The sequence below is a fragment of the Ipomoea nil genome, unplaced genomic scaffold (assembly GCF_001879475.1).
Source record: "Ipomoea nil cultivar Tokyo-kokei standard unplaced genomic scaffold, Asagao_1.1 scaffold0937, whole genome shotgun sequence".
In the NCBI taxonomy this organism is placed as follows: domain Eukaryota; kingdom Viridiplantae; phylum Streptophyta; class Magnoliopsida; order Solanales; family Convolvulaceae; genus Ipomoea; species Ipomoea nil.
The window spans coordinates 1223667-1284656 of NW_017617365.1; the positions used below are offsets into that span (position 1 = coordinate 1223667).

Genomic DNA, 60990 nt, shown 5'->3' on the forward strand with positions numbered 1-60990 from the left:
GACCCGTAGTTGTCACGGTGTGATTGTGATTTCCTTGCTTATGAGCATGTCTTGATGTGTTCTACCTTGTGAATGGTAGGATGCATCCTGAGTTGTGTTGTCTATGTTGGTTGTGGTCTTGTTTTTGTTGCGAGGTTGATGATCCTCATTTTTGTTGTGAGTGTGATGGTATTTGATGTTGACTTCCTTCATTGGTTTTAAAATGATATATATGGTATTCCTCGGTTTCAAATGACTTTGATTATATCTATCTATACTATGTTATTTAACGCGTATTGATGGGTTACCAGCATTATTCGCTGACCGGGTGTTATCCCCATGTTTTACAGGTTTTGAGTAGATGCCGAGCGCGCTAGATGTGGACGCTAGATAGAGTAGCTACCATGTTTAGACGTTTATCTTTTGTTGGCATGTGTGCCTAGATTAGCGGCCTGTGAGCCTAGACTAGTGGCCTATGTGCCTAGACTTAGCTACCTTTTGATGATTGATAGTTTTTAGCCTGTGCACCCATGGTTGATGGGTGTGGCATAACATCTCTCCAATTTTAATTAGTTTCCGCTGTTGATTATCTTGATGATTAGATGTTTACCTTTGAAATTAAGTTTTTAAAATGTGGTAAAAATCGGGGGTGTTACACCAATTCAGGTGCGAAACGAGCTAGCTCGAGAAATCGTTTGTGGTATTCCATTACCGTGGCCATCCCCTATTTCAGGTGGAGGAATTCTTCGTACATGGCTGCCCTTATGTGTGCGGGGTAGAACCGTCCCCGTAGTCGTACCTTTAGGGATTCCCAGTTGAATCCCGGTTCTTGCCTACAAGCAGGTCCTTCGTGAACCCACCAAAGTTCGGCCTCATGTTCGAAGTAGAATGAGGCTATCTCTACCCGGCGTCCCTCTGGACATTCTACTACCTCGAAGATTTTGCCGAATGTTCGGATCCATTCTTCGAGGGTCGTGGGATCTTCTTCTCCTAAGAAGATAGGCGAGCGATGGCTTGAGACTTGGCGAGCTACGTCTGAGTTTCCGTTTGGCGGTGGTGGTCGGTTGTTGTTATGGAGGATGGCGTTGCTCAGTGTCTGGGCGACCTGAGTTAGTTGTTGTAGGTTCTAAGCTAATGATTCGTGGGCAGAGGGTTCCGGGGTCCTTGACTGACTCCTTGTTGGCGCCATTCTAGTGTTCTACAGGGTCAACATCGATCGTAATGGTAAGTTAGGGGTTCGCATCCTTACTTTGATGCTATAATTATGGGGAACTCTTAAGCTAAGCACAGAATAGAGTAAGGAAAAGTTAAGCATATAATGATAGGTAAACACACAGTCTCACCGTGTGTCCTAAGATTCCTAAGTCTAGGTATTTAAATACTTAGAGTTAAAGCTTAACATCTTAAAGTCTCAAACTTAGAGTACTATCCTTGTGACACCCCGTAATCCAAATTCAATTAAGGGATTAATTAAGTAATTAATCCTAAACCAATTGGTAATTTAATTCCTTAAATTCCTGAAAATTCAATAGTCGGGGACTAGTAATTGACTAGTCAACCCAAAGTCAAGGTTGTACCTTAAGCTTTGTGAGTAGTTCCCTTGTTCCCTTACACCTCTTCATTTTAGTAAGGGTATTCATGACATTTCACTTTGTGTTAGTAATGCAAGCTAACCTAGTAGACACTCCTCATTCTTTTTCCTTACACTTCCCAAACTTGAGCTCTCCCTTCTCTATAAAAGTTAGATAGCTTTTCTTCCAAGCCAAGTTGGAGCTTTGTCAAATCTTCAAAGGTTGTCTCCAAGATTCTACCTTTCATACATTTGAGCATCTAGGAGGGTAAGATCTATGTTCATCTTGTGTTTTTAGTGTTTTCTAAGGTGTCTTTTCTTAAAGATAGAATCTTTATGATCTTTTGGTGTGTTCTTGAAGTGGGTTTGGAAGGTGAGCCTTAGTAGGAGCTTGGTGAAGTGTTAAGTGAAGGTTTTTGTCTACAAGAGGTAATCCATACTCTACAAAATCTATTTTGCTTACCTATATGATGATTTCTTGGATTCTACATGTGATTTGCTATGAAATGTGAGTGTTTATGCATTGTCTTGTGAAAATGCATATCTAGAGCTTGTTAGTAGGGTTTATGTATGCCATTGCTTGGCTATTCCTTTGATTCAAGTCATTTTGTTGTATTTGGTGAGATTTGGCATGTTTTGAACTTGAATTTGAGCTTGGAGTTGAAAATCCCCGAAGGGATATTTTGGTACAGGTTGGTGTACCCGCGGGCGGAACGGCGGGCAGTGGCCTACCCGCCACCCCACCCGCGGGGAACGTGGCTTGTGGGTGTTGGTACCCGCGGGCGGGACCACAGGTGGGGGTCTACCCGTGGGTCCACCCGCGGGGAACATGATGGTGTTGTTTGGGGATTTGTTCCCCGTGATTCTTTTGACTCGGTATTTGGTCTTTTGACTTCCCGGTGTTCTTTTGTGGAACTATTTGAGTGTCTTCTTGATATTTCGTATGTCTAGAACTATATGGTAGGAATCCATGTAGGTTTTGGTGTCTTGAATCGTGCTAAGTGTTCAACATTGTGTTTTGTTGAACCGTGATGAGTCTTGTGTGTTCTTCAGAACTACGTTTGGTTTACCCGTTTAATAAGCATGCTAGTTCGGTGTTTAAATGCTAGCGTGTGTGTTGTTTGCACCTTCCTATCGTTGATGATAACATGTGTTATTCATCGTTGTTGTTGGACTGCGATCCATTCCTTGATTGAGTATGGTTTCATATCTTCGTTGTGATCCGTTGATTGATTCCTGTTGTGGTGTGGTGTGTGTGGCTGTACCTGGATTGCATGATTTCGGTTTATGGGGCCTTAATCACCAAGGTACGGTAGTGGTACTCGTGGTGGCCATGACGTGATTATGGAGTTTGTGACCTGTGTGTCAGGTTCACGTATTTCTTGGGAGGCGTGTGTCGCCGTGTGTGTGATCGGTACCCTCGTGTACTATGAATTGGTGGTCTTGTTGGTGGTTGTTGGTGGGGGACGACGGTCCCAGGAGGGAAAAGGTTGGACTTGGTTGTACAGGGGTCCTGGAGGTAATGGTTGAAACTAGACATAGGGTTGGGGGTAGCCATAAGGTTGGAACCGAGCATAAGGAAGGCATATCAATTCGTGATGGGTGATGTCACGAAGGCTTGTGTAGCCGTTGTTGTGAGTTTCTCTTTTTGTGACGTGTGTAGTCACAAAGGCATGTGTTTCCTAGGCATGTGTTGCCATTGGGTGTGTTCTTATTCTCTTGTGTTATGCATGTCGGGTGTTAATCTACCGTGTGATGATAGATTATACCTTGAGCCGTTCTTGTGAGTCGTTGCACCTCGTGTGGTCTCGGGATGTGTTCCCTTATCTTGTTGTGAGTGCTTAGAGTCTTGTGTTGACTTCTGCTCTTGGTTTTGAACATATATATGTATATTCCGTTTCGCAAATGACTTTACATACGTATATCATATCTATGTATGATATTTCACATGTATTGGTGGGTTACCAGCATTATTCACTGACCGGGCGTCGTCCCATCTTTTATGTGTTTCTTTCAGGTGATGTGTAAACGTGAGCGCGGTCTAGAACCTGCTAGTGTAGTTCCCATGTCTTTTGTTGTTATGGCCTGTGTGCCAAGGATAGACTTTAGTACTTTGGTTATGTATGGATTTTAGTTTATGAATCATGCAGATGTTGGCCTGTGCGTTCACCTCTGGGTGAGCGTGGCATAGGACCCTTTCGTTTCCAGTTTATATAATCCTTTTTCAGTCTTCCGCTGTGTTTGATGTTTTGATTAGTTAATTGCATGTTTAAGGCTTAATTTAGCATGGAAATTAGGGGGTGTTACAATCCTAGATGCAGCCTAGATTCTTAAAGTCTAGCTCTTAACATTCCGAGTGTGTACGTACCTAGAGTTCAAGCTTAATATCTCAAATTCTTATCCTAAAGGCATTGTCCTAGGGTCGAACTTGGACTCTGATACCAACTGTAACACCCCTAAATTTTGAGATATTTAAAACTTATAAAATAAAGGCGAATCTGTCAATTAAATCTCAAACAGAGCATAAAGCTATCCATAAGTGTCGGGGTGCTATGCCACACCTAGGTTTGAGAACCTAGGTGCACAGGCTAAACTAACCAAGCATAATGAATCCTCAAATCAATATTCAAATACAATCCCAAGGCACGCAGGCCAACTACTGTGCTAAGGCTGCTTAAGCTAAGTCCAAGGTTCTGACTAGCGCGCTCCGAAGCTAATGCTCATTACTTGAAAAACATTCGGTATAACAACCGTCAGCGAATAATGCTAGTAACCCACTCCAACTCGTTAAGTACAATATAGGTAGATATAAGAAACTAATTTTGAAACTGGAATACATATATACTTACGAGACTCTATTTTAAATCCAAGATCAGGACTCAAGACACGTTAATAGACCCAACAGTAAAAAATAATCATAAAGACTAACATGCATCCTAAGAACGCAATACAAGGCATAACAGACAGATAAACATATAAAATAGCAATTAGAGGCAACGAAGGCATTCAAGACAGTCAATTAACAAGTAGTCATCAAGCACACAATTCATCCTCCAACCTTATACCAAGTTCCAACCTTGTAGCTCCCCTCCGTCCTTATATTAGTTCCAACCTATACCTCTATGCCACCCTTATATCACCACCCCTTATGCCTCCAGGCAACTACATGCCCCCACCGACAAACCGCCTATCAACCACCAACGTATCAAGATGGTGCCGCAGTGCCATTGAATGATCCGCACCTCTAGTGCCAATATCAAGGGGTTAGCGCATATAGCTCTAACATGACACCGCAACACTTATAACTTGACACGTGCTCAACGGCAAGCAAGTCTAAGGTGGGTGTGTGCCTCCAGCACAGTCACCGCTATGACCTGTACCTTTAGTACAATGACCGGGCACAAGTGGTGCCAATCTCCAACAATTCATTACCACCAATCACAACCTCATCATCATCATCATCATCATCATCAGTCACACCGGCCATTGCGCAATGACCACAATACTCATCATCATCCAATCAATTAACACATAATCAAATAACAATCAAGACACAATAACAACGACACGTATTACACATGAATTCCTAGAACGATACCTAAAACACTAAACGAGACTCATATACAACAAACGAGGTACAACGAGACACGGGGAAACAAAAAATGGGAGAAAACATCACGAACCACGACCGATTTCCAGCGGGTAGGTGGCGGGTGAGTGACCACCCGCCAGCGGTCACTCGCCTTTCCAGCGGGTAGCCGGCGGGCAGACCACCGCCCGCCAGCTGCCCGCTGGAAACAGCGTCTCGGGCAGCGGGTAAGTGGCGGGTGGTCAGTCCCCCCACCTACCCTCCACTGATAAACAAGCAACTTTCGGTCCCGGGATCTCTCGTGGAACCCGAAACCATGTCCAGACACATTCAAACATATAACGACAACACCACGTATTCAATTAACGGGATTAAACAAAGAATCATACCAGATACGTTCTAACACGACTCCTAAACATACCAAGACCCACATAAATCATATAACGGTTCAGGAGCATCCGGAACTACAAGAATATCAAGAAATCTATATGCAGAGTCCTAAACACAAGTCCTAGGCTAGACTCAACACCCGATCATGCATAATCCCACCCAAATATACCAAGATCATCATAATACGAAATTCACGATATAAACCCTAGGGCTCTAGACATTATCAAACTACAAGATCATTCATATAATCAATCACAATATCAAGAACATCAATATTATCACATAAACACAATATAAACCCTAGACAAAGCTCTATCAAGACTCAAACATAGAATCACATATCAAAGGAGCCGTTGAATAAGATATAGCAAGGAAAATAGGTTTTGTCGAGACATGGGTTACCTCTTAGCCCTAATCAATATCCTTGGCACTAAGGTTCTTCTCTAAGATTTCCCTCCAGTGGATTCCTCTACGTTTGGTGGTAGGGGGATCCCTCTGTAGGTTTCTCTTCGGGAATATCTTGTGTGGCAGGATTAACTGTGGTAGGGTTTCTAAATGCTTCCTAAGCCCCTATATATAGATTCAGGAGTCCCAATTAGGGTCTGAATGGTAAAAGGTCCACTTATCATATTCCTTATAGGACTAAGGACTTGGTTAAGGATAAGGGTCCATGGTCCATTGTGGACCACGCTAATTAATTGATGGGGATTTTAGTCTAATTAAATCATTCTTAATTATATGGTAACGACATTAATTAAATAATTAATCCGGATACGGAGGCCGTAACACGGGGTGTTACACCTAATCTAGACCATTAAATCAGAATGATGTATAGCTGAGATTAAAAGGAACAAATCACACGGATTAAGGAAACAAATCCCTTTAAAATATTAAAATATATAAATTTAGGGTAAATCAGTCTTATTAAAAGATATGCATTCCTATACAAAATGATGTGCATTCCTATAATGAGTGTTGTGCATCGATAACTTTATTGTTGTGCATTCAAACCCCACCAAAAAATTCTACAGTGGACATCTCAATGTCCTACGATGCACTGAACTATGTGCTATAATGCACAACTCTCTAGCCTACGGTGCACAACTTACAACACTAGGTTGCACAATCAGCACACACAATTGCATAATCGTACTACCCAAGCATTTGTACATATACACGACCATCCAAATATAGACAATATTATACTAAAAAAAACGAGCAAAAAAAAAAATAAAAAATACTAATTAGTTTGCATGGGCGAACACTTGATCAATAATGAAGAAATCGCGGCTCCAAATTGCAACAGTGATGATCCAAGAAAAGAGGAAACCAATTTGGCCAAGGATTAAACATGCATTCACACAAAAAATAGAAAAAGACACTACTACCCCTCTTTAATTAAAAAATCTATCCATGTCATCTCACGAACTCAAATCTGGGCCATCTAAAAATAAAAAATAAAAAAACAAACGCACAATATTAGCCATCACGTCCTCACCTAAGGATGAGTCCTCATTTAATCATATATATATATATATATATATATATATATATATATATATATATATATATATATATATATATATATGTATGTATGTATGTATGTGTGTGTGTATGTATGTATGTATGTATGTATGTATGTATGTATGTATGTATGATGTGTGTGTGTGTGTGTGTATGTATGTATGTACACACACATACATACATACATACATATTAGTTAGTGGTTTGGTGTTTAGGATTTGTTTTGGTTGTTTTAGATTTGATTTTCATATGTTGTTTTGTTAAAGTTATTTCCTCTCATTTCGTTTGCGAGTTATTTCCTCTCTTGTATTTAGCGAGTTTTCCTCTCGTTTATTTGGCGAGTTCTTTTTTCATAAGGTGAATCAATTTATCTAATAATAATGAAGTATGTTTGCTTCATCCCGAGCACTGAAGAAGATCTGAACCTTGATAAGTAGTTCAGATTCATGGAGATATTGTCTATGGACAGAAGAGCTGCAATAGAGTAAGACTTGGGTAGCAAGATCATTAACAATATCAAAGAAGCTTCAGGTTCTCCAAACGAATTCAACTTCAATCTTAAAAAACAGTCAGAGATTCAAGTTTCGTGTAGCATTTGAAATTTGTTTCAATATCTGATTGTAAGAATGTTTTATAATTCCATTGATCTTATTGTAAACTTTTCATCGTATGATTAATGAATTAGCTCTTTTATTTCAAAAAAAAAAAAAAAAAAGTCTAGATACGTACACATAGCATAACAAGTGACTATTAGTTTTTTCATGGGTGAATATAATGTCCACAGTGATCTATCAGTTAATAAGGATTTCTATCATTGTACTATTGTAGGGATAAGTGTACTTCCTCTCCCAAAAGGGGATCTAATCTTCACACTACTGTCGTCGAGGTTCAAACCATATTTAATTTTTTTCACTCAAATACTGCTTACTGAACCTTTGAGCTAATTAAGCACGTGCATGCAATAATAAGTATACTTCTCTGTAATATTATTTGCATCAGATCTAGCAAAATTTTGTTTAAGTTGTTCCCATAAAGATTGAATTCCCAACCCAAGCTAAGGGCCCCCACGCCCCGCCCCGACAGAGCATCTAGAATGATAGAAATCATGGTAACTCAACTGAACACAGAGACTAGACATTTGCTTACTGCGCACAAAGAATTCCCCTCACTTCGAAAGGTTGCTCCACACTGTCGTCGCTGGTGAAACTCGATCCCGGCTTATTATTCCCAAACGTCACCACTGTGACCAACTGAGCTGTCCATGTGTGACAAAATTTGTTTAAGTGACATTAAGATGTGATGTTGGTCAATTTTGGAAGTGAGTCTTTAAATAATGATTTTCACCAGCTATTCACATGTCAACAATTCATTAATATGGGAATTATTCTCTAAACTACTACAATTGGTTGTTGAGACAATGTGCTGATTAATATGAGAAAATAATTAAACTAAGTTAGCAAAATTAGTTTAAGCTAAGTAACATTAAGATATGATGTTGGTCAATGTTGGAAGTGAGTTTTTAAATAATGATTTTCACCAACTATTCTCTTGTCAACAATTCATTAATATGGGAATTATTCCCTAAAATGCTACAATTGGTTGTTGAGACAGTAATTATCCGTTCAGAACTTGTAGTATACGAAGTACATAGTTTAACAAGTGCCTAAGCTATTAGATTTTTCATGGGTCCATTTTCACACTGATCTATCAATTATTAAATAATGATTTCCATGGTTGTTAGATTTTTAGAAAATAATTGTTTGTCTTGAACAAGCAGAAGAGAGTAGGGTGTTAAGAATAAATTTTCAAAGCAGGATTTAGAATTTTATTGCGTGTAGATGTGTAATATGTTAGACTAAAATATCACATGCATCATAATTATGTGATTATAGGATCGACTAACCTCCAGCCATAGTTTCTGTTACGGTTGAGCGATCCGGACTGCTGCAGAGATAACGAGTATTTTGTCTCTCACTTTACTCAGCTCTCTCTAGATGGTGTATGAGGTATGTAATGTGAGCAGTGAGAGGACTAGTGACCTTATATAACCACTGGCCATCATTGTGGTTGATTGTCTTTAGGTCTCCTAAACCCTAACCAGACTCCTAATCATAATGGTAGTCTAGCTATTAGGTTATTAGTGTTGCACCACATATCAAATACTGAATATTATCATAACTTATCCTAATGTTATAATAATAGTAACGGATAAACGTTACATTCTCCCACTTGGTGCAAGCACTACCACTCAATAACAGAAAAACACCAACCATAATGATATGTTCTCATTAGCACGAGTAGTATCCATTATGATCAAATGCAAACTGCCATTGGGCACTTAATTAGGAAACAAAACCCAACGAAATAAACCCTATGTTTATTCCAAGTCCCTGAAGTACATTTTCTCATCAATATGAAGCAAATGAAGGTGTACACACTTAATTGAGAAAATGTCTGAATGCCAAAGAATTTTAAACTGAATGTATATACAAATTCCATAGTGGGAAAAAATCCCATTTTCTGAACCAGATCCTTGAATTTAACTGAAGGCATGCATTTAGTCAAGGGATCTGCTGGCACCAACTCAGTATGAATGTGTTCAAAGAATACAACTTTATTTTTGACACGATTCCTAATTGCTAAGAACTTGATGTCGATGTGCTTAATTCGACTCCCACTTTTGTGGTCTTAGCTAGGAAGACTGTAGCTGAGTTGTCACAGTAGACTTTCAATGGCTTAGATATAGAATCCATAATTCTAAGCGCAGAGATAAAATTCTTTAGCCAAACACCCTATGAAGTTGCCTCGAAACTGGAAACGAACTCGGCTTCCATGGTAGAAGTAGCTATTAAGGACTGTTTAACACTTCTCCATGAGACAGCCCCACTGGCCATAATAAAGACGCACCCTGAAGTTGATTTCGAGAATCAACACAGCCAGCAAAGTCCGCGTCTGAATAACCGACAAGATCTAAATTGTCCGTCTGCCTAAACCCAAACTTGTACAGACTCGAATATATCCAAGACATCCAACAAGGGATGTTCTCCATGGATTCTTTCTCCAAACCATTTTTCGGACACTGGTCCAAACTGAATTTATCCCCCTTAGCTATGGGAGCAACGTCAGATGAACAATTTTACACATGAAATCTCTCTAAAACTTTGTTTATATAGGTTTCTTGAGATAAACCCAGTATACCCCGGGACCTATCTCTACGAATTTTAATGCCGATAACGTAAGAGGCATCACCCATATCCTTCATATCAAAGTTTTTAGAAAGAAATTGTTTCACATCACGAAGCATCCCCTTATCATTGGTGGCAAGTAAGATGTCATCCACATATAAAACAAGGAAACAAATTTTACTCCCACTCACCTTCTGGTATATACAGTTATCTGAGGGATTTTCAACAAAACCAAATGAAGAAATTACCCCATCGAATTTGATATACCATTGACGGGAGGCTTGTTTTAAACCGCATATGGATTTCTTAAGCTTACATACTAAATGCTCACCACCCCTAGAAGAGAAACCTTCAGGTTGTTTCATATAAACCTCCTCTTCTAGATCACCATTTAGGAAAGCGGTTTTCACATCCATTTGTTGCAACTCAAGATTAAAATGTGCAACTAATGCCAGAATGACCCGAAGTGAATCTTTCTTTTATACAGGAGAAAAGGTCTCCTTGTAATCGATTCCTTCTTTTTGAATAGATCCCTTGGCAACAAGCCGGGCCTTGTATCTCTCAATGTTGCATAATGAGTTTCTTTTAGCCTTAAAGACCCATTTACAACCAACGGCCTTGGCCCCATTAGGCAACTCAACAAGATCCCAAACTCCATTGTCCTTCATGGAATTCATTTCATCTTTCATGGCTTCTAACCATAAGTCAGACTGTGCACAATTTGTGGCTCGAGAGAATGTTTCAGGATCATCTTCAGCCCCTATGTCAGATTCTTGTAGATACGAAACATAATAACTAGGAACTGCTGATCGCCTTACCCGAGTAGACCGTTTTAAGGTTGGACCTCCACCGCCTTGCACATGCTGCAGGTCAACTACCTCTTCAGGAACTGATGGCAGTTCTTGAATTGGTTCAGTCTGCATCGGCTCAGAATCTTGCTGTATATCCTGAGTTGGTTCAACCATTGGTTCGAAATCTAATTCAGGGGATTGCTGTAAGTCCTGAATAGGGTCTTCCAAAGGTTGATCCTCAACAGTTTGTGGAATCTGAACGGTAGGTGGTATATCTGCAGGCAGAACTAAAGGAGCACTGCGGATAAGTACCACCAGATGACGTAGAAAGGTGAGAGTCAATATGATCGAAAGAAGGAACTAAGTCCTTAAACCGATCACTCTCACTAATCAAGTCATCTTCAAGAAATTTAGCATTCCTTGATTCCACTATCCTAGTAGTATGAGATGGACAATAGAACCTATAACCTTTAGAAGATTGTGCATATCCAATAAAGAAAGCACTAATCGTCCTTGGATCAAGTTTCTTCTCGTGTGGGTTATATATCCTCACCTCAGACGGACATCCCCAAACACGCATATGTTGCAAACTCAGTTTCCAACCTTTGAATAACTCAAACGGTGTCTTAGGGACAGCCTTGGTTGGAACACGGTTTAATATATACGTTGTCGTCTTAAGCGCTTCATCCCACAACGACTTAGGAAGCTTAGAGTTGCTAAGCATACTCCGCACCATATCCAGAAGGGTCCGGTTTCTTCTTTCAGCTACACCATTTTGGTCCGGAGAACCAGGCATGGTGTATTGGGAAACAATCCCATGCTCTTGAAGAAACTTAGCAAAGGGACCAGGTGCTTGTCCATTCTCAGTATATCTACCATAGTATTCACCACCCCTATCAGACCTAACTATGTGTATTTTCCTGTTACATTGGTTTTCAACTTCAACTTTAAATGATTTAAAGGCATCCAATGCTTCATGTTTATGATGAAGTAAATACACATAGGAAAATCTTGAGAAGTCATCAATAAAGGTGATGAAATATTTCTGACCAGGTATTGTCATATCAGGACAACATATGTCAGTATGAATAATTTCCAACAACGTTGAACTTCTATTGGCACCTTTCTTTGACTTGTTTGTCTGCTTACCCTTAATGCAGTCAACGCAAGTCTCAAAGTCAGTATAGTCTAGAGTAGAAAGTACTCCATCCTTTACCAACCTTTTAATACGCTCAAGGGAGATATGACCTAATCTCCGATGCCACAACATTGAGGAATTGTCGTTAATACTGCACCGTTTGGTGCCGTTTTGAACATGTAAAGAATTGTAAACTGAATCATTCTTTAATTTAAGACGGAAAAGACCATTAGACAATGTACCAGTACCAACACAAGTAGAATAACGAAATAACTTGAAATCATTGGCATTAAATTCAAAAGAATATCCGAAGGGTACAAGTCTAGATACTGAAACTAAGTTCCTAGAAAAACTAGGAACATAAAATGTCTTTTCTAACGTCATTACAAAACCATTGTCCAAAACTAAATTGCAAACTTCGACAGTTTCGACTGGTGACGCAATCTTGTTTCCAGAGAAGATGCTACACTCAATTCCCGTTGGCTGTCTCATTTTTGTCATATCCTGCAAAGAGTTTGCAATGTGGATTGTTGAACCAGAGTCAACCCACCAGGAATTAGTATTAACTTCTGACATGTTAGATTCGAAACAAACGAAAGAAGATGGAGCATACCCAAGCTTAGCCACAAGCCTTTGTTCCTCCATTGCACACATGGTTATCAACTCATTGATAGACCAGTCCTCTTTATGTGTGATGTAGGAAATCTTAAAAGGATTGTACTCCTGAGGGAGGGTATCAAGTGCAAAAAGCACCAAATAATCATCTGGTAGAATGATTTCCAACTCCTTTAATTGAGCCGTAATATCCCTGAGTTGCATAATGTGTTCACGCGTTCCCTTGACAGTGGAAAGACGCAAATTTCTCAACTTCATGATTAGAGTCATTGCCAAAACTTTCTTTGATTCAATGAAGTTATCATCGATAGCTTTGAGCAAGGGTTTCGCTTTCTTAATGTCCTCAAAGCAAAAACGAATTTTTCTAGAAATTCTTGACTTAATGAAGAGCACACATAATCCATTGGATTTCTCCCATTGTGCGCGAAGCTGCTTGGCTTCGCCAGTGCTTTCTTCAGTAACCTCAGGGGGTTCCTCATTGAGAATAGCGTAATCCAACTCTAATAATCTTAATTGCAAGAGAATAGCATCTTTCCACTCTTTGTGATTATCTTCATTAAGGATTGGAACATTAATTTGTGTTTGGGTGACAGGATGAGTTGCTGTAAAGAATAATAATTAATGCTTGGTTAGAATTTTCGAGGCACAAAAAATTAGAGAGAGATACTGAAGTACATAATATTACTAATGTAAAATTATGCAAAAAATAAATTCGGATGCCATAAAAATTGCCTGTGGGCTAAATTTTTACGCATAATGAATTTACCAAAACTGAATGGTGGAAACGGAATGGGTGCGATTTTAATTTTTCCACTCTTAATGACAAAACTACCAAAACTATATGCCGATACATAATCCCTGTGGGCAAATTATGATCATAGTATGGTATTTCATCCTAATTAACCCTACAAATATAACAAAATTGCCTGTGGGCTAAATTTTGCCATATCACCCAGAGTGAATTACAATATTCTTGCATTAACTTTATGTGAGTAAAACTTAATATGTAATTTTGGAAAAATTAAAGATGCTGTGGCTACTCTTTAATTAACCAAAGAACATAATCACATTAGCAAGAAAACCTAATAAACAAACAGATTAAACCAAAATATGATAGACAATCCTTAGGTATACTCCCAGGAAAGTTGGTCGAGACGAAGCTCGGTTAAATACCAACTCCTTAGACAGAGTAGTGTCGCAAGGGGACTAGTAGCAACAAGGCTTTTAAGCCAGGGCCATAGAACTAGTATTCCTCCCCAAGAAACTTCCCTAATTCATGTGTTCTCATTTTTGAAGTAAAATCGTTTGAGAGATCTAAAGAGTAGTTTCACCTTGGATAAGGCTTTGAATAGGGTAAAACTACGAATTGTTTATGTACTTAATGTGCTTTAGGAACTTTATAAAACACGAGTGGAGTAATAACTGAAGGTTGAGTAATAATATGCATAATCTAACCTGAAAGGCACTAATTCACCTAAAAGGCACTAATTCAGGCATAGCATGTAATTCAGACCTAAAAGGCTCTAAATTTTTCTTAATGAACATGCTTTTCTACAGGCATAATTATAACAGTCAAATAATTATTGCAATAAAGAGATAAATAGCATGCTCAGATTATGCATATTACTCACAAATACTCCACAATTAAATTGCAACACTTAATACAATTTAAACTGAAAAACATTAATAAATTAAAAATTCAACTGAAAAATTAAAACTGAATAATTATTCAAAGTTGAATAATAATTTAATAATGGACTTAATAAAAAAAAAATTTCAATTGGATAATTTAATTAGAAGAAGTCCAAATATGATGATGATATTAAACTGAATGAATTGATGTAGTCCAAATATCAATTCAGGCTTGACCCAAAACCATAACAGGCCCAGTAAAAAATAATAATAATATTATTATTATTATTAATTTTTTTTTATATGAGCCCAGGTCTGGCCCAAATGGCCAGACCTGGCCCAATTAACTTAAGCCAAACATTCATCATCCATCTTCTTCATCTGAATAATCGCAAGCCAGCACCGGAATTCGAAAAACAAGAAGCAATTTCCGGCGAAGCAGCGAAAAGGCCAAAAATAAAAAATAATTATCCAATTTAATTAATTTTTTTTTTGTTTCTTAATGCGGAATAAACTAAAATTTCCAGCAGTCCAGATAATTTAATTGCGAACCAAAGAATATTCACCATATGTAATTGAATTATACAAATATGTATACAACATATGCAAATATTATATGCAATTAAACGAACTAGGCAGAGATTATTTATGGCGACTGATACCAACTGTTAGACTAAAATATCACATGCATCATAATTATGTGATTATAGGATCGACTAACCTCCAGCCATAGTTTCTGTTACGGTTGAGCGATCCGGACTGCTGCAGAGATAACGAGGATTTTGTCTCTCACTTTACTCAGCTCTCTCTAGATGGTGTATGAGGTATGTAATGTGAGCAGTGAGAGGACTAGTGACCTTATATAACCACTGGCCATCATTGTGGTTGATTGTCTTTAGGTCTCCTAAACCCTAACCAGACTCCTAATCATAATGGTAGTCTAGCTATTAGGTTATTAGTGTTGCACCACATATCAAATACTGAATATTATCATAACTTATCCTAATGTTATAATAATAGTAACGAATAAACGTTACATAATATAGATTAGAATTTTGTGACCCGATTTTTTTATTTTTTTTATTTGCAAAATATAGAATCAAAATAACAAAGTATCAATAGGTAAGAGCATCACCATAAGAATTTTTTTTGAATTTTTTGTGGGGTCAAGAGCTGAGGTGAAGGAAAAAGAGAAGAGGAGAGAGAACTGTGAGGAGTTTCTGCAATACAAAGTTTTTTGTGAGGTCAGCTAGAAAATTAAAAAAAAAAAAAACATTCTGATGCACGTTATGCACACCATATGCGCCCGGCCGAGCATGCATTCCATGCGCCTACTGGATGTGGTAAACTTAATTTTTTTTACACTAATTTTCTTCTCTTTTTTTTTTTCCTCCATTGTCTCACTCCTAATTGGCCTTAAAAAAAATTACAAAAAAAACTCCATTATTGAGCTTGCTCTAAGATAGACAAACAACTAAGGATCTAAAACAAAAGAGGTTGAATGACAGGTGATGTTGTAAGACTGTTGCTGCACTCCTAATCCTAGAAATGTGCAATGAAGTTCAGAAGTATATATGTAAAGTGTGTAGGTGGGAGGAAAGCTTGGAGTTTTCAAGATTGTTGCTAAATGGTAGAGTGGGTTTTTTTTTTTTTTTTTTTTTTTTTTTTTTTTTTTTTTTTTTAATGGTGGTTTGATATTTCTATTAATTAGTTGGCTATTGAGTAATTAAATAGTAATTTTCACCTAGCATTAAGATGTGAACCATTCATTAAATAATATGGGGATAATTGATTAGATCAGAATACTACCGTTTGTAATATAGAGATTGGAGTATATGTTTAGTTTAAAAAAAAAAAAAATTAAATGTCAGTGACTCATGTTAGAGTTTATATTTTAATTTCTAATTATTGGAATTTTTAGCATGAAATGGTATAGAAACTGACTATTTTGTAGTACAAATATATGTGGGGTGCACTTTCAATTTGTGTCGGATCAAAGTAGATTCGGATTCTTCGTAGTAAGACAAAGAAATTGATATATTCTATGCTCAAAACGATTAATTGATGAATGAGAAATTGATTCTAAAAGTATATCCATTTGAGTGAAAAAATGAAGGTGGAAAGGATTTGTAAAATCATTTGTCACAAATTGGTTTGGGTGGTACATAACTATATTATATGTGAAATAGACTTGAGGCATATTAAATTGTTTAGCATAGAAGTTCTTTATTGCGTCTATGGGTGCAAAAAAGTTTGACTCGTGTACGTCGACTTGAACTACTCTTTGGAGTACACTTCTTCTTTCAATTTATTTTTTAAGAATTAACTCAAGAATAAAGTTGTTGTTATGGAGAGTTACATATCTGAATTTATTTCATAACTGAAGTTGTTTTCTCCTTAACCCAATTGTACATCTATTTGCTTTCGAACATTTGTTATATACCGTATGTAATACTTTTTTTTTTTTTTCGAAAAGACCGTACGTAATACTTAGTTGACCCAATGGTACGCATTTAATTGATCCAAATTCTTCCAGGGTCGTCAAAATGCATATTTGAGTTTTTACCTTAAAAGAAATGTAATTTTTCTTGAGTACTAAACAACATCTTTGTCCAACCAACTACATTTGGTTGGGACTTGGGAATAGAAATATAAATAAAATACTTACATTTTTGTTTGGTGCATGATTAACGATGATAACTGCATTTTTTATGATTATACAATTGTCAATTGGATTAAAATATTTATTGGAGATTGTTCTTAAATAGAATACATTATTCAACATTTGTGACGGTAAATATGTTATCGGATAATATTATTATTATGTGTGAGCAAAGATAAGTTGTATTGTTATAGTTTTCAGTACAGAAATCAGAGTGTGTCCCTGCTCAGCTATGGACTTTCTACTTATACTAAGTCCCCTAACAGTAAGTAACAGTAGTATGATGAGGAGCCGAGCAATTATTTCTCTATGTTAAATGAGCGTAGTAAATGGTCTGTAATAATCATCTTTGTCCGTTGGACTTCTGCCTGTTGGATTGCTGCCCATTGGACTCCTCTTGAGTATTTTCGGGTTAGGTGTTTATTAGTGGTCCGTGTCGGGTGCTTGACCCATTACTCTGTCACCAGCCCCCTACTCCTGAGTTAGCGAATGTAACTGAGCTGGCTTGGGAGTAAAATGCATCAAAGATCCTCTTTTTTCCTTTTCTTTTTTTTTTCTTAACCAAAACCACGGAGGCGCGATCTCAACTCGGGACTCGATCAGTTTTGGCGGAGGCAGACTCGGCCAGTTTTGACCGAGGAGGACTTGGCCAGTTTTGCCAACTCGACCAATTTGGCCGAGGCGGACTCCGCCAGTTAGGCCGAGCAGTTTTGGTCGAGGCGGACTCGGACAGTTTGGCCGAGGCAGACTCGGCCTTTTGTGTGTGTGTGTGTGCGTATGTGTGTTCGTAGCTTACTTCGACCGGTTGTAGGCTCGATCAAAGGTCGGCTCTTCCGTAGAGTAGTGAGTGAGGTTAGCGCCGTACTATTCCTTAGGGGATAGCGTTTTCGTAACCAAACTTTGAGTTCGACAAAGAAACGTCCTTCCGTCGGGTAGCTAGCTGGACTAGTTACATCAATAATCATATTGTTGATCTTGTTATGTTTTAGCGAATAAAATGCTTTTTGCGCTGCACGAGTTCCACCTCTAGCTCCTTCTCTCCATCTTCCATGATATGACTGTACCCTCTCTTTGTGTTTTAGGATGATGGCTTAGGGCACTCTCCCTTTCACCACACGTTTTTAGGTTGGCCTTGTTGTTGATGCTGTTGTTTTTGCCCTGGATGCTTCACAAACTGAGTGAAGTATCCCCTTTGAATAAGCTCCTCTATTTATTTCTTCAAAACGTGACACTCATTAGTGTCATGGCCAATTTGCCGATGGAACCGGCAATGCTTGGTCTGGTCTATCTTAGGGGAAACTTTCATGCACTCTTCTGGCAACTGCACCATCCCCATCTCCTCGGCTTGGTCTAGAATTATGCTGACAGGATGGGTAAGTAGGGTCAAATGACGCAAAGGGATCAAACAGGGTCCTCCTAAAGATTGGTCTCTACTTCCCTTTTTCGGTGGAGCCGCGCCTGACACCTGGTTGGTTGGACCCGTTTTCTCGGACTTTCCTCCTGTCTTGCCTTCCTCCTCTTCCCTTTTCTTCTTATCAGTCTATTCTATTTCTGCGTAGCGATTGGTTGTCCTCATTAGATCTTCGTAAGAGCGAGGTTGATAGGTGTTCAACTGCCTATAAAAATCTCTTGATCTTAACGCTCGAATAAATATCGGAATCGTCGCCTTAGAGTCAAAATCGTATACGTTGTTGACCTCTTTTTTCCACTTGCTCAGAAAATTTCTGGGGCTTTCCCCTCCACGGTTGTTATTGAGTTGGTCTCGAAGATCGTGCCATTGCTATAAGCTTGTTGCCGAAAGAAAAAGATGTATGTATTTGCATGTTTAAGAGTTGATCTCATGCTCTCAATGAAAGCACCAATGGCGTTAAATATGTTACCGGATAATATATATTATTATTACGTGTGAGCAAAGATAAGTTGTATTGCTATAGTTTCAGTACAAAAATCAGAGTGTGTCCCTGCTCAGCTATGGACCTTCTATTTATACTAAGTCCCCCAACGGTAAGTAACAGTAGTATGGTGAGGAGCCGAACAATTATTTCTCTGTGTTGAATGAGCGTAGTAAATGGTGTGTAATAATCATCTTTGTCCGTTGGACTTCTGCCTGTTGAATTGCTGCCCGTTAGACTCCTCTTGAGTGTTTTCGAGTCAGGTATTTATTAATGGCCCAAGTCAAGTGCTTGACCTATTACTTTGTCACTTTGATATAATGGAGACCTTCCTTGATAGAATATAATGAAGAATGAAGTCGTCCCAACGGGAATGGAGAGTGAAGAAAGAGAGTATGAAACTAAGGTTGGAACTTGAGTTGTCTTTCTTCCTTATTCTTGGATTCCTTAAAAATAATAGTTTACCAATTCCCATATTAATGAATTTTTAATATCTCAACAACCGGTTGAAATCACTATTTAATGACCATTGTAGACATTGAATTTCCAAAACTTAAAAAAGTGTTAATAGGTTCTCGATCTGCTACAAATTGAAACCACAAAACATGTAATATATTGCAACTTACTTGGAGTATTTTAATGGAGAATTCACATTTTTTGGATTATTTACATTATCCAAACATCCATGAAAATCAATATTTAATCATTGATCAATCTGGACGTTAACATTTGACCAGCGAAAAATTTAATAGTCACCAATTCAAACAACTTTCATTCAGACTCAGATTTGGATCTATTAGATGAATACAAAACCGGCAAATTATATTCTGCAACCGCATGGTGCACACAGTTGTAAAAACGACTTTATTTTACTTTAAATTTTTTTTTTTATTGCTGTTAGTAATGTAAACATATGTTCATAATTTTATAATTTCACATTCTGAATGTATAGTTATAAATGTGTAGTTATGCAATTCTGAATGTATAGTTATGAAGTTATGAATGTATAGTTATGCATGCAATTCTGAACGTATAGTTATGAAGTTATAATTTCACATTCTGAATGTATAATTCTGAAGTTATGGATGTGTAGTTATGCAATTCTGAATGTATAGTTATGAAGTTATGGATGTGTAGTTATGCAATTCTGAATGTATAGTTATGAAGTTATGGATGTGTAGTTATGCAATTCTGAATTATAGTTATGAAGTTATGGATGTGTAGTTATGCAATTCCGAATGTATAATTATGATGTTATGGATGTGTAGTTATGCAATTCTGAATGTAAAGTTATGAAGTTAATGGATGTGTAGTTATGCAATTCTGAATGTAAAGTTATGAAGTTAATGGATGTGTAGTTATGCAATTCTGAATGTATAGTTATGAAGTTAATGGATGTGTAGTTATGCAATTCTGAATGTATAGTTATGAAGTTAATGGATGTGTAGTTATGCAATTCTGAATGTATAGTTATGAAGTTATGGATGTGTAGTTATGTAATTCTGAATGAATAGTTATGAAGTTATGGATATATAGTTCAAATTATGCACAACATAACGCCGTTAACGGCAATCGAAACTGATTTTTTTTAAATCGGATGTCAAAACGACGTCGTTTTTGCAAACGTGTGCACCATGCATGGTGCACACGGTTGCACAGCATAACGACTCCACAAAACCAGTTAAATCTACAGTTGCATGGGACGACACGTGACGCGTGCTGATTGGTTCGCATTTTTTCACCTGGGCGCGCCATTCGCACTCGAACACAACTATATATATATATATATATATATATATATATATATATACTATACTATACTAATAAGAGCCCAAGAGAGTTAGGCCTATAATGGGTAGAAAAAATGGCGGAATCAAATAAATGGCTCAGATTGATTAAAAGATTGATAAGATTTAAATTTTACACTAAAATTTCCTAAAATACCCACACCGTTACTAATTCCGTTAAAATTTTAAGAATTGCCGTTAGTTCACCGTTAACTTACTCATTGATTTCAATAAATAAAAAAAGGTCTTAGGTTCGAACCTCATCCCAATCAAAGTTGGCATAATTAGTACTCTTATTCCCACAATGCTCTGTCGGGTCAGAGTGTGGGGGGCCCTTTGGGAGAAGGATTACCTATTTAAATACGCAAATTCAACCTTCAATTATCTATGCATGAACAATTTCAATATAATCTTGCCTTAATATACTTTAAAGTACTTATTTAAAAAAAAAACATTGGGCATTATCTCAATCGCGCAATGTGTCAATTTCAGAGCAGCGGCACACCGGAGCACAATAGAAAAAAAGGGAGAAGAAGGTAAACAGGTGCAGAAAGAGAAAAGAGAAATATTTCATGTAGAGAATGTGATGAATCAAGTTCTTATTACAGAGGCAGTTGATCCTTATTTATAGATGGAGGATGATGCAACTGCTATGAACAGATTATGCGTAAAAATAGGAAGATATTTACAATAGCAAAATTAATAGAGCAGCACTGCTGATTTTAGACTTCCTGAACCTGGAGTGTTGAGCTATCACTGGTTCTTGCTGCTGACACCCCCCCGCAAGCTGGACTATACATATTGTATAGACCAAGCTTGGAGACGAAACCTTGGAGAGAAGCAGGAGCATGAGGCTTTGTGAAAACATCTGCCTATTGATGTGCAGTGGGAACATGGAGTAATTTCAGCAAGTTCTTTTGTAATTTTTCCCTTACGAAGTGACAGTCTATTTCAATATGTTTCGTGCGTTCATGAAACACCGGATTTTGGGATATGGCTATAGCAGACTGACTATCAGAATACAACACAGCGGGTGTAGAAGAGTGAACTTCAAACTCTGTTAATAAATAAGTAAGCCATTGAAGCTCAGCCGTAGCAGTAGCAATGGCTCTATACTCTGCTTCACTAGAGGACCTGGAAACTGTGTTTTGTTTCTTGGATTTCCAAGATACTAAGGCATTATCCAGAAACATGCAATAGCCTGTTACTGACTTCCTAGTCTCAGGACAAGAAGCCCAATCTGAGTCAGTAAACCCCTTAAGATGAAGAGTTGAATTGGCAGAGAAGAACAGCCCCTGCCCAGGTGATGCCTTGAGATATCTAAGAACTCTATGTGCAGCTCTTAGATGAAATTCAGTGGGGCAATCCAAGAATTGGGAGAGTTGTTGTGTTGCGAAAGAGATGTCCGGCCTAGTAATAGTAAGATATAACAGTTTACCTATGATCCTCCTGTATGAAGTGACATCTTTCAAAGAAGGACTGTCACTATGAGTGAGCTTAGTGGAAGGCACCATAGGAGTATTGACTGGCTTACTGTCAATGAAACCAGCCTGCTCTAAAAGTTCCAAAACATATTTTCGCTGACAAACACTTATTCCAAACCTGTTTCTGGCCACTTCCAACCCCAAAAAATACTTTAGGTGTCCCAAGTCTTTAATCTGGAACTTAGCATGTAAATGGGACTTGATATCCATGATTTGAGTTCTATCACTACTAGCAACAACCACATCATCAACATAGACGAGTAATGCAACAAAGGAGGCTCCAGTACCCCTGGTAAACAAGGAGTGGTCAGCCGTAGTCTGTTTAAAACCCATGCTTAACAACTCAGTCGTAAGTTTTGCATTCCAATGTCTACTAGCTTGTTTAAGTCCATATAATGATTTGAGAAGCTTACACACTTGTCCAGGCCTTTGTGGAGTAAACCCAGGAGGCAAAGCCATATAAACTTCCTCATGTAGATCACCATGTAGGAAAGCATTGTTCACATCAAGCTGATGTAATTCCCAACCTTTAGCAGCTGCACAAGCAAGTAATACTCTAATAGTGGTGATTTTTACTACTGGGCTAAAAGTATCTAGGTAATCAAGCCCAGGAGTTTGAGTGTACCCCTTTGCTACCAATCGAGCTTTATACCTCTCCACAGATCCGTCCGCTCTACGGCCTTCAATTCCGGATTAATTATTTAATTAATCCCGTTAATAATAATTAAATATGATTTAATTATGTTAGGTTTACCTTTAATTAATTAGTAAGGTCCACCATGAACCGTGGGCCCTTGCCCGAATAAGAATCTTAAGCCTGTTAGGAATAAAGGAAGTAGGCCTTTTACTATTCAGATTATGATTAGGATCCTCTTTAATTAATATGGTCCACTATGGACCATGGACCCTTATCCCTAAAACAAGCCCTAGCCCTATAAGGAATAGAATTAGTAAACCCATACCATTCAGGCCCTAACTAGGAGTCTTAAATATATAAATAGGGAACTTATGAGGCACCTAGAATCCCCACCACAATAATCCCTCACCACCCAAAGAGTTCCAAGAATCCCCTTAGGAGAAATCAAGAAATCAAGAAAGCTTAAAGAAAGATCCTTCATAGCCAAGGAATTAATTAAGGCTAAGAGGTAACCCATGTCTCAACAAAACCTATTTTCATAGTTATAATTCCCCCTTAGGGTTTCCCCATATTATTGTATATTGGCGAGTTATGATGATTATTATTGGTAATTGATGTGATGATCCCATGGGGAATCTTGATAATCTTGATATTGGGAGATTCTTGATAATTATGGTGTTCTTGATGATTATATGGAGTTCTTGATGATTATGTGTTGTTCTTGATAATTGTGTGATGCTCTTGATGTTTATGTGTTATTCTTATCGAATCTTGCAATTAGAAGACGAACCGTATTCTTGTTGATATAAAAGTGATTAGAACCCTAGGTTGTATCGTATGATCTTATTCTTGGATTATCGGGTGGGGAAATCGCATGTTTGGGTGTTGATTATATTTAGAAAAGCATGATAGGTTATGTGCCGTTCGTTTCTTGTATTTGATTCGTTAATTGTCTACGTGTTGTCGTTAATTGCGTTGTAAAGTGTCTAAGCATAGTTTCGGGTTCCACAACGGTTCCCGGGGCGTAAAGTGTGTGAAAAGAGTCAGTGGGGGGTAGGGGACCCGCCACCTACCCACGGCCGTGAAACACCGCCCGGCAGCGGGTGGCCGGCAGGCGGGCAGCTGCCCGCCGGCGACCCGCTGCCCGGAACAGTAAAGTCCGGCGGGCAGCCGGCGGGTGGCCCCCCACCCACCGGCTACCCGCTGGAAATTATCCCACCTTGGGATCCCGGCTTCCCCGTTTGATGTTCCCCCGTTCCCCGTGGTGTCCCAACGGACTCCGTTTATCGTGCCTATGTCTAGTTTGATGTTTCGGGTACCGTTCGTAGGTTTATGAGTCTATTATATTGCATGCTAGTTGAATTGGTACCCCGTTGACCAAGGTGGTAGAAGTATGAATCCCTTAGGACTATTCTTAGTATGTGATGGATCACGCATAGGTTTTGTTATACGTTTTCTCCCCCTTCCTAATGTGTAATGTGGGTTGCATGTGCTGGCTATGTGTTATGTGTGTGTGTTACCCCAATTCGGTTGCGATCGGATTGGTTATCCTGAGCTGCGGTTCAGAAGCTGGCTGCGGTCAGATTGATACTCTTGCGCTGCGGTCCACCGTTTGGTTGCGATCAAACGTTTCTATACGAGCTGCGGTTCGTCCTTTTTCCTGGCTGCGGTCAGATGACATTCTCTTGGGCTGCGGTCCACTGTTTGGTTGCGATCAAACACTATGATGAGCTGCGGTTCATCGGTCGGTTGCGATCGACCCCTCCGTGTTGCGATACGGGGCAGGGTGCTGCGGGGCCGTGTCAGAGTTATATGCGCTGATCCTCATGTATGGGCATGCGATTGGTCCTGTGGCGCCAACAAAGTGTGTTATGTGTTGTGACAGGGACGAGTTGTGATTACGAGTGTCTTGGGGGATGTGACTATGGATTTATATTGGGGATTGTTCATGTTGGGTTATGATCATTGTTTATGCTTTGCCTTATCTGCCTTATCTGTTGTGAACTGCATATGCTCGTTATAACTGTTGCTTGTGTCTGGCCTTATCTGTCGAGTCATTCCCGGTTTTTAAAGCTAGAGTTCGTAGGATATATCTTCATGCTCAAAATGGTTTTCGTATATCTATATATATCTCTATATGTATTGTATTTCAACGCGTTGGAGTGGGTTACCAGCATCTCTCGCTGAACAGATATATTTGGCTTTCAGGCACAGAAGATTAAGTCACTGGAGCGCGCTAGAACTTGGAGTATAGAAGTAGATAGTTTTCCCTTTTGGCCTGCGTGCCACGTTTACGTAATTACGCTTTGAGGATATTAGTTAGTTAGCCTGTGCACTTGGGTTCTCTAGCCCAGGTGTGGCATAGCACCCCGTACGCTTGTATTTATTTCTTGGGATTTAATGAGATTCTACCTTGTAACCAATGTTGCAAAAAACGTTAGGCGCCCTATAGGCGCCGATTTTTTATTTTTTATTTATTTTTAAATTTTTTTAATAAAAATAAAATTAAAAATTAAAATTTTTAAAATTTAGTAATAAAACATAAGGTTTCCATAGTTATTTCTTAGAAACTATTTACGAAAGTGGTTGTAAAATTGTTCAAAAGATTGTTTAAACCATCTAAATACATAAAAAACTAAAATTAAGAGCTAAAGAAACATTTTTTTGAGAAATTAGTGGACCAACCGAGTCAAAAGTTATGTCTTCCGAAACTTTTCCCACATTTTCAACAAAAAAAAAAAAAAAAAATCCCCGAACCGCCCGGTTAGGCGGTCTAGGCGGCCGCCGAGGCCATTCCTCGTGGCGGCCTCCCACTGCCTAGCGCCTAGGCGCGATTTTTGCAACACTGGTTGTAACCACCTTGATATTATCTTCCCGCTTTTATCCATTGTATATAACCTTTCTCTTCTTTGTAGTCTGCAACACTCAAGATATTATTTTCCTAATAAACAAGTTCTGTTTCTTCTTCTCCCTGGTTCGAATGTGAACTCCATCATCAATAGTTGACGCTAGAGCAACCCAAGTTACCCAACGCCAATCGTTATATCATAGACCGCGGTGCACATGCACCACGGTAAAAAACGGCGCCGTTATTTAAGTAAAGAAACGGCCCGCCGTTACCGTTAACGGAGTCCGCTTGTTTGGTGTATTAAACACCCAACTGACACTATAGTATATCTAAACCGACACTGCAGTTATATCAAAATGATACTGTAGTTGTAGTGAAATGAAACTGCAGTGTATATAAAATGAAACTGAATAACATTTTACATAGAGTAAATACTCAAAATGGTCCCTCGACTATAGTAAAATTCACAAATTGGTCCTCGACTTTTGATTTCAACCAATTAAGTCCTTAACTTTTCAATTTTAACACAATTTCGTCCTCCGTTAAGGTCACCGCTTAATGACCGTGAATTCTAAGGACTGAGTTGTAATTTTACATGATCCTTGCATTCTCCCTTCACCTGTTACCCTCCCCGCCTGAGAAAAAAATTTGACCGACACATGCAGCAGCAAATGAGGGGAAAAACAATATTTTGTAATTTCTTTTTGTAGAAAATTCAAGCCCGAAATGCAATTGCATGCTGCAAAGGTTGAAGCTTTTAGCTTCAAAGAACACAACATTAAGATTACTGCAAAAAAAACAAAAAAAAAAAAAAAAATTAGCCCCAGAAATAGGGGCAGAAGGATAAAACCGTGTGCTCAAAATTAATCTCTGAACTCTCAGTTTTGGAAACGAAGGGTTCTGCGCCGAGAACGAAAGTTTCTTTGCAAACGGCGCATGTGAATAGGAGTTTATGTGGGTGGAGGCGATCTAGATAGTTGGCATAGACTCGATTGCGGACTTTGACGCCAACGGGTTCTCGGGTCGTCTGAACCCGTTTATCTCAATCTGCGCCAGCTGGTCCAGCAATCGGTCAAACCCTGACCACATCAAAAACTCCGACATAGCCAAGTGGCAGCGGCCGGAGCCCCGACCTTTCTCCATCATCGTAATACAGCTCGTAACTCCGTTCTCCCCCCATTTCCGCCTTGTCCCCGCCTGCTTCCACTGGATTACGCAGAACGATGACCGGATTAAACGGAGATCTGTCCCCCCGGTTGCGCCGGCTCCGTCTGAGCCCTAAGTTCCCAGTCTGATCGGCGTTATTGCGTAACAGGGAGCTTTGCGGAAGGAGAAGCGATTGATTGTAGTTTCGACAGGAGGGAATGATTGCGACGAGGAATGTAACAGGTGAAGGGAGAACGCGAGAACATGTGAAATTACAACTCTGTCCTGGGATTTCACGGCCATTAAACGGTGACTCTAACAGAGGACGAAATTGTGTTAAAATTGGAAAGTTAAGGACTTAATTGGTTGAAATCAAAAGCCGGGGACCAATTTGTGAATTTAACTATAGTCGAGGGACCATTTTAGGTATTTACTCTTTCACATATTTGAATGTATATTGTACAATGAAGCTGTAATTATATCAAAATGATCATGTAGTTGTGTTTTAATGAAACTATAGTGTATATAAAATAAAATTAAATAACATTTTCACATTTTTGAGTCTATAAATATCGAATGAAACTGTAGTTATATCAAAATGAAACTGTAGTTTTGTTGAACCGAAACTGCAGTATATACGAAATGAAACTGAATAACAGAGTTACTTTTTGCGGAAGGGTGTGGAACGGCGAAAAACGAATGCCGTTTATTTTCATCTAACAAAACGACATCGTTTTGATGCGCGGTGCATAATCAATTATGCACCTCGGTGCACGATATAATTTGCCACCCAACACTGACCGGCTGATGGAATAACCCTTCGCTAGCCTGCACGGAGCCAAAGACCAAAGGGTTTATCTGAAATCGAAAAATCGGAACAAAACTTTTTAAAAATTTTCTGTTGAAATCTTTTAAATAACACTCACATTGATATTTATTTTAATACATCATCATTAAAATAATTGTGTAATGAATCTATAATAGTGACTTTATAAATTTGTAATTGTAATGTGATAACCCACAATAGTTAATGAACTACAATAGTGATATTTTAACGATAGATTAATAGAAATATTAACGGACGACCAATGGTGGCAATCAAATGAAATTCAGCGTTGTAATATGACAAAATTAAAAGAATATGACTATTTTCAAAAAAAAAAAAGAATATGACTAAATATGACATTACTACAATAGTCGAGGACTAAAAATGAAATTTACTCTTTTTTATTATTTTGATATTTTCGTTTATTTGAAGTTGTAAACTATTCATTTACTTTTTTTGCTTAGCTGTTGACAAAGTGTTTGCCGCGTACAATATAAAATAGTTATAATTAAAGTATGAGTCATACTCCCTTTTATCTCATTTTATATGTATTATTGGGAAAATTGGAATTTATGCTCCTCACGAATTTGTCAATTATCAATATCACCCCTGAATTATTAATTAGTGGTGTAAATGTTGTCCCTCAATTTTCAAAACGTGACATATATTGCCCCTCCCTTGAATTGTTAGTGGTATAAACCTTTACGTTTGTCTGATATTCTTGTTGTTCCACGTTTGTCTAGTTTGTTATTGTATGTTCAGCGTTTCTCTCGTGATAATATCTTCTATTTTGAATTCTTTCCTGATTGTTTTGTTGTGAAGGATTTGGTTACCAATGCGGTTCTGCTTAAGGGTCCATGTTCGGGGGGTCTCTATTCACTTCAAGCTTCTTGTTTCCCATGTTGCTCTCTTAACTGCTTGTGCCTCGTCTGGCCGGGGTCTTGTTAGTACGTTAGATTTCGATTCTACTTCATTGTGTTCGTCTTGTCAGTTAGGGAAATCGTCGCGTTTTTCCTTGTCTCGTGTTGAGACCACCCGTTCGCATGTATTAGATTTAATATATACTGACATTTGGGGTTCCATAGCATAACTATTGGTTTACTAGCTAGTGTCCTTTACCATACATTTCCTGCCAATAATAAATAATAGACAGATTACATATATATTGTTAAGGTTGGCTTCATGTTTTAATTACCTGGTTCTCATGGCTTCCGTTTTCTAACCGGAAACCATATAAACTTGTTGTGGTATGCCACATTTGATATTGACACCACAAAATTATACACAACCCAAATCACCAAAGTATAAATTGGGATGAATAAACAAAATGTAGAAAAATGAACTTAATTCATGTCTTGAAGTTCTTATTCGGTTTAATTAGTTTTATCTTTCAAACACGGTTTCTCTTATCCACAAAAAAAAAAAAAAAAAGAACTATTAATATTTTACTTTAATTTTTTTTTTGTTGTTGTTGTTGTGATATGATGAATGGATTTTATTTCACAATAAATAATACTCATGAAATTGCAAACTCATAGAACAGGGAACATACACAGTACAAACTACAAAGAAAGAAACACATAAGGAACATGGAAAAACCAAAAAAGAAAAACAATAGAATAATTAAACAAAGAAGAACAAATCAACAAAACAGAGAGGATAAAAAAAACATCTCCCATCTGGATGAGACCTCCAAACCTATTGACCTAGCTCTTTCACTCCGATCCATATTTTTTGTAGGAGACAACCAACTCGGGCCAAATTAAAGGTGTCGTGTCGGGTATACTCTGAATTTGTTGCATACACATAACAATTTGTGTGTGTGTGTTTGACCTGCTCTTAAAGCCATTGTAGAGGTAAACCAAGAATTGCACAATTAAACCACCGGTCAAACCCTAGCCTTAATTAACAATTTCGATATGGTGGCCGGCTACCATACATTTCATAGATTGGCCTTTCCATAATCAATAACACAACCATAAAAAGCAACAATGAGAATGGAGAAGCCTAAGATTAAAGCAGCAGTAGCAAGAGGACGTAAAGGTGCTAAAGTGGCATACATTGCACACATGAACGCAATTACTACTCCGTAACATGAAAGAAGAAGCAATAAACTCTGCCAATAATTCAGGCTTGCCACACTTTTAGAGCTCCTGGAGTAACTTGAGGCTTCACGCACCAACGCAATGTGAACGACAATGGAGGACAAAGAGCATAGGAAAGCAATAGTATTAGTAATAATAAAGGCCTGAAAAGCTGCGTTTCGTAACAATAACGGGTACCCTTTTTCTTGGTGGTATCCTCCTAGCACTGCAATACTGGCTGCAAAGGTCATGGTTAATATCAATGTTGCCACAACGATGCTTGTTTTACCACTTTGTATCATTCCTTCAATCTTCTTTACCTCGTCATCAGAAATATTATCTTTGTGTTCCGGATTTTGTATCATGCGGTCAGCAAATTTTCTACTATGTAGAATAAAGTCGCGAATACTCTCGTCCTGTAGCATAGTTTAATAGTTTGGTTAAGTTGCTTTAATTTTAAATATGCAAATATTTAATTTTATGTGAGGTTAAACTATTAATTAATTCAAATATTAAAATATTTTCTTAATCTTTTTCAGCCCAAAAAATCAATGACTATCATTGTGCTTCGAACTCGTGCCCACCATTTGAAATGGTAACAGAGTGGCATTACACTACATAGTAGTTGGTAAAGTTGCTATATTATGATCTAGTTTGACACTTACACTGTGATCCTTGAATTTGTGACGGGGAGGATATATAGTCCTGTATGTATGATATGGAAATAAATTGTATTTAATTTAATTAGTGTGCAGTGGCATAGTGTTTTCAAAGATCTTATATGGTCAAGTGGCATAATTGTGACTCTCCCAAATGGGAGATCACGTTAGAATACTAGTGGGGCAGTGATTCTTTGTACTTCAAAAGAGTTAGTATTACTCAAAAAATAAAAGTGTACTTACCTCTAATAGCCTTTTGTCCTCAATATCCAACTTTTTATGTTTCAAAAACGCCATGCCAAACGGAGTTTGGTGTTTCTTATTGAATATAAAGTAATTCAGCATAGCCATAGGACGACGCTCTGTTATAAATTGGTGCATAATGCTGCGGTGAGTAATGGCAAGCAGGTGCAGTGGTGTGTTGCCATCCTCGTCATCTTTTTGAGTCACAAGATTTTCGAATTGGTCGGAGCTTTCTTCTATATGTCGTATCACATTCACTTTCTTACTCAGTATTGCTTCATGCAATACATTTTGCCCTTTGCTATTCAGCATCTCCCAGCAATCTGGGCACCTATTTGATATCTCGTTCATCATTTCAACATTACCACGCCTTGCTGCTATGTGGAACACCCCGTCATCCTCCAACACCCCCCCCCCCCCCCCTAAGCTGGAGCATGCAGATTTTGTATGCCCAACTTAGAGATGAAGAGTTGATACTGCGTAGTAGGCAAAGGCTTGGTAAACCCGTCTGCAATCTGGCCTGAGGATGGAATAGAAAGGAGCTTGACTAGACCTTGAGTTACTCTTTCCCGAACAATGTGACAATCAATTTCTATATGCTTGGTTCTTTCATGGAAAACGTGATTCTTGCAATGGCAATGGCCGACTTGTTGTCACAAAAAACTGGTGATGGCTTGCTCAATTCAACCTGTAAATCACGGAGCAAGGAGGTAATCCATTGTACTTCACATACGGTCGTAGCAAGAGCACGATACTCCACCTCGGAGGAAGACTTGGAGACCGTAACCTGTTTCTTTGATTTCTAGGAAATGAGTGCTGATCCAAGAAACACACAAAACCCAGTGATTGATTTCCTTGTTTCAGTACAAGTCGCCCAATCTGAATCAGAAAAGACTGTAAGCTGCATACTGCCATTCTTTGGGTAATGTAGCCCCTGGCCAGGAGCGTTCTTGATGTAACGTAGAAGGCGATGAGCAGCGGACATATGAGCCTCAATAGGAGCACCAACAAACTGACTTAGCTGCTGAACTGTGTAGGCAATGTCCGGTCGAGTCGCGGTGAGATATAATAGTCTGCCTATCAGGCGTCTGTAGCTGCCAATATCACTAAGAGCAGGACTATTATCATGAGTAAGACACAGGTTTGCCACCATTGGTGTACTCACGGGCTTGCTGTGAAGAAATCCCGATTCATCAAGAATTTCTAGGGCGTACTTGCGTTGACATAAGTTCAATCCATCTTCAGTCTAGCATGCCTCTATCCCCAGAAAATAGCCCAGATTGCCTAAGTCTTTGATCTTGAAGGCACTATCAAGGAAAGCTTTAAGTTCTTGGATTAGAGACATGCTAGCACTAGCAACTAGGATGTCATCGACATATACAAGGAGCACAATGGAAGTGGCATCACGTCCTTTTGTGAATAAAGAGGGGTCGGATTTAGACTGCTGAAATCCCACCTTCATTAATGCAGCAATAAGCTTCGCGTTCCACTGTCGACTAGCCTGTTTGAAGCCGTAGAGAGATCGTAGAAGTTTACACACTTGATTTGATTTTTCTCCTTAAAAACCGGGTGGCAAAGTCATATAAACTTCCTCGTCCAAATCACCGTGCAAGAACGCATTGTTGATGTCGAGTTGGTGAATGTGCCAGCCCCGGGATGCAGCAACAGCCAGAAAGGATCGAATCATAGTCAGTCTGGCTACGGGGGAAAACGTTTCAATATAGTCGACTCCTAATTGCTGAGTGAAACCTTTGGCCACCAACCTCGCCTTGTAGTGTTCTATAGAGCCATCAACTTTGAGTTTGACTTTATACACCCACTTGCATCCAATAGGCGTCTTCCCAGGAGGCAACTCTGTAAGTTCCCAGGTATTGTTCTCTTGCAAAGCTCTAATTTCAGCATTCGTGGCATCTTTCCAACAATCATGGCGTACGACTTGATTGTAATTTTGTGGCTCAGCAACAAAAGTGACAGCCATGGAAAAAATCTTGTGAGGCATGGCAAGGTTACTGTAAGAGATAACCTTAGATAGAAGATGAAGAGAAGAGCCTTTGGTCAAGGCCACTTGGCAATAGTAGTCTTGAAGTCTGTTTGGTGCATGTCTGTTTCTGGAAGAGCGCCTAAGTTGTTGCATGGGAACATCTGGAGTAATAGACACTTCTTGTGTGTTATCATCATCATTAAGACTGCATTTTGCATGAGTATTGGACTCCAAGGATGAGGGTGTACTATGATCTGCAAGGTCCTGCAAAGGAGAGCTATGATCCGAGAGGTTCTGCTCCTGGTTACTAGCTGAATTATTATCCTCTGTATGATTTGTGGTTGCTTCATACTGCATGGGGGTTACAACTGGAATGAGAGGAAGAGATGGCTCAAACTGACTTGAATGTGGCATAGTCGAATTATCACCAATTTCAGCAAAGGGGAACTCCTTTTCATAAAAACTAACATCACGTGATATGAAGGTAGATTTTTCAACAATGTCATACAACAAATATCCTTTCACATCTGCCAGCATTTCAATGAACACACACTTTCTACCTCGTGGAGCCATTTTATGTCTAGCAGTTGATAGTGTAGCAGCATAGCAGAGGCAGCCAAATATCTTAAGTCTGCTCACATCCGGTTCTGTTCCATATAGTTTCTGAAAGGGACTTGAACCTGCAATAGTAGGAGAAGGAATTCTATTGATTATGAAAACTGCGTGCATAACGCAATGTCCCCAAAACTCAAGTGGGAGATGAGTTTGAAATCGGAGGGCCCTTGCAACATTAAGAATATGCTGGTGTTTGCGCTCAACAATGACATTTTGTTGTGGTGTGTTAACGCACGATCTTTGGTGGATGATGCCCTTTTCAGTGAAGAATTCTGCCATGTGAAATTCTGGTCCATTATCACTGCGGATGGTTTTGATTAAAGAACCAAACTGTGTTAGTGCATAGGCATGCAATTGCTTTATGAAATGTTTAGCCTTAGACTTATTTTTCATTAAAACGCAACCAAGTAAACTGGGAGTAGTCATCCACTATAGTTAAGAAATAACGTTCTCCTTTCAAGGAAGAAATAGGGAAAGGACCCCATATGTCTATGTGCAGAAGCTCAAAGCTAGCTGTTGAATTAGTAGTACTTAGTGGAAAGGGAGACCGTTTCTGTTTGGCTAGGTGACAAACATCACATGCCACACTCTTAGCATTAGAGACATGAATATTATTCAGTAAGTGAAGTTTATTGATTGGAAAGTGGCCCAATCTTTGGTGCCACACTTCACTACTAGTACACTGTAAAACAAAGCTTTTAATAGGTAAACTTGGTGGTTGCATCAACATGTACAAACCCCTCTCTTGCCTAGCTAAACCAGCCACTGTTCCATGAGTCCCCTAAATCACACATTGATCAGACATGCCCTCTCTTGCCTAGCTAAACCAGCCACTGTTCCATGAGTCCCCTGAATCACACATTGATCATACATGAAGATTAGTTTGTAAGGAGTGTCTTGAAGCAATTTACTCACTGATATAATATTGAACTGGAACGCAAGGATATGCAAAGCTTCTTTCAACCACAAATCATCACTAATCTTAACATTTCCTATGTTCTCAACAGGAATACGCTGCCCGGTTGGTAAGTTCACTTCAGTTTTCTCAACAACTCGATAATCAACAAGATATTCAAGAGAACAAACAATATGGTTCGTAGCTCCAGAATCAAGAATCCAAGTAGATGAATTTATTGAAAGGGAATTAATGTGAGATATAGAGCACTTGCCTTCATCCACTGATTGTGTCTCACTGAAGGTAGGGATCAAGGATACCGCTGCAGTGGTGGTGGAACCAGAGGGTTGTCCAACTTGTGTCTGAAGAAGAGATATGATCTGTTGTAGTTACTTAGAGCTGATTCCCACATTCCCTGCATTATTAGTCATGCCAGCAACTGTTTGCAACTGTTTTCCCTTAGATTTGAAGCCTGGTACCCATCCCGGGGAGTAGCCATGCTTCTTGTAACACTATCAATGGTGTGCCCAACCATTCCACAGAAAGTGCATTTGGCATTCTTGTTCCCGCTGTTTCCTCGTTTATTAAAATTGAAGTTATTCACAGCAGCAGTAGTAACATTGTTATCAAACACAGATGCTTGGCTATTCTGCACTGTGTTAGCTTGGTTAATTTCCAAATTTCCTAGACTCAGATTTGCTAGTTTAATTTATCTTTCTAGCTTTTCAGCCATTACAAACACCTTGTAAACCTCTGGCAAAGGATCAAGAACAAGTACGTTTGATTTCAGACTACTATAATCTTCATTTAGGCCCTGAAGAAAACAAATGAGCTGATCGGCATCTCGTTCGTTCCTAATCTCGTTAATCAGATCACAAGCACATCTAGGATTGCATTTACAGACAGGTAATGGCCTCAAAGTATTCAATTCCTCCCATAGAGTATGGCATCTAGTGTAGTATTCATTAACAGAGAGGTTACCTTGCTTTAGACTGTAAATTTCATTTTGAACACTTGAAATTCGTTGAGCGTCTCTTTGCAAAAACCTGCGCCTTAGATCATCCAGACGTACTTGGCTTTGTCTAAGTGCATAATGCTCTGCGCGATCGACGGATGTACCGATTTGAAGATCCACGAGCATATCATTAACTTGCAACGTCTCCAAGCTAGAAACTGCCTTTGATCTGGAGCTGTGGTGCTTCCATCCACGCTACACCATTTGTTTTTCACCTCGAGCACAATGCACATAGAGATGCTCCAAGAGCCGTAGTTCGAGCTTCCTGTTAACGGAGGGCTAACCAGAACTGCACAGGGATGATCGGTGGAGCTAAACAATAGAGGATTCTCGAGTTCCTCCAGATTAAGACTTCTTTGCGTCTGAGGAAACAGATTCCTCTGCATGGATAGGAGACCGAGTGGTAGGTGAAGCGATGTGAGTTGTTTGAGTTGTCGCCGGAGCTGTCTCTCTAACGCCGGAGACGGCGGCTGCGTAAGAGCAGAGCTCTGATACCATGATGGAGTTCACATTCGAACCAGGGAGAAGAAGAACAGAACTTGTTTATTAGGAAAATAATATCTTGAGTGTTGCAGACTACAAAGCAGAGAAAGGTTATACACAATGGATAAAAGCGGGAAGATAATATCAAGGTGGTTAAAACCAATTAACAGATGGAAAGACAAGAACGCCCCTAACTAGTGGCTGCATGCTGGCTTGAACCGTCATCCTCCAACAATTGAACCTAAGAATTGGATTGCACTGGCACATGAAGGGGAGGCTGATCGTAGTGACGATAATTCTAGTGTGCAGAAGGATAAAGGTGCCATGCAAGATGTTGTTAACAGTACCGAACCAATTATTGAACAAGGTATGGTTAGTTCAAAAATTGATACCATCTGTGTTGAACAGAAAAAACGGAGGATTGAGGATGAAGCTGCAGGTTCTGGTACATCGGTGATTAATCTATTATCATTGACTACCAAACATCTTGTTCAAAAAAACATGGTATAGGCGGGTTTGGTTTCGCAAATCCGCAAGGAAATACGAGTATTATATCGTGGAATTGCCGGCTGCTTGGCAACCCGATGGCAGTTCGTGTTCTAGCAAATATGATCCACTCAATGAGGTCGAAGATGGCGTTTTTAATAGAAACATTTGTTAATCAGTAGAAGTTGGAGGTAATCCATATACAGCTTGGGTTTAGTAATATGCTTGTAGTTTATGCTCAGGGCCAGAGAGGTGATTTGGCACTTCTTTGGTCGGATAGTTGGGAAGTTGATGTCACAAGCTTTTTGCAAAATCATATTGATGCAACAATTGTTCTTGACATTAGTAGCCCTGATTGGCGATTCACCGGTTTCTATGGATTCCCGGAAAGACATCGAAGATGGGATTCGTGGAATTTGTTACGAACTCTTGCAGGTTTGAATACCCTTTCATGGGTAGTGATGGGGGATTTTAATGATCTCCTTCATTAGTCGGAGAAAAGAGGACGTTTGCCGCACTCGGAATGGCTTATAACAAGTTCTCAGGAAGCTATAGCCGACAGTGGTCTTCAAGATTTTCCTTTCATGGACTATCAGTTCACATGGGAAAAGTCCAAGGGCATGCCAGCAATAGTTGAGGAAAAATTAGATAGGGTCTTGATAACTGATTTGTGGCATACTCTGTTTGACGGTGCGAAAGCAATCTCTTTTCCTTGCCCTTACAGTGACCATAATCCAATTATGATCAGGCCGGTAAAGTTTGAACATTCAGTGCACCGCAAACGGTTTTGCTTCGATAATATGTGGCTAAGAGAGGATGTCTGCCGTGAGATTGTGGAACATAGTTGGTTAAAGATGACAGAGATGGATGTATTTACTAGGATCGAAATATGTAGCCAGGGCATAGGGCGATGGGGAAGAAATTATAAAAAGGAGTTCATTATTGTATGCCTTTATTATACCTTTGTATATATATGTGTGTGTGTGTGTTCTTGGATTATGATTGACAGGATAATGGTGCTGGCACCTGACCCGGATCATAAGCAGCATCTGACCCGACACCACATGGAAACCCAACGGGCAAAACTCCAACGGGCAGAATTCCAACGGCTGTCACCTTTACTACCATTGATGTCACCATTGATGAGAGAGAATTAAAGGCTTAGCTCCCCATTTATGCTTCATGTTGTTACCGTTAGCAGCTTTTATATAAGTAGGGACTCCCCTCAGCTTGGAGGGGGACGTTCAATACTCTGGACAAAGACACGGTACTTTTCATACTGAGACAAAAGGGCAATACCACTATTGTTACTTTCTTATTCGTTACTTTATATTATATTTCCGGTAACATATTTACCATCATTGGTGCTTTCATTGAGAGCCTGAGTCCAACACTCAAGCAGGCGACAACACACACAACTCTTTTCCTCTTTCAACAGCAAGCTTGAAAGAATGGTGTCCCGCAGCTCCCACGGTTCCCGCAACGTGAACAATGGCAATGCCTCACGTGACCTCCGGGACCAACTCACCAACAATCGCGGAGGGGACCTCCGAGAACAACTCAACAACGGGAGGTACGGGGACCTTCGAGACCAACTCAACAATGGAGGGGCGAACCAAGTCGTGAACCTCCAGGCGACCATACAACGAGCAGTGACGGCGGCGCTAAACCAAGTGGCGGTGGGACTGCAAGGCCAAGTGCCCCCGCCGCGGCCCCAGGAAATAGGGGTGGAGACCCAAAGAAGTGGACCGGCCAGACGACAACTAGGCCCTTCCCAATCTGCACCAGAACGATTGGGACAGAGGGCGCCCGTGCGACAAAGATTAGGATCACGGGCCGAGGGATCCTCTACCAGAGGTCCTCGCCAACACGAAAACAGAGAAGCCGAGAGATCACCCACAGAGGAGGTAGGCGAGTCTCGGGAGCCGACCTCACGCCAACACGTTGATGAGTCGGCCTTACGTCGACACTTGGAAGAGCGGCAGCCGACCCCGCACCGGCACCCTGATGAGTCGGCCCTGGTCGAGAGGCTGCAGAGAAGAATCGAGGAGTTAGTAAGAAGGGTGGAGGCACGATATCAGTCGCCGGAACCCGAGGTACGGATGGCAGCACCATTCTCCCCAAGCATCATGGACGTACCTTTGCCGAGGGACTTTAGGTTGCCCGCCATCAAGGAGTACACGGGGGTCACTGACCCACGTGTCCACATGACAAGGTACAAGGCTACTATGGTAATGAACGGGGCAGGGGACGCCATCATGTGCCGAGCGTTCTTGTCCACCCTGGATGGAGCGGCCCAAGACTGGTTCAACACCATCCCTGATGGGTCGATCCAAAACTTTGGGGAGTTGTACAAGAGCTTCCTGACATACTTCTCCGGTAGCATACAGCGTAAGAAACCCTTCTCTCACCTCTGTGTAGTGAAGCAAGATAGAGGCGAGAGCCTCAAAGACTTCCTGATAAAATGGAAAAAGGAAGTTAATAATGTTTACGACTTCGACTCCAAGGCGGCGATCCCGATATTTATCCATGCCTTAAGATCAGGGTATTTCCACAAGCAGTTGAACGCCCACCACCCCGCTCTTACGAAGAGCTGATAAGGACGGCTAGCCGCTATGTCGAAGCAGAGGACGTCGACAGGAAGAAGAAGGACGAAGAGGATGGTAGGAAAGGTGGGAAGCTTGGGAAAGCGGATCCGCCCAGCCAGGCACCACTCTCGAACCACCCGACCGCAGGGAAAGGCCGAGACCACGAACGACCTCGCCTGGTCCCTTTGCGTAATCTAACTCCTCTTACCCATCCCGTCAGTGTCATTCTAAAGCAAGCTGAGGAGATGGGAATGGTAGAATTCCCCGAGGAGTGCATGAAGGTCTCCCCGAAGGCGGACCAAACAAAGTACTGCAGGTTTCATAAGCAAACTGGCCACGATACGGATGAGTGTCACGTTTTGAAGAAACAAATAGAAGAACTCATCCAGCAGGGCTACTTCCGACATTTCGTCAAGCGATCCAAGCAGCAGCAATAGTCGCAACACAATCCACCAAAAAATGTCTGGAGGAATGAGGATGGCACAGAGCCGTCCACCTCGAACGCCAAAAAAAGAGAACACGACCAAATATCTGAGCACAATGATAGCGAGAAAGAAATCGAGGTGGTGCCCAGACGACAAAAGAAGCACACCATACACTTTATCTATGGTGGACCCGTAGGGGGTGACACGCCTGCGGAAAGAAAGAAGTGGAGCCGGCAGCTATACGTGGGAGAAGTGGTGAGTCTTCCTAGAGAAGAGAAACAGAGACAGGAGGCCATCACCTTCTCTAATGATGACCTCCCAGAGGGCCCGTTACCCCATCATGACGCCCTGGTGATTGAGATGGACGTCAACAATGTCAATGTTCGCCACATCTTAGTCGACACGGGAAGCTCAGTCAATATGATGTATTACGATGCCTTCACCAAATTAGGGATACCTAGGAACCAGCTCAAAGAAGTACGTACCCCACTCTCTGGATTTACGGGAGATTCAGTGGAGACGGAGGGGTTAGTGGTCTTACCAGTGGAGATAGGCACGAGCCCTAACATTCGCAAACTTGACGTGGAATTCATCGTGGTAAGACTCACTTGTGTGCACAACATCATTTTGGGGAGACCGGCACTGGAGGACCTCAAGGCCATAGTGTCGGTGGAACACTTGTGTATGAAGTTCCCTACTCCGAGTGGGATAGGAGTCGTCAGAGGAGACCAGTGAGCAGCACGCAGTTGTTACGTAAAAGCATGCAAAAAGATTGGCGGAAAGGACCTTCAAGTCCACACCATCTGCAAGGATGATCGATCGGGTATGGAACTCAGAACATTTAATTAGATATTATAAGTAATATTTTGTAGTCGTGGTCCGCCCAGATCTGTAAACAATACTTTGTAATCATGGTCTACCCAGGTTACTTTGCTCAAATAAAAGGTTCTCAGCACCGCCTTCGATCAACCAAAAGCCGACCGACGCCACATTGTAAACAGAAAAAAAAAAATAAAAAAATAAGGTCGAGGCGCACGCCTCGGCCCAAGGCACGACTGAGGCGGCGCCTCAAGCCGAACCGCAAAAAGGCCTGAGGCGCGCGCCTCGGTCACTAGCCGAGGCACGCGTCTCGGCAGCGCCCACGGCTGAGGTGACGCCTCGGCCAAACACGGCTAAGGCGACGCCACAGCCGAAAAAAAAAAAAAAAAAAAAAAAAACCGCCAGGCGCACGCCTCGGCCAGGCCGAGGAACGTGTCTCGGCCATTGGCCGAGGCGCAGCACCTTGGCCTAGGGCCTGAGGCACGCGTCTCGGCCATTGGCCGAGGCGCAGCACCTCGGCCTAGAGCCTGAGGCGCACGCCTCGGCCGGGCCGAGGCGCAGCACCTCGGCCTAGGGCCAGAGGCGCACGCCTCGGCCGGGCAGAGGCACGCGTCTCGGCCTAGGGCCTGAGGCGCATGCCTCGGCCGAGGGCCTGCACGCCTCGGCCAGGCCGAGGCGCAGTATCTCGGCCTAGGGCCTGAGGCGCACGCCTCGGCCAGGCCGAGGCCCGCGTCTCAGCCAAAGGCCGAGGCGGCGTTGCAGCTTGTCCTTAAAAAAAAAAAAAAAAAGAGGGGCTGGAGCTACCAAAAGCCGACCGACGCCACATTGTAAAAAAAAAAAACCAAGGTCGAGGCGCACGCCTCGGCCCAAGGCACGACTGAGGCGGCGCCTCAAGCCGAGCCGCAAAAAGGCCTGAGGCGCGCGCCTCGGTCACTGGCCGAGGCACGCGTCACGGCCAGCGCCCACGGCTGAGGTGACGCCTCGGCCAAACACGGCTAAGGCAACGCCTCAGCCGAAAAAAAAAAACAAAAAAAAAAACAAAAAAAAAAAAGCCGTCAGGCGCACGCCTCGGCTAGGCCGAGGCACGTGTCTCGGCCATTGGCCGAGGCGCAGCACCTCGGCCTAAGGCCTGAGGCACGCGTCTCGGCTTAGAGCCTGAGGCGCACGCCTCGGCCGGGCCGAGGCGCAGCACCTCGGCCTAGGGCCTGAGGCGCATGCCTCGGCCTAGGGCCTGAGGCGCATGCCTCGGCCGAGGGCCTGCACGCCTCGGTCAGGCCGAGGCGCAGTATCTCGGCCTAGGGCCTGAGGCGCACGCCTCGGCCAGACCGAGGCCCGCGACTCAGCCACAGGCCGAGGCGGCGTCGGAGCCTGTCCGTAAAAAAAAAAAAAAAAAAAAAAAAAAAAAAAGTGGGGTCGGAGTTCGCCTCGGCCACGACCGGTTGAGGCGCACACCTTGGCCACGATCGGTCGAGGCGGCGCCTCGACCACGATCGGCCAAGGCGCACGCCTCGGCCACGGTTGGTCGAGGCGACGCCTCAACCATGATCGGCCAAGGCGACGCCTCGGCCACGATCGACCGAGGCGCACGCCTCGGCCACGAGCGGTCGAGGCGACGCCTCGACCTCGAACAATCTGCCGGGGTGCACGCGTTTGCCACGATCGGTCTAGGCGACGCCTCGGCCGTGATCAGCCGGAGGCACGTACCTCGGCCAGCCTAAGCCGCAGCCCGTCTCGGCCAGCCAAAAAAAAAAAAAAAAAAAAAAAAAAAAAGGCCACCAGGTGCACGCCTCGGCCAGGCCGAGGCGCAGCACCTCGGCCTTGGGACTGAGGCACGTGTCTCGGCCGTTGGCCGAGGCGCAGCACCTCGGCCTAGAACCTGAGGCGCACGCCTCAGCCAGGTCGAGGCGCAGCACCTCGGCCTAGGGCCTGAGGCGCACGCCTCGGCCAGGCCGAGGCCTGCGTCTCGGCCACTGGCCGAGGCGGCGTCTCAGCCTGTCCGTAAAAAAAGAAAAAAAAATAGTGAAAGAAAGAAAGATAGAAAAAAAAATGTGGGGCCGGAGCTCGCCTCGGCCACGATCGGTCGAGGCGATGCCTCGACCTCGATCGGCCAAGGCGCACGCCTCGGCCACGGTTGGTCGAGGCGACGCCTCAACCATGATCGGCCAAGGCGACGCCTCGGCCACGCGCGGTCGAGGCGACGCCTCGGCCACGAACGATCGGCTGGGGTGCACGCCCTGGCCACGATTGGTCGAGGCGACGCCTCTGCCAGCCTAAGCCGCAGCCCGTCTCGGCCAGCATAAAAAAAAAATTCATCTGTGATTTAGAAAATAAAATGACATACTCGGGATCAACCGGGATTCTGCACGATACCAAGCAAATTCAGTCTTACTCCCTAGTCAACTCAAACACATCCGTAGACTCGGGAGTAGGGGGGATTGGTGACAGGATAATGGTGCTGGCACCTGACCCGGATCATAAGCAGCATCTGACCCGACACCACATGGAAACCCAACGGGCAAAACTCCAACGGGCAGAATTCCAACGGCTGTCACCTTTACTACCATTGAAGCCACCATTGATGAGAGAGAATTAAAGGCTTAGCTCCCCATTTATGCTTCATGTTGTTACCGTTAGCAGCATTTGTATAAGTAGGGACTCCCCTCAGCTTGGAGGGGGACGTTCAATACTCTGGACAAAGACACGGTACTTTTCATTCTGATACAAAAGGGCAATACCACTATTGTTACTTTCTTATTCGTTACTTTATATTATATTTCCGGTAACATATTTACCGTCAATGATGAATAAGATAAGTGAGATTATACCCATACTTTCTTCTTTTTCTCCTACTCTTTTCTCTGACAATTCCTTTATGATCTTCAACAATATACTATTTCATATATATCTAATTCGTTTCATTGAGAATTACTACGAGCTAAAAGGCAAGTTGATTTCAATATTTCTCTCAACATTCTATATCTCTTTATCTCTTTATTATGTCTCTCTATATATTCTATCTATCTTGCCTCCTTCAAAAATTCAATCTCCCTCTGATTCTTCCTTTTTTTTTTCTTGGTTTTAGCAAGTGGTGCTTGCTTGATACGAGATCATATCAATCGATCAACTTGGCTTATATTTGTTCTAGTTGGTGACTTGCCGAAGCATTTGTTGACCGATTGATATAGTAACTTACAAAACGTACTTCTAGAATTGTGGTTTGATTATTGAATAGTTGAGGTAATGCATTTGGTAGGTTTTTAAGTTTAGTTTGGTTCGAGGGCTAATATAAATCGTAAGGAAGAGGTTTGTTTCCATTCAATGAATTGTGCTTTTGACTCTTCGCAAATTATGCCGTGGAAACGTGTTCATCATGCTTTGTGAGCACGGTTCCAAACGGCATCGTTTTTACGGAAAAAAAAAAGTTAGTTAATGTGCTGTTAACGGCGTTTTGCATTTTATGTTCAGATTATGAATTTACATTTATTAAATTATGAATTTTCTGTTATGAGATTATGAATTTACAGTTATGTAATTATGAATTTTCTGTACATTCATAATCTCATAACAGCAAATTCATAATCTCATAACAGAACATTCATAATTTCATAACAGAAAATTCATAATCTCATAAAAGAAAATTCATAATTTCATAACTGCAAATTCATAAATCCATGCCTGCACATTTATAATTTATGAGTGTTGAAGAAACTTATGCGAAGAGGAAGTGAAATCGTAAAATATGAATATGAAGAAGAAAAGTCGCGCTGTTAATTAAAAAAAAAAATTGGTGAAAAATAACGGTACCCGTAAACACCGTTACTGTTTGGGACCGTATTCACCATAGATGGTGAACACAGTTCCATGGCATAACGATTGTTGACTCTTAAGGTAGGCCAACACATTGTAATCATGTTTTTCTTTGCATTAATAAAAATGTTTGTTTAAAGCAAATCCTAATAAATTTGTATAAAATCACCATACTTTAAATCCTTAAAAAAGTTAATATAACAAAAGAGCTATATTTTCAATTTTTTTTTAAAAAGAACATATATATAAAACATTCGCTCATAAAAGTACAAACTACAATTTAAAAGTAAGACAAACAAATAATATAATGGTGCGAAACTTGAAATAGACCCTAGGTATATAATAATACAAATAAAGAGATGAGACCAAACTACCAAAGAAAGAAAAGTCGAGGAAAGTGAAGGAAATTAGTGGACTTGTACTAGTAGTAGTTGCCCATAAACACTTTCCCCAACTTCAAAAACAGCGCATCCCACCACTAAAACGAGCAATTACAGTACCAATAAGTAATTAAGCGATAATGTTTGTTTCTTAAAGAAATAGTCAAGCCTCATTTTAGATAATAATGTATCCACATTTCAGTTTCCAAACGCGGAGTTGGAAGGATAAGCATAGGGCGCCGCCATTGTGAACCTGTCAAATTTCAACAAACACGTTTTAGTGTCTCCTTATACATAAATACATAACTCATCCATATATATATCTGCGTGGGAGAAAATTTTATAATGATAAAATCAACATACATCTTTACAAAAAAAAAAAAAAAAAAAGTTGTATTTTTGTAAATAATTATCATTTTATTTATAAAATGTTACTGCCTTTTATATTTATAATAATATGCATGAATCTTGTTGGCATTGTATAATTTTTTCATATATAAAGCATATTATATATGGAAAATGTTAATTTTTCTTTGTAAAACTATCTCCTATATTAATCTCTTGATTGGATATTATATATAAGACTTTAAAAAGAATTCTTTATATATATATATATATATATATATATATATATATATATATATATATATATATATATATATATATATATATTGGGTATACCCAAGGTTATCACCGTCAAATACAGTGACTAACCCTCCTCGCTATATTGTAAGCACCTCTTTTGGGTGGGACAACTGTTCTAGAAATTTAAGGTTGCTCTCTCCAGGTTTGATTTCTTTATATTTTTTAATTATATGTAAATTGGTTGATATCACTATGAATTAATTAGATAATGTAATACAAATAGTTAACATAGTAGCCAAATACTTTTTAAATGAATACAATAATAATGATATTTTAGGATGTAAAAATTAAAAAATAATTTTAAAAGTAAATGTAAACACTATTAAATTGATACTAGCTTCCACTTTTGGTTTTCGGTATTGATTTATTTCAATTTCAATTATTAAGTTTAAAAAACATTTCACTTTAATTTCAAAGTGCTCAAAATATCTTTACTTTGTGAACAAATTTCACAAAATTACACCATACAGCATTTAATAATACTTTGGATATTTTGAATTAAAAGTGTAATTTTGTTATAATAAAGAACAAAAATAAATTAGATTAAATTAAAAATAAAAATATCATTATAATGAAATGAATAAAAGAGAAATAAGTTCTATAATGCCTATCGGATTATCAGTACTTGTACTTCTTTGGGAGAAGAAGTACTATGAGCACGCCGCACGCCATTCCCACATTTTATTATTATTATTATTATTATTATTATTATTATTATTATTATTATTTTATTTTTTTTTAGAAAATCGTGATTTTTGAAGTGAAGTTTTTGACTTCTTTTTTCTTTTTCTTGAGGTGGTCGACATAAATTAGTCAAGTAGGAAATAGGAGTCAATTTTGGCATCCTTCTAAGCCAAGACGAATGGTATCCTTATTTCTACAGAATTCTATGTCGTTTAACAAAATTTTATTTAATTAATTAAAAATGAAGTCTTTATGACTAGTATAAAATTTTATACAAAAATATAAATAGATATTTTATTAAGGATGCAAGTAAGTGATCTGATTTTATTAGGTGAATAGGTGCGACATTATTTTGGTAAAACCGTTGAATTGGATAATGTAACGAGAAACATGTGGTACATTTGCTGTTGACCAAATTATGGCTGAAATCAAATGGGACCAGCTAGTATATATGAATTAAGAAAATTCTACACAACTTAAAATAGTGATGTCTCTTCATTTTTTATTGTAATATTTTAATTTGGATACTATATATTTTATTTTGAGCAAAAATTTGTGGAGACCGTCTCACGGATCTTTGTCTGTGTGATAGATCGGGTCAAGATAAAATGTAATATTTACTATTACATTTGCTAGTATAAGTATTGCATTTGCATATTGACCCAACTCATATTTGCATATATATTGACATGACCCGTCTCACAAATAAATATCCGTGAGATGTGAGATGTGAGACATTTTTACACAAGTGTGCCCCTTTATTTTGACGATACATCTTCTTTAATTTTTGTACTATTATAAAATATATATTATAGAAAAATTCTATAACATGACTTACCAAGTAGTAAGAATGTCAGTACATTGTTATAAATAGGAAAAAAATACGAATCTTAGATAATGAAAATAAAATATTTAAGGTGCATCAATTTAACTCGGTGAGTATGTTTAAATTTTAAAGTGCATTATTTTTTAGCTTAAGGTGTATAAGTTCAAAGCTTAAGTTGCGTAAGTTTATAGCTTTAGGTGCCTAAGTTTAAAGTTTAAGGTGGTTTAAAGCTTAAAGTGTAAGTTTAATTTATAGCTTAAGGACGTATATTAAAAGTTTAAGATGCATCAGTTCAACTCTTAAGGTACGTATGCTTAAAGCTTAAGGTGCATAAATTCGAAGTTTAAGGTGCGCCAGTTCGAGACACTTGATCATTTGCATCCATGTTGCTAGGAAGTGCATTTTAAAAAAAAATCATTTAATTTGATCGTCGTTGATCTAGATTAAATTAACGGCTCAGATCTAACATCATTTTTCATTTGGGAGAAGTTTGTCTAATTTATGCACAAGTTTAATTTGCTGGTTCTCACAGGAGATCAATAATATAATATGCATAAAATTGATAGGGAAAATAGAAATTTATGCCCCTCCATAATATGTCAATTATCAATGTTATTCCTAAATTATTAGTGGTGTAAATATTGCCCCTCAATTTTCAAAACGGTACACATATATTGCCCTCCCATACAGTACGGAAGGGGCAATATATGTACCGTTTCAAAAATTGAGGGACAACATTTACACTTGGAAGGGGCAATATATGTATCGTTTTGAAAATTAATGGGCAACATTTACACCACTAATAATTCAGGGGTGACATTGATAATTGGCATATTATAGAAGGACATAAATTACAATTTTCCCAAATTGATATAAAAGGAGTAACGTAACATATAATACAAACCTCTCTTTCCGCTTGAGTAAAAACCTTTGCAGTGACATCCTTCTGTGTAATGGCATATCTGCAATCATAATCCACAACATTAATAAGAAGAAGTATCTTATTTAAATGCACCCATAATTTCTAATACAGATGTGCTATTATATTTTCTTTGTATATCCAACACAAATATTGAAAAAATTAATATTAAAAAAAAAAAAAAAAAAAAAAAAAAAAAAAAAAAAAAAAGAAGAAGAAGAAGAAGAGAAGCTTGATTACCTCCGCTAAGCTTATCCACGGCGATGGAATGAGCGGAGTCTGAAGTTCCGAGGATGCCTTCATGAGCAAGTCTGAGAATATTCTCCGCCTACACAATTTTTTTTCTACTTTTCAAACAAAATTTTGCAAAAAACATATAAAGATAAAAAAGATAAAAAAAAACGGCGGATTGTTATATTGTTATATTGTTAAAGCATATATATAATACGGACCTGGAGCGGATTGACGTCAAAAACGGCGACGCTTCCATTGTAGAAAACAGTCAAGGGAGTAGACTCCATGGAAGAAAAGAGAAGCTGATCCTCCTTGGAAGAAAGATAGGAGGAGGGCTTTGGAGCGGCCTGCAAATCACTGGTGTTTTCCATGGATGCAAAACTGGCGGAGGCAGTAGCGATCACATTCTTAAGAAGCTCCGGATTAATTTTTGAAATGGCTGCAAGCAAGAGAGAGAGAGAGAAATGAAATCAAAACTATTTCAATCCGATCAGCCGGCGGCGAAGCATAGAAAGCGAAATGCTACGAGTTTCAGACGGAAAAATAAATATGTGCGAACTAACCACGGAAGCTTCTCCGGCGATCGAAGAGCTTGGAAGGCGGAGGAGGCTTTGCGGCGGCCTCTTTCTCCAGACGGAAGAAATCGAGTTCCACGGCCGCTGCGGCAGATGATCTCGACATTGCGAGAGAGATGAAATCGGATTTCAGATTTCTGCGGAGAGAGAGTTGAGAATTTTGATTTTTGAGGGAGAAATAGGATGAATATGAATTATTTATATATCTCGAGAAAAGGGTTGGCGCCAGGGGCAGGACAAGTAAGAGAATTTCCCCTGTTTGAGATTATATAGATATTATTATATAAATATAGTAACATACATATGAAAAATGCTGAGGACGGACCCAATAAAGAATATATATATTCCCATCATGCATTTAAGTAAAAATAAAATAAAATAAATGATATTTTTTGGTTTCATTATTAGGGTACATATTCACATCATCCATAATGGAAATATAAGATGCAATAAAGTGAAAAGAATATCATTTATTGCATTGAGTGCTGTGGACCAATAAGCTCACTATCAATTGTTATATTGAGAATCAAATTTCACCAAAATCAAACACTTATATTGGTTGTTTAATCAAGTCAAACAGTTAAAAATAGTCAAATAAGTTAAAATTGATCGATAAGCTAACTATGTTACCAAGCAGAGCTAATAAGGGTGTTTAGATACTGGGCTGATCAGCAATTTTTCAGCTTATTTAACCAACTTTGGTTGTTTGACATAATCAATCAGCCAAAATGGGTGTTTGGTAAAATAACTTTTTCTTTGAGATGATTGTGTTAAACAACTAAAATTAGAAACGCTACTTTGAGCCGCGTTTCCATTCAACTTCTTGATCTTTTTATTTTTAAGACTAATCTACCACATTGGAGCTTCACCACAAGATGCCATGAAAATCTATCTCAAAAACAAGAGTGAAGAAAAGTATTTTTACTGATATTTTCTACAACAAAGATTGAGTAGTAGAAACCACAAATAACATAGAAAAACAAACGAACAAATACCAATTTTGATCCCACGAGTATTAGTAAAATGATAATTTTGGTCCACATGTTTAATTTTTATCAATTTTCATCCACGATTATTGTTTTAGTACCAATTTTCATCCACGACTATTTTTAGTGCCAAAATTCATCATGCTGGACAACTCTACATTAAAGATGTATTGATATCTAAAATATTTAAGGGTATTTTCGTCATTTTCAAATTTAGATCTAAATTTGAGCATGAATAAAAAGGGGTTTAATCCCGAAGATCAATCTCATTTCACAATTATCTTCCTCATCTTATCTTAATTTGAGGAGAAGAACTGCGAATTGGGATCGATCTTAAGACTTAAATCCATTTATGTATGCTCAAATTGGGGTCGTAATTTGAAAAGGACGAAAATACCCTTAATAATTTCATATTTCGGCATGTCTTAAACAAAATGGTGATCGGCGTGATGAATTTTGGCACTAAAACAATAGTCGTGGATGAAAATTGGTAGGAATTAAACATGTGGACCAAAATTGTTATTTTGCTAATACTTGTGGGACCAAAATTGGTATTTGCTCAAAATCAAACTCAAAACAAAAGACATGAAAATCATTTTTCTATTGAGATTTCTATTACAAAATTGAGCGGCGTAAGCACAAAACACAGAGATTCAAAACCAAAAATAAAACAGAAGAATATGCAATTTTTTTTATTAAGATGTTCTACTGCAAAATCGAGCAATGAAAGTCACAGAGATCCACAGAAAACCAACAAAAATTAATAATAATAAAAACGTAATTTTTGTACAAAGATTTTCTACAACAAACCCGAATATCTTTACTTCTTTCTTTAGATTCTCACCAACTCTCAACTTCGAACTCCCAAACCACTGTCGTTGATGATGCTCCATTTTTATCGCTATGAGTTGCTCTCGCCACAAATGGAGGTAAAGGGAAATGGAATGCGAGTTTAATTAGGGTATTTGCTTTTCATTTGTCATATTTTGTATAATTATGTTTTGGCCCCAATAATTTGTTATGATTTCAAATTCACCCTTTTAATAACAACAATAACAACAACAACAACAACAACAACAATAATAATAATAACAACTTCAAAATAAAATTATTTTTAAATTCATAATTAAAAATAATTTATGATGATAACTATTATTATAATAAAAATAAACTATATTAAACTTTATATAATAACTGATGCGCAAAAAATAAGTGTCCAATTTTAATATTTTATATTAAAATGTAAAATTTATTTAGATTTTAGATATTTAAATTATTGTAAATAATAATAATAATAATAATAATAATAATAATAATAATAATAATAATAATAATAATGTCCCGATTGGTCATTTACATGCAACTAGCTTATAGTAAACATCTCATTTAACAAACATCTTTTTGTAACCAACTAATACAATCAATTGGTCAAATACTCAAATCAGTTAACACAATAAGCTATTAGCTACCAACTAAACCAATTAGCTATCAGTTAACACGAATTTGCCAAAGGGTATTTGGAATTGGATATTGGCTGATCAGCCTTTTTTCAGCTTATTTGAACAACTTTTGTTGTTTGACTTAGTCAATTAGCTAAAATTGGAAACGCTACTTTGAGCAACATTTCCATTCAACCTCTTGATCTTTTTATTTTTAAGACCAATATGCCCCATTGTAGCTTCACCACAAGATGCTATGAAAATCTATCTCAAAAACAAAAGTGAAGAAAAAACTTTTTTACCGATATTTTCTACGACAAAGATTGAGTTGTGGAAGCCACAAATAACATAGAAAATCAAACTAAAAACAAAAGACTTGAAAATCATTTTTGTATTGACATTTCTATTACAAAATTAAGTGGCTTAAGCACAAAACAAAGAGATTCAAACCCAAAAATGAAATAGAAGAATATGCAATATTTGTACTGAGGTGTTATATTACAAAATCGAGCAATTAAAGTCACAGAGATACACAGAAAACCAAACAAAAAAATTAATAATAATATAAATTTAATTTTTGTACTAAGATTTTTTACTACAAACCCGAATATCTTTTCTTCTGTTTTTTTTTTCGGATTTTCACCAACCCTCAACATCAAACTTCCAAACCACTACCGTCGATGATGTTCCGTTTCTGTCGCTCTAAGTTGCTCTCGCCGCAAATGGAGGTAAAGGGAAATGGAATGCGAGTTTAATTAGGGCATTTAGTTTTTATTTGTCATATTTTTATAATTATATTTTGGCCCCAATAATTTGTTATGATTTCAAATTAACCCTTTTAACAACAACAACAACAACAAAATAAAATTATTTTAAAATTTATATATTCATAATTAAAAATAATTTATGATGATGATTATTATTATTATAAAAAATAAATTATATTAAACTTTACATAATAATAAAAATAAAAATGTCCTTATTGGTCAGCTAATAGTAAACATTTAATTTACCAATCACCTTGAGAGAATCACTACATGCCATCTGAGCATAATGTGTTTGGCAATAACTTATGTTTATTTACATGTACATAATCTTCTATTCATATATACTTTCTCAATCTAGCGAAACACAAAGAGTCAACACCGCCTCCACTGAAGGCTCTATCTCATGACCTCCCATATGGGAGAATCACTACATGCCATCTGAGCATAATGTGCTTGCCAATAACTTATATTTATTTACATGTACATAATCTTTAATTTGAAGGTACATAATATATTAACTACAGATACAAAATTATTTGAATCTCCTTTTGGATCTAGTCCCACAATATATACAATGTGGATCATAGTTAATAATAGTATAATTTGCGGTTCACTATACTCTATAACTTTAACAAGAAAAAAAAAAAGAAAAAAAACTCCGATCCGTAATATTTTTTAAAGACAAAATTTGTATCTTAAATGACTACCAGGGACGGAGCCAGAAATTCGATTGAGGGGGGGAGGGGGGGGGGGGGGGGGCGAAGTAGGACGGATTCAGAAATTTTTTCCAGTAAAAGCGAAACATTCAAACAAAAGATATAATTTTAAAAAAAAATTATCTAAGAAATTTTTTTTTTTATAACCATTACTTAAGAAATTATAATTTTTTCCAGTAAAAGCGAAACATTCAAACAAAAGATATAATTTTAAAAAAAAATTATCTAAGAATTTTTTTTTTTTTTTTATAACCATTACTTAAGAAATATAATTGTAATTTAATAAAATAATTTGAATATAAAACACATTATAAATTTTACATATATATGTATTAAAATATTAAAAAAGTAAAGGACAAAATATGTTAATGTAAGATTTTGAACCCAAGACTTTTCTTATTACCATAGATATGCTCTACCAACTAATCTAACTCTTTACTTGTTGACATTTACTAGTTTTTTTATACTAGTACTAACACATATACTATATATACATATATACATATACATATTATATATGGAGTGGGGGTGGGGTGAGGGGGGGCAGTTGATCCCCCTGCCCCCCCTCTGGCTCCGTCCCTGATGACTACTAATTATGTTATTTAAATTTTACAGAAAATTGAACGTGGAACATAACCTATATATATCATATAATATGTGATGGTTTTATTGAGACCGGGTCCACCATAAACTAGATATAAAAATATAGAACGAGATAGGAAAAGAATAACTTTTATTACCCGGGGCACTAGGTTCAAAATAACACGTATAAAGCTCGAGGTACAGGCCCAGAATGGCGGCCCAAAGGATGGACTATAGCTGACTATGCTACTATCAAGAATCGAACTCAGTTGAGAGGGTTGAAAAAATGGGATCAAGACCGCTAGATGGTAGTGCTCATCGTGTCCTTATTGTCCCTTGCTAAGAATCCAGACCCCCTATTTATAGCATATTCCCTGTGTACGCCATCAGATCGACACCCTTCTACCAATGTCACATGTCCCATGTTGCCCGGCTAAACATTCGCCACTTCTCTCCTGCATCGGTTACACCGACCCACCACTCCCGGAGTACTCGCGCGGAGGCCGCATGCCAAGACCTGCCATCCTCCCAACCCCCCGCATCGCACACGGCCCCCGCGCGAGAGGTATTGTGTCGCGCCCAGGCGCGCACCAGTCATGCTCGGGCCGCTCCCAGCCCCGCGCAGGGTGCGCCGTCGCTGGTTGGGGCCAGCGCCCCAGCCGGCGACCACCTCTGGCAAGCGGGCGGCCACCGACCACCTTTTCCGGTAGCCCACCTCCATGTACACCACCACCCCCTCCCCCACTTACACCAGCTTCCCTTCGATCCATCTACAGCGTTGGGCTAGTCCACTAAGCCTTCAGCCCATGTCCCATATCCCCATCAATATGTATGAGACAATCTCAACTAAATTGGTCACGTTATTGACTTTATAATCACAAGGTTCCAAATTTGACTTATAGATAGTGAGAATTGTTGCCTATTTGCCTTCTTAGTTTGGCCAATCAGCTAACTAGAGTTACAAAGTAGGATTACCCATGCAAACCCTTGGTTTCACTCATCATATTATTTGAATTAAAAAAATAAATAAATGTGGAATATAACCTATATAATATAATATGCATGAGACAATCTCAATGAAGTTGGTTAACTTGTTGGTTTGATAATCTGAAATTCTAAATTTAACTTACAGTCAAAATAACTGCTTATTGACTTTCTTGATTTAACTAACTAGTTGACTAGATTTACACGCTGTTAAATTTACAAGATATCATTTCCTCTGTGTAGACTTTGGTTTCACTTTGTCATCCAAAATATAAAAGTATATAATATAATATGCATTATTAAAACGTGACACTACGGAAGAGATTCCTGTTGAAGCCGCTCTAGTGGAATCCAACGTTGGCTAAGCAAACACGCAATCCCACAAGAAGAAGGTTTTCTGTAGTGGGTTGAGGGGGCCAAAACAATCTTTCACCTAATTTAGGGAGTACAAACAAAAACATTATTATTCTTACCTGACAACTGACAACTATCACCTACTGATCGGTGATTTTTAGATGTGGGGATGTGTATTTTTTTTATGTTTTTTTTGGAAGATTAGATGTGTATTTTCTATGTTTCTATTGATTATTACCGGCATTTTGATGTGAGAAATATTAAAGAATATTGATGGTAATAGTCTTAAATGTAGTTTTGAGTAAGTGAACGACAAGTAGTAATTTTGAATATAAGATTTTGCTTGTCCTCTATTATCTATAGGGGTTATGTATTTATATATACAAGCTAATGTGTAATTAATCTATTCTAATAAGTGCAACGGCTCCATACTCAATCAGTCAATACCCCTAATTAATAAGTGCATCGTTCTCCATAATATGTGCATGCAGTCACGTAGTTTTGTGTTAAGTGTAACGATTTCACCCGCTCTTACATGCTCAACTCTAGACCGTTGATTCTCAACTGACAATCATGGATGGCTGAGGCCTGAGAGTAGACCTCTATGGGTATCCATTCGGTTAATAACATAACCGAATTTATAAATATTTTGACTATAAACCGAACCAAAATTTCTATTTCGAAATTAACTAAACCGAAATTTTTTCACTTAATCGCTTGGTTAACAAATTAACAGAAATATTTTAGTTTAATTTTTAAAAAAAACATTGAAATTTATAAATAAAATTTTTCGATTCATACTTTCACACAACAAAATAGTCATTGCATCAATATATAAATGATAATTTTTTTTAAAAAAAAATAGTGTAATAGTATGATATATGAATTATAAATAATTAAAACATATATAAGCATGTAATTCGGTTAATTTAGTTAATCGTACTTTTAAACCAAATTAATCATTAATCAAAATTCTAAAAAATCCTTAACCATTAACCAAACAAAATATTTTTGTTAAAAATGGTTAACTGAATTTTTTTGATTCGGTCGGTTAACTGTGTTGTCACCAAATTGTGCACACCGTACCCCTACCGTCCTCGGCATATTTTGTTTTATTTTCTTCTTTTCTACCTTTTTTTTTTGTTTATTATAAATAAATTTGTACTAAAAAAAAAAGTTTATTTATTTATGTTTTTTCTTTTTATTTATTTATATTTATTCAGTATTGCACCTATAGGGACTGGGACTTGAGTAGATCGAGCCCAGTACTCAGACAAGGCTCAACCCCACTCTCATTCCTCCCCTATTTCTTTGTGCTTTTTTTTAAACCTCACTTTTATGGTTTACGCCAAAGAAACTCACAAAATTTTAACTGAAATTGCCCAGATTTTAAAATTGGGTACATGTGCGCCATTGATCCAATCGTTTAATCAATGTTTTTCTTTCCAAAAGATTGAACCCCAACCCTAAGGGGCCCCACACCCCTGCTTGACAGAGTATCTGGGAGGATGTAAATTATGGTAATTCAACTGAACATGAACCACAGAGGCTAGACATTTGCTTACTGCGCACAAGGAGCCCCTTCACTTTGAGAGGTTTCTCCCACACCGCCACTGTTGAGACTCGATCCCTAGTCTTTTTTTTTTTTTGGGTAATAAAATTAATTTATCTTGATTGCATAATTTATGTATAAACTTGTGCAAATAACCAGCTTAGTTGGCATGAGTGCCGTGCACTCTTGTTCCTTAAGAGAGGTCGGGAGTTCGAACCCCCTCTCGTATGGAAAAAATCAATCTGGCCAGCACTTTGCCCCTTAATTGGGCCGGCCCGGTGTAAACGGGGACTAGTCTGAGTATGGTACAGGTTTAAAGGTGTCTCCTACAGTTAGGGTCTGCTCAGGACACCTCGTGGTCTGACAAAAAAAAAAAAACTTGTACAAATAAATTACACCTCACACCATAGAAATATGTGCAATATCGAGTCACAATATACAACATATGTAAATCTCATACGCATTCATTCCACAAAAATCATAATAAGTACTCCGTAACATACAATACAAACACTAAAATATTAATCGCAATTAAACAGTAAATTATAACAAAATGACAAATTGATTCATCAAGAACAAGATACTTGTTTTAGCATACCATACATGAACAAGATACTTGAACCACACATCTCTAACGTCATCAATCTCTTGTTAATTGTAGCTCAATTTTTTTGAATCTTCGCCAACTCTACAAAGTTTTAAATTGAGTTATGTAATTATATATATACAGTCAATTAAAAAATTATTTTGTTGAAATTAACTCATTAAGATTTTTTAAATGACATTCATACTAATATTTTTTTAGTATATTGTTTCAGTAATTGTGTGATGACCGATAATATATAGTGACTTAATGAAGTTGTATTAATAATTATAATGAATTAGCAATAGTGATTTTATAAACATATAGTAATTACGTAATGAATATGCAGTAGTAACTTTATTTAATTGTTAGTTAATTAAAAATTTTTACAATATTAATATGAGTTTCATTTAAATGATCTTAATTAGAATTTTTTAATAACATATATATTATGCGTTAATTTTATTTGTACAAAAAAAAAAGAGAAAAGTAAATTGAAGTTAAAATATAAAAGAATTTAAAGAGAAAAAATATTAATTTATAAAAATAAAATGAAAATTTTAAATAAATTTAAAAATCTTCAATCAACAATTAAATACTACACATTTTATTAAATTATTGATATATATTATTTTTTGAATCCAGCATCATACCGGGTAGGTATTGGAGAATTTTTCTAATTTTGATTAGACATGATAAAAATGTGATAAGGGAAAGGGAACACAAATTCCTATTGAAGCCACACAAGTGGGATCCACGGCTAGTTGGCTTTGTAAACACGCAATCCACAAGCTTTCAAGTTTCGCCTAATTTACTCCTACTCTTATTTATTTAATTATTTTTTCATTTATTGTCGGTATTGTGGCTGCATGTTTCTTTGAGGGACACTACTACTAAAAATGCATTCCTACCTCCCACTTCTTGATGATGATATTTTGTATGTTTATTATTCAACTTTTGAATAAATAATAATGCAAAATGCATTTTAATTTGTATTATATTCATTGACGTATTAGAGAAAATTTCACTTTTAGTCTTTGATTATTGTGATATTGACATATTTAGTTTTATATTCTTTTAATTTTGTCATATATATTACATTCATGACTTTCATTTGATTGCCACCATCGTTAAAAATTTCGTTAATTTACCGTTAGAATTAACAAATGACAAAGAAAAAATCTTTACACATATCGCAACTCGTATTTTGAACACATTAGAAATATCATAAATATCAGAAGATGTAATATCGTAACTCATAGAAACATAAGTTACGATATGTGTAAGGATTTTTTTTCCTTTGTTATTTATCAACTTAAGGATATCATCAGTATATCACTGTGTTTCAATATTGTAATTCCTATTTCGGACACATTAGAAATATCATAAATATCAAAGGATGTAATATCTTAACTCATAGAAATAAGTTCGAAATATAAGTTATAATATTGAAACACAGTAATATCCTTAAATTGACATATAACAAAGGAAAAAATCCTTACGCATATCGTAACTCATATTTCTCTGAGTTACGATATTATATTACATCCTTAGATATTTATGATATTTCTAATGTATTCGCAATATGAGTTACAATATGTGTAAGGCTTTTTTCCTTTGTTACTTGTCAATTCTAATGGTAAATTAACGGAAGACTAATGGTGGCAATCAAATGAAAATTATGGATGTAATATGACAAAATTAAAAGAATATGACTAAATGTGACAATGCTACAATAGTCGAGGACTAAAAGTGGAAGTTGCTCAAAGTCATGGATGTAATATGGAAAAATTAAAAGAATATGAGTAAATATGGTAATACTAACCAAATTAAAGGTCTTGTGGTCGAACGACATAGTTGTGGCTTCTCAAAAGAGAGGTCTCAAGTTCTCAGCAGGTTGAGAAAGTATGTGTGAACAGATACTACAGAAAAAATGATAATACTGCAATAGTCAAGGATTAAACGTGGAATTTGATCTTTTATTTATTATGTGAAACTATCTAGCAGTTTATTAATACAACTCAAATTTATAGGGGGAATGCTTTTTTTATTTTTTATTTTTTATTTTTTATTTTTTGGGTATGTTTTTACCGCTTAAAATTCCTCTTTGATATTACTAAATTATTAAATGGCTCAGTAGTTTTTTTTAGCAAATACCAATTTTGGTCCCACGAGTATTAGTAAAATGATAATTTTTATCTACATGTTTAATTTATACCAATTTTTATTCACGATTATTATTTTAGTACCAATTTTCATCCACAATTATTGTTTTAGTGCCAAAATTTATCACGCCGGTCACCCCTTCGTTTAACATGCCGAAATATGAAATTATTAAGAGTAGTTTCACGCTTTTCAAATTAGGATCCCTATTTGAGCATGAATAAAGGTATTTAAGCCCCAATATTTATCCCAATTCGCATTTTTCTGCCTCAAATTACAGGGCATTTGGTTGGAAGGAATGAATTAAGGGGGAAAGTAATTGTAATTCGGTGGGAAAAGAATAAGGTGAGAATAAAGTAGGAATTACAATTACATTATTTGGTAAGGAGGAATATAATGAAAATGGGAGAAGTGATATAAAGACTAAAATACCCTTTGTGTAATAATATTAATAATAACATTCAAGGATAAATATGTAATTTCCTTCCCTTTCCCTTTGGATGAATTCATTGAATTGCAATTCATAGGGGGAACCTATGAATTGCAATTCAATGAATTGAGGGAATTGCAATTCCCTCAAACCAAACAGTGTAGTTTATCATTTCATTGAATTGTAATTCAATTCCAATGCAATTCATGCCAATTGGAATCGATCTTAGGGTAGGATGAGGAGGAGAACTGCGAATTAGGATAGATCTTAGGGCTTAAATTAATTTATTTATGCTCAAATTAGAATCTTAAGTTAAAAATGACGAAAATGCCCTTAAAATTTTTAGATTTCGGGATGTCTTAAATAGATGGGTGATCGAAGTGATGAATTTTAGTACTCAAATAATAGTCATGAATTAAAATTGGTACTAAAACAATAGTCGTAGATAAAATTGGTAGGAATTAAACATGTGGACCAAAACCGTCATTTTGCTAATACTCGTGGGACCAAATTTGGTATTTGCTCAATTTTTTTTTATTTTTTTAAAGAACAAATTGCACTTTTGGTCCTGTGAGTATTAGGGTACTGACAATTTGAGTACGTGACTTTCAAAACTCCCAATTTAAACCTTTAACTATGCAATTTTTGACAGATTTGGTCCTCCGGGCCAAATTGCCGGCCAATTTTGGCCGGAAAAAGATTTAATGCTTCGAATTAATTTCTGATGAGGGTAAAATTGTCATTTCACTCCCTTCTTCTTCATTTTCCCTTTCTTCTTCGTTCTTCTTCTTCTTCGCTCACCGGTTCTATCCCTTTCCATTTTGAATGCATTGAATGTTTGGCTTCCACATTGAATGCATTGATGTTTGGCTTCGTAACAACGCCAATTGTCCAATCTGCAGAAACTGCATTTCCTCGTGGCGATTTTTTCGAACCCCGGCGGTTCTACTGGCAATTTCACGGCGGCCGGGAGTAATGAAGACGACGGCGTTGTTATTGAACTTGATGAGGATCTGCCGATCATCCCGTCTCCGACACCGAAATTTGCGAGAAAAAATCGGAGAAAATTCAGGCGAGTTACCAGCGTTGGGGATGAGTGCATTGACATTAGGCAAAAGGATGAGCAATTTGCGGTTCAACCGATCAGGAGATCTTTCTCGATGGACTCGGCGGCGGACCGGCGGGTTTATTTGGCAGTTCAGAAGGAAGTTCAGCAGCAGAAACGCCGGCAGCATGAGATCATAAGTTCCGGCGAGAGTAGTAGTAGCAGAATTAACAAGAAGTCGTTTTTCTCTTTCGGGTATGGACGAGGATCAAAAAATTCAGTTCAAACTGCAGGTTCATTTGGAACCTTAGCTTGACGTCATATTATAATTCTTGTTCTTCTTTTGACTTTTTAGTGATTATCATTTATGTTTTGTACTCTGATCTGACGTTTGCGTTTTCTGAATTGAAACTCAAATAATATTAGTCCCAAAATGGAAAGGGATAGAACCGGTGAGCGAAGAAGAAGAAGAACGAAGAAGAAAGTGAGAATGAAGAAGAAGGGAGTGAAATGACAATTTTACCCTCATCAGAAATTAATTCGAAGCATTAAATTTTTTTCTGGCCAAAATTGGCCGGCAATTTGGCCCGGAGGACCAAATCTGTCAAAAATTGCATAGTTAAAAGTTTAAATTGGGAGTTTTGAAAGTCACGTACTCAAATTGTCAGTACCCTAATACTCACAGGACCAAAAGTGCAATTTGTTCTTTTTTAAATGTTGAACAGTCAGAATATTGTTATTAGTAGAAAGAATGATTTGATTTTTTATTTTTTATTTTTTATTTTTTTCAGCTCATGCAGTCAAAAGTGAATGGGTGTATAACAGGACTCTTTACAGAATTAGTAACTAGCTTTTTTGTACTAAATTAAACATATCCTAATAACTCGATAAATGCACACAAGTCAAATTTACAAAATTGGTCTCAGTTTAGACCAGTATTAACTATTAAGTATTATAAACTAATTTTAAACATATTGAACAAAAATAAAAACACAATTATGGAGAAGTAAATATATGTAAGGTACACAAAATTGCTTTGTAGAAATTAATTACCGTAATTAAAAGAAAATTGTGAGAATGTGAGATGTATATTAAATGATGGAATTGAAAATTAAAATGGGATGGATCACAATGTGTAATAATATATTATCACATTATTGTGAATTATATCTTAATTTGAACAAAATAAAGTTATATAACATAATCATACTCATGTTACTTTAATTATCTTATAATTCGGACTAAACGCATCTAATTAATTAAAGATTTGTACTCAAAATTAATTAAAGATTTAAAGTCCATGTATAGTGAAGGTGTCATACCTTGTGCGC

The 60990-nt window shown here is 38.2% G+C and overlaps 3 protein-coding genes across 4 annotated transcripts; 1 reads left to right on the forward strand and 2 right to left on the reverse strand.

The window, feature by feature from the left end:
- Positions 1 to 31483: 31483 nt before the first annotated feature.
- On the reverse strand, positions 31484 to 31834 carry LOC109179597 (uncharacterized mitochondrial protein AtMg00240-like). Its single transcript, XM_019329098.1, has one exon. It carries the CDS (start codon positions 31832 to 31834, stop codon positions 31484 to 31486), a length of 351 nt encoding a protein of 116 aa, XP_019184643.1.
- A 12218-nt stretch (positions 31835 to 44052) lies between these two features.
- On the reverse strand, positions 44053 to 48319 carry LOC109179573 (protein TIFY 9-like). 2 transcript variants are annotated; one of them, XM_019329075.1, is made up of 5 exons: positions 48047 to 48309; positions 47702 to 47922; positions 47490 to 47577; positions 47235 to 47292; positions 44053 to 44428 (listed from the first exon to the last, which is right to left on the reverse strand). In XM_019329075.1, exons 1-5 carry the CDS (start codon positions 48162 to 48164, stop codon positions 44374 to 44376), a joined length of 540 nt encoding a protein of 179 aa, XP_019184620.1. In that variant the 5' UTR covers positions 48165 to 48309; the 3' UTR covers positions 44053 to 44373. The 2 variants fall into 2 exon arrangements, with proteins under 2 accessions (XP_019184620.1, XP_019184619.1); XM_019329074.1 differs by lacking the exon at positions 44053 to 44428 and adding an exon at positions 46777 to 46896 and having other exon boundaries at positions 47206 to 47292; positions 48047 to 48319.
- Positions 48320 to 59338: 11019 nt separating this feature from the next.
- On the forward strand, positions 59339 to 59975 carry LOC109179598 (RING-H2 finger protein ATL1-like). Its single transcript, XM_019329099.1, has 2 exons — positions 59339 to 59344; positions 59517 to 59975. Exons 1-2 carry the CDS (start codon positions 59339 to 59341, stop codon positions 59973 to 59975), a joined length of 465 nt encoding a protein of 154 aa, XP_019184644.1.
- Positions 59976 to 60990: the final 1015 nt, after the last annotated feature.

What these genes read in the sequence shown, in the direction of transcription:
- LOC109179597 (XM_019329098.1), bottom strand. Translation starts at nt 31,834, where the DNA reads ATGGTGGCAAACCTGTGTCTTACTCATGATAATAGTCCTGCTCTTAGT.
- LOC109179573 (XM_019329074.1), bottom strand. Translation starts at nt 48,164, where the DNA reads ATGTCGAGATCATCTGCCGCAGCGGCCGTGGAACTCGATTTCTTCCGT. An exon ending in TCGCCGGAGAAGCTTCCGTG is followed by an intron (nt 47,923 to 48,046) that starts GTTAGTTCGCAC and finishes TCTTGCTTGCAG; the next exon opens with CCATTTCAAAAATTAATCCG. An exon ending in ATATGTTACGTTACTCCTTT is followed by an intron (nt 46,897 to 47,205) that starts TATATCAATTTG and finishes TTTCTATTTTCC; the next exon opens with CTATCAATTTTATGCATATT.